Source organism: Lissotriton helveticus, chromosome 6, assembly GCF_964261635.1.
Source record: "Lissotriton helveticus chromosome 6, aLisHel1.1, whole genome shotgun sequence".
NCBI classification, from domain to species: domain Eukaryota; kingdom Metazoa; phylum Chordata; class Amphibia; order Caudata; family Salamandridae; genus Lissotriton; species Lissotriton helveticus.
Window position 1 is genome coordinate 89986565 of NC_136067.1, and position 72089 is coordinate 90058653.

Consider the following 72089-nt stretch of genomic DNA (forward strand, 5'->3'; position numbering starts at 1 on the left):
TGCCAGCAGGGTTGGTGTACGTCGTATTTCCAACGGGAGGGAGTTCCAGGGCGTAGCCGCGGTGTAGGAGAAGGCCCTGCCTCCGGATCTGCTACGGCGGATGCGGGGGACTTCTGCCAGGGCAAGGTCGGCCGAGCGGAGGTTACTCACTGGTGAGTGGAAACTCAGTCTGTCGTTGAGGTACTTGGGCCCGATGTTGTAGAGTGATTTGTGGGCGTGTGTGAGTATTTTGTAAGTGACTCTCTTCTCGAAGGGGAGCCAGTGGAGTCTGCGCAGGTGCGGGGGTCATGTGCTCGTGGCGTGGTGTTCCTAAGATGAGCCTTGCGTCAGCGTTATGGATGGTTTGGAGTCTGCATAGCAGGGATTTGTTGATTCCTGCGTAGAGGGCGTTTCGGTAGTCGAGCCTGCTAGCGATGAGGGCGTGGGTGACCGTCTTTCTGCAGTTGGGGGGGGATCCATTTGAAAGTCTTACGCAGGATCCGGAGGCAATTGAAACTGACGGAGGAGACGGCGTTGATCTGGCGATTCATGGAGAGGGAGGAGTCCAGGATTAGGCCACTGTTTCTTGCGTGGTCCGTAGGGGTGCGGGACGGACCGAGGGCTGATGGCCACCATGCGTTGCTCCAGACGGAGGGGCGGGTGCCAAAGACGAGGACTTCGGTTTTGTCCGAGTTCTACAGTTGTCAATCCAATCCAATCCACCAGTGACAGTGTATTGTCTTGGTTCTACATATTCTTGGTTCTGCATCAAAATAAAGGAAATCACGTCTCATGGAAGGGCAAGGGTTGTAATGACTTGTTGACACTGGGACATATTGTCTGTGGTTGTCATTGTGGCACTGAATCTTTCATAACTCACTGTCTCCAGTCCAACTAATCTTTTCCCTACTTGCCAGAGGATTCTCCCCCTTCTCTACTAACTGTGAAGGTAACAGTAGCAATCTCATGTATAACTAGGGAAGCCACCCCACAATGCGTTCGTTCGTATCCTAGCATCAAACTTTAGATTTTGAAGCAATTCAAATGGCATAATTTAGTAGTAGGAGTGGATGCCCTGAAGAAATTTCATATGAAACACATTTCAGGAATGAAACATGGGTTGGTTGCACAGAGTATTTTAGAACTTTGTTACAATAGAATATTTAAACATATCCAACTTGGCGGATGGATGCTGTGATTTATTGTGACAAACTATGTAGAAGAAGTCTGCTACGTAGTAGATAAAATCTGCAGAAAATAATGGTGTATGATTAGACTTATTTATGTTTACTCTTTAAAGGTTAATTTAGTATTTGGACATTGAGCAGCCCTATAGCACTAGGTATTCTAGCACTCAAGGAGAAGAACCTTTTTTGGGAAATAGTATCCTTACTTTTTAACTTTATATCCTCAGATATGTGCAACTGGTAAAATCAGAAGTTGCTTTTATTGTGAAAACAGAATAGGACAAAGGAGGCAAGAACACACAAAAGCAGGGGCCAGGTCTTACAGGCCAAAGGGCATGCGGTTGGCTCTGGAAGAGGATGGGTCACTGATTTCCATGCCAAAAGTGGGAAATGTGCATCTACTCAGTTAGCAGCTAGAGGGTACTAAAATGAACATGACATTCAAGTGCAAAGGGCACAGCAATTAATGAGTATCCATGTATCTCCTAGAATCCTTTTGTTGTGAACACTGTGACAGTGCTAAGTCGGTTACTCAGGGTTCATTATGTGCTTGCTGTCAGCTTTTCTTTATCTTTAATAGAAAGTCTGAAGTGGTGCATCATAAGAACTTCATTAAAATGATAAACACTAGAATAGTCTTTGCGCCAGTTCACGGACCCCGAAATATCTTTTCATTTCATTTCAAATAACTTGTTTCGATTCAAGGAATCATCAAAGCATTTTTAAGAATATAAAAGGTTTTAAAAATACAGAAAAAATAGATTCCAATAATTAATACATTAAAAATCATCCTCTTCAGTATAAGTGCAGTATGAATCAGTGAGATAGCATTTCCGATTTCCCTTTCCCTCTAAGAAAGTTTATCCCTTTACATAAAAGTGTAAGTGCATACTAGATTGACACTTCCCAGAAGTACAATGGGTAGGTAAATACATAAAAGTGCAAGTGCATACTAGATTGACCCTTTACAGGAATAGACAATTATCAATCATTGAACTATAATAATTCATGGGCATCAGTGTATTACCTTCTTGGTGTAAACTGCTCGACTTGGTTTAGTTTGAGCCGAGCCACTTAATATATTCTACAAACACCATAATAACTAAGTACGAGTATCATGCCTGGGTCGTATTGTTTACAATTTTAATCCTCTCTTTTTCCTTATAAAACCAATAGCCCGAAAAGAATTTGCTGAGACCCAATACAATGGGGTCGATTCCGATTCGGGAAAAAAAACGTCCATACAATTTGTATCCGGAGCCCTATCTGTACGAATCGTACCCGTCCGTCCGAGTCGCGTAGTACGGTCTGTATTCCGTGAATCCGTCCGAATCGTCGCAATCCGTACGTATTGCAAGGCTGAAACCGTGAACCGTACGACTCGTACACATGCCGTAGGACTTGTACACATGCTGTACGACCCGACGAGTACGATCCGGACTGGGGTATGAGGACGCGATTCGTACGGTCAACGTCAGGTAAGGGCGAGTCGTACAGAAAAGCACACAAACACATACACACCGTACGGTCCGTACACCCCATGATAGCTTCTTTATCATTAAATTAATTGAACGTACAGCGTTTGATGAGTGTGTTGAGTCTCTCCAGAAATTCATCGATGGTTTCACCAACTTTCAGTCGTTCTTGACTGAGAATGCATTTTTCATAATCTAAATTGGCAATGGGTTGAACTGGCACTTCAAAGTTTCTTTAATATGATGGTATGGGAGTTTTTTCGTCAGTTTGTGGCTATTGCTTTATGACTTCTTTTTCACCATCATGAGCAAGGGTTTTGGTGTATTTGATAATAATTTTATCAGTCTCTTAAATTACATCAATTAAATCTTCATATGTTTCTATCCAAAGATCCATCTCTCGCCATTATTTTGCTTTTTGGCAGTATAAAACAGCGGTGGTGGTTTCAGGAACGCAGCAGCGTTGTAGATCAGTGTGGAACATAATGACACTGCTGGTAGATCGATGTGACTTGGTCTAAGCAACTCATCTGCAAGGCCTAGCGATGTGCTGGCCTCAAGATCATCTTTAATGATAGCTGGAAACTTTACTTTCTTTACTGTCATCTGAAAAGTTTCACTATTACGAAAGTTGCTCTTGTCTCTTTATTCTTTGAAGACCTGTGAAGTTATTCTGAACCCCACTCAGCAGCTTTGGTGGCTGTCACTTTGGGGTTGGACAGCTCGTGCACCAGTACGATGACTCTCTGTAGTGGATTTGGTAAGTCTATTATTTCCACTTTTCTATATGTCAAATTACACTTTCTGGCTCCTAGTTGATCTACGGCCTTGTAGCGCTTCTGTTTCGCATCATTATTTTGCAATTTCTGACTATCAATGGCTGCTCTTTGAAAACCTTTTTGTATCCGCCTTCAGCACAGACACTCCGAATAACTTTATCTTGCGTGGCAGCACAGTACCTTTATAGATGGCCTGGCTAGAAGATTCTCTACCACCAATGTGCAGATTCTCTGCAATGGTTTTGTTATAATCAACTGCTTCACAGTGGCTGGAGCTGTGCTTTGACTACATGTGTATTAAGCCTTGATTTCGCACTTAAACAACAGCACACGTGGCACGCATGAACAATTTGCTTGGACCACGGGCAACTCTTTGGGACAGCACTGCCGATTTTCAGCTTACTTATCCCCCAAACTTGTCGCCATTTGTAGTGTCTTCCCCAGCATGGGTACACACAAATGACTACGTCATACACGGAGCTTAGTGCTACACATCTTTATTTTTCTGAGTGTATCTGTGAACTCAATGTTCTAAATCAGCCTTCATTGCATTTTACTCTTACACCTACGTCATAGCTCTACAGAGTCCATCGTGAGCCAAAAGGGTTCTGTCATTGTTAACCCGCAAGACACTAGAAATATTCATAAATATATTGCAAAGATTTCATATACATATTTGAAAATAACAAAGAAAGAGATATAAAAAAACGATGGCTTGAACATGATATTAATAATACATATATATGAGAACACTAGTGTGATCATTTACTGCTGAGCATGCAAAGTATTCCCAGTTTGCTACATTTCAATCCCAGATCACAAAACAAACAACTACTCCCATGGTCTTATTATCTCAATTTTCCTAATCCATTCTAAGAAAGAAGGAATTAGTCCAGTCCTCCACTTTTGTAATAGCAGTTATCCTGCTACTAACATAGAGCTGTAAAACAATTTTTGACGCCTCAACATTTTTTCTTGCAAATGATATTAGCCCAACAGTGCAAGTACAGGCTTACAAGGGTTTTGGAACTTTATGTGATTTTCTAGATAATGGAAAATTGTAACCCCAAAATTCTCTAATTTGGGACATTGCCATATGATGTGGGACCAGTTTTCAACCTTACTAGTATCACACCTAGAACAATAATAGGAGCACTCTGAATCTTTACTATTTAAAAATGGAGGTTTCCAATAGATTAACCATTTGGAACAACACTGCTTTCTGCAAAAACCAGAAAAGTTCAATTCAATCATTTGAATCCATATTTCTTGAGTTAAACAAAATAATTCCACTCCCCTAACTTTTTTAGTACTGGATTTTCAATTCAGTTTGTAACCAGTTCCTTTTTTCTGTGGAAAGTATCTGGGGCTATTATCTTTAATATCCCACAGATAGCACTGCAAGACCACTGTAGCCAATTGTATCTTTAGGGGTTCAAATTTTAATTTCAGCCACGATTTTCCATCTATCACTGGATAAATAGTCTGGCAATTGTCAGAAACCGTTTACCCGCCATTTACATACAATTTTCTGATCCATCACATTCACGTTTCCAGTTTCTATGTTATCCAAACAGGTTGCAGAGTTAACATACGGAATAGAGTAGCTTTTATTAAACTGGGCTTTCCTTTTTGAAAGTCCTTGCACTGTTTTACATTGCACAGATTTTATCAATCTTAAAATATCTTTTATATTGCTATCTCTTAATATCATGATCATCAAATCATTGTCAGTGTGAATATACAATATATGCACTCTCCTAAATCTAAATGTATATTGTGCAAAATGTGCATAATAATATGTTTTCAAATTTGGAAGTGCTAATCCACCTTCTGCAGTCGACCTATATAAAGGGCTTAAAGGTAATTTCAGGTTAGAATCTAACCACAGGTCAGAGATATAACTTTTTCAAAAAAAGGTTGAGAATAATACACAAGGTGCAGCTGAAAAGAAAAAAATAAACAAAAGAAATAAACAAAAGAAGAATTGGCATTTTAATTAGAGCTACCCAGCCTAAAATATAAAGGGGTAAATGCTTCAATTTTGCTAAAAGCATTTTTACTTTAGCTATGAGAGGTTTATAATTCATATCATAAAAGATCTCTATATTCTCTGAAAACCTAACCCCCAAATAGCATTTCGGCAGATTGTGTACAGATTGTGTACACAGCTTTATAGCTCAGGTAATCAACTATCTTTCTGGCAGTTACAAAGGATAATTTCAATCTGTGCTCTATTAAATTTATAACCCCCTAAAGTCTGAAATAAAAAATGTGTTATATCTATTTTTGGGGGGCTCATAATCAGCATTATATCATCTGTGTACAGCTCAATCCTAGCCATATGTGTAAATGGTGCTTTATTTGTCTGATCGTTGCAAACAGCGGATCTATATAGAACATAAATACAACCGGAGAAAGGGGACACCCTTGCCTCATTCCCTGTTATACTTTAAATTGCCCTACATCTGACACATTTTTTAAAAACTTGCTTTTATACATATTCTGTATGAACCCCGTCATCTGGGAGGGGAATCTAAATTTCTCTAAAATACAAAAGATAGTTGCTCGGTCCTAGAGGTCAAAGGCCTTTACAGCATCAAGTAAAACAAGCATTTGCATAGCCAATAGGTCTCCCCTTTGGGACCTTATAAGTGTTTAGCCAGAGCTGTTGGCTTTCCCAGTGTCTTTAAACTATGCTGTAGAGCATTGTGGCTGCTGTGAAGCATGTCGAAAAGTTATAATAAAAATGACGCTAGTTTTTTTGTCCTTGCAATGCAGGCAACGTCTTCCTGCCTGTTCTAATGCTTGTTTGCTATAGCTTTTTTTGTTATGGGGCGAGGGCATAAACAGCAGGAAGGTGGAAGTTGGAAAATAGTACCTGAATTACAACACGGGCAGCGGAGGGACACTACGGGAGAATCACCAGATGCCAGATTGCGAGGGCAGAGTGTGGTAGTGCTTAGTGATGTTAAGTAGGTAGTGTGCTGGTGCGGAGGTGATGCTCAGGTGATGCTGAATGATACTCAGATGGTGCTGAGTGATGTTGAGGTGGTGGTAATGCTGACTGATACTCAGGTGGTGATGGTGTACTGGTGCTGGGGTGATGCTGAGTGATACTGAGGTGGTGTCTAGTGATGCTGTGGTGCTGAATGATGCTGAGTTGGTGCTGTGCTGAGGTGATGCTGTGCTGATGCTGAGGTGGTGCTGTGTGATGAAGTGTGGCTGCGCTGGTGCTGAGAAGATGCTCCGCTGGTGCGGAGGTGGGGCTGCGCTGTTGGGGCCGTACTGATGTTGAGAAGGTGCTGTGCTGATGTTGAGTTGGTGCTGCACTTGTGCTGAGTTGCTACTGCACATGCTGAATTGGGACTGCATTGGCGGTGGAGCACTGGTGAGGAGAGAATAGGCCGCGTTACAATGCATATGTTTACAATGCATGCCATTACAACATGGTGATTACAACAACAGTGTTGTTACATCGCATACCATTACAATGCAAGTCATTACAACAACTTGCAGTAGGGAGGGCAATGGATTTTGGAATAGTATCATTTACTATTCCAACTCCAGTCTGTGCAACAATGGGGAAGGTGTTGTATTTAAATCCACCACCTTCTACCCCTACAGCAAGTTGCTGTAATGACTTGAGTTGTAATGGTATGAGATGTAACAACGCAGGTATTGTAATGACCACGTTATAATGGCATGCGTTGTATCGCATGCGTGGTAAACAATGTTTACCATGAGGAGGTGGTGTTTTACTGATGTTAAGATGGTGCTGTGCTACTGCTGAGTGATACTGAGGTGGTGCTGAGTCATGCTGAAGTGGTGCCGCTGCGCTGGTGCTCAGGTGGTGCAGGGTGATGCTGTGCTGATGCTGCACCAATGCAGAAGTGGTGCTGCATTGGTACTGAGTGCTACACTGGTGCTGAGAAGCAGGATTATGCCTTTAGGACAACTATACTCTTTTTCCCACAACAAGACACATTTGAGTAACTTCATTCAACAGAGAGGTATATGTCAGAAATGTTGCTGTATTTGCTCTATATGAATGGAATTTAGAGCAAAACAGAATCAAAATGCAGAATTATTGTTTACATACTACTGACAGAAGTAAGTGTCTGTACTCTTCCAATAAAAATACTTGAACCTCTGCTGAGAAGTGCAGGTACTCGTACTCTGCCTTTCAAAGCAAAGAAGTAAAAGTACTCAGTGCATGCTAACTATGAAACATGTACCAGTGTTGAAGACTGATCGCCCGATCTTGTGATACTAGGCTAAAAGAGTCACCAGATTCTGATTACTCATGGCTCTTGTTGACTCCATATGTCTGATATTTAGAATCTCACACAATTACTTTTTACTGGGTCCCTTCAAAGTACGGTGAGAGATAGCAGCAGAGTGGATTGAGCGATAACAGCGGTGGGCAAGTATTGCGGCACAGAACAGTCAACTAAACTGTGGTGTGAATTGTGTGTCACTAGCAATCACAATAAAATAGTAATAAAGAGCCATGGGCACAGAATGTACTCCTGCGGACACATGCCTGAGGCACAAACAGCATCTTTGCTGTGCCGTGACAGGCTTTTAAGAGTGTGTGTGGTAACAAACACTGCTAGTAAATCATGCCATGTATAGACACGAATTAAACTCACATTCCTGCAAAAGGGGGAAGGGGAGCAAGCTGCCTGATGAACTCACGTAGGGACTTAGCAGAAAGGATGGTGCAGCTCCACGTATAACCAGCTGAAGTTTTGGGTGACTGTTTTTACGGGCTGATCGGAAAGTAACTACTCTGTATTTACAAATCATATTCATGTGGGAGGAAAAAGGGACAAGCCAGATGAACAAGCAAACCTTTTATCAAGTCTGCTCACAGCTGGAGAGAACCCCGCCTGGGCGGGGAGAAAGAGGCTCTCAGGGAGGCAGAAGGGAGAGCTGCTAAAGACAGGAGAAGACTATCAGGGCTGGGGAGAAGCCGCCACCAAACTTGAGTAGGAGGAGAGAGTCAGTGGTGAGGAGAGGCCAGACTCAATGGTTTATGAGGCCGCCGGGCTGCCTGGGAGGGGGCCATGAGAAGGCAGACCGTGGTGATGAGAATGAGAAAGGAGTGAGCCGGTAGTTGTCCCTGAGGCAGGTGCTGTGTTTCTACACAGCCGAAGAAAACAAGAAAAGAGTGCATAAAGGACCATAGTAAAAAAAAACACAGTAACAGGGGCAGTCGCCTGGGAGGGTCGGATACACCAAAAGGTGGGACTCACTAAATATATCCACCAAACAAAAGCAGCCATTTACAAAGGGCACTAACAGGAGCAAATATAAAACATGGGCGGTCCTTCAAGCCCTATTCCGGATAATACATGCTTCTCAGAGCAGCACATACTCACTGCTAGGCTCGACCTAAAAATCATAGAAAGAATTTGGTAAAACATCAAAGGTCTCCAATAAATAACTAGTATTTGTTAATAGTTACCAAACACAAGGAGATGATGGGCGGAGCGCTGAAACTTTCCAGACACTCGCCCCCAGTCACAGATCTGGGTTAAAGTCGTCATCATTCTTTAGCTCCCTTTGCCACCTCAGTTCAGACCCAGCTATATGCAAATCGGTCTTGACCCTGTGCCTCCTTGTGTTTGCTTTGTTTGCCCTAAGTTGGCAGGGTACGCCTGGACGTGGGTCCCTTGCTCACTTTGCCACTGGATTCAAGCTAGCCTGGCTGATGAGGGCTGTTAGGCTGAAACCGGTCCCAGGATGCTTGTTTCCGGTCCAGAGAGACATGGCTTAGCAGTTCAGGCAGGACTATTTCCATGAGGCACCGGGTCAAGACTGATTTGCATATAGCTGTGTCTGAACTGGGCTCGGCGAAGTGAGCTGAAGAACAATGATAGATTCAACCCAGATCTGTGACTGGGGGTGAGTGTCTGAAAAGTTTCAGCGCTCCGTCCATCATCTCCTTGCGTTTGATTTGTAAATAGTTGACAGCCGGTGATAAAACCATTATGATTAGTGTGAATTAATTTGGATGCTACTTTATTAAACCTATTTGCTAAAAATGTCATAATAATTTTATAATCAGAATTTAAAAGCATAATTGATCAATACGAATTCCAGGGCTCTGGACCTTTACTCTTTTAAAAAAACCTACTACGTTACTTGTAACTAAGTGAAGGAGGTGTAACCCCTCCCGCGATTATGTAATTTGCAACAGATAGATATTTAAAACATCTGAAAATGTCTTAGAGAATTCCAAGACAAAGCCATCAGGGCCTCATACCTTACATGTAGGTAAGGTATCAATAAGGTGATCTAGCTCCTGTATTGTGAAGGGTTTTAATACCAGTAAGACAGCTTTCTCTTAAAGCGGCTGGGGCAGGACTTTGTGTTAAAAAAATATATTACATTAGCTTTTATCTACATGTTAGGCATGATAAGACATTTTTCTATAATGCTCTAATAAAATTGAGTTAACTTACCCTGCTGTAGTGCTACAAGTCCATGTCTTTGGACATTTGAAGTGCTAATTTTATTTTGGGATATTTTTTTCACGAGTCGCCAAACCATAAATCTTCCTGCGTTATCACTGTCTTCATAAATCTTTTGTAAATCAGTAGTTATTTAAATAGCTCTTCACACAATAGTACTTGCACAAAGCAGATTTCACACCTTGTAGAACCTTTTTAGTTACCTCTGTATAGTGTGACAAAAGTCTTTTATGAGCGCTTCTAATCTATTCTTCCAGCTCTAGCTTCTCAGAGTTATTTGCTGCTGCATCTTTAGACATTATTTATGATTGCAATGATGCCAATAAGGCATCTCAAAATATGTTAATTGTGGCAGTATCCTGATTCCTTATAATAAAATCTCGTATTTCAATCATCAACCCTTACACCCACTCTTAATTCTCTAAATATATTTTATTAAAGACCCATCACATTGGGTAAAATATTAGTTTGCCTCTAGATATATAAAGCTTGAGTGCAGAATGATCCGAAAAGCCATTAGGCAACATTGTCAAACCCTCAAACTTAGTTACTGATTAAATCAAAATTAAGTCGATGTAGATAGCAGTTTTCAATCTAGCAGAGGTGCAGGTATTTTCTGTCTTATATGGAAAAGGAGTTCTCCATGGATCTAGTAGCATCAGGTCTTTCTGATAATTAAATATGATTTTAGCATCCTTGGACTTATGGTGCCTCCTATTTAATGTTATAGTATCAATATATGGTTTCTGTAAAACAAAATTGAAAATCTTCCCTTGTCACAAGTCTCCCTAGAACCTTCAATAATGATTGGAATAGGGCAATAAAGAGCCTTGCGTTGTCTTCAATGGGAGTATAGAAAGTAACAAATGTTTTGCTCATAGAAGCTATAGTTCAATTCACCCAGCAGCAATGTCCTTCACTAGCACTCTGCCAAACATGTATTTCTGCTTGAGATATTTAGCAATACAAATTGCATCACCTCTGTTGGGTGCACTTACTGGGGAAAAACATTTGAAAACTGCCTATGATTTTAACACTTTAAATTTAGATATATCTGCAGGAGATATAAGAGGGTTTTTTTTGCACGAAAATAACTGACGGGTTGTGATTAATCACCAAGGATTCAATCAATCAATCAATCAAGACATTTGTAGAGCGCACTACTTACCCGGAGGGTCTCAAGGCGCTTGGGGGGGGGGGGGGTGCTGCTACTGCTCGAACAGCCAGGTCTTGAGCTTCTTCCTGAAGGAGAGGTGGTCTTGGGTCAGTCGCAGGTCGGTCGGGAGGGAGTTCCAGGTCTTGGCGGCCAGGTAGGAGAAGGACCTTCCTCCTGTTGTCGTTCTTCGGATGCGAGGGCGTGACTGGCTAATCGGAGATGGCGTTTGGGAGCGTAGAAGTTGATGCGGTTGTTGAGGTAGCTCGGGCCTTGATCGTGTAGGGCTTTGTGTGCGTGGGTGAGGAGACGGAAGGTGATTCTTTTGTTGACGGGGAGCCAATGCAGGTTTCTCAGATGTCCGGAGATGTGGCTGTGTCGTGGGATGTCGAGGATGAGTGTGGCTGAGGTGTTCTGGATCCGCTGGAGTCTTTTCTGTAGCTTGGCGGTGGTTCCGGCGTAGAGGGCGTTGCCGTAGTCCAGTCGGCTGGTGACGAGGGCCTGGGTGACCGTCTTCCGGGTCTCGGTGGGGATCCACCGGAAGATCTTCCGTAGCATGCGCAGGATGTTGAAGCACGACGAGGAGACGGCGTTGACTTGTCTGGTCATGGAGAGGGAGGAGTCCAGGATGAAGCCCAGGTTGCGTGCGTGGTCTGTCGGTTTGGGTGCGGTGCCCAGGGCGGGGGGCCACCAGGAGTCGTCCCAGGCGGAGGGCCAGGAGCCCAGGATGAGGACTTCCGTCTTGTCTGAGTTCAGTTTCAGGCGGCTGGTCGTCATCCACTCGGCTACGTTTTTCATCCCTTCGTGAAGGTTGGCTCTGGCGGCGGCGGGGTCGTTGGTCAGGGAGAGGATCAGCTGGGTGTCTTCAGCGTAGGAGATGATGTAAAGGTTGTGTTGGCGTGCGATGGCCGCGAGGGGGCTCATGTAGACGTTGAAGAGGGTGGGGCTCAGCGAGGATCCTTGAGGGACGCCGCAGATGACTTCGGTGGCCTCTGACTTGTACGGTGGTAGACGGACTCTCTGTGTTCTTCCGTCGAGGAAGGAGACGATCCATCCCAGTGCCTTCTCCTGGATTCCGACGTTGCTGAGGCGCTGCACTAGGGTGCGGTGGCAGACAGTGTCGAATGCCGCGGAGAGGTCTAGGAGGATGAGGGCCGCTGTTTCTCCGTTGTCCATCAGGGCTCGGATGTCATCGGTGGCAGCGATGAGGGCGGTCTCGGTGCTGTGGTTGGCTCGGAAGCCAGACTGTGAGCGGTCGAGGGATCCATTCGTCTCGAGGAAGGCGGCCAGCTGTTTGTTGACGGTCTTCTCGATGACTTTGGCTGGAAACGGGAGGAGCGAGATGGGGCGGTAATTCTTGAGTTCGGTGGGGTCCGCTGTAGGTTTCTTGAGTAGGGCGCTGAGTTCGGCGTGCTTCCAGCTCTCCGGGAAGGTGGCGGTGTCGAAGGAGGTGTTGATGATGTCCCGCAGGTGGGGTGCGATGACAGCGTCGGCCTTGTTGAAGACGTGGTGAGGGCAGGGGTCGGTTGGGGATCCGGAGTGGATGGAGTTCATCATGCGGACGGTGTCTTCGGTGCTGATCGGGGTCCAGGCGCGGAGGGTGGTGGTGGGGGGCGGTGGTTCGGTCGTGGCGTGCGTCGGTTGAGTGCTGAAGCTGTTGTGTATGTCCGCGATCTTGTTGTGGAAGTAGGAGGCGAGGGAGTTGCAGAGGTCTTGCGATGGGGTGATGTCGTTGTTTCCGGCCTTGGGGTTGGAGAGCTCTTTCACGATGTTGAAGAGTTCCTTGCAGTTGTGTGCGTTGTTGTCCAGCCGGTCCTTGAATGCAGTTTTCTTGGTGGCGCGGATCAGTTGGTGGTGCTTCCGGGTGGCAAGCTTGAGGGTGGTCATGTTGTCCGGTGTTGGTTCCCTTCTCCAGGCTTTCTCGAGGGCTCGGCAGTTCTTCTTGGAGCTCTTGAGTTCGTCGGGTCGAGCCTTCTTGCTGCCGGGTCTGCTGGGCCGGGTCCTCAGTGGGGCGAGTTCGTCTGCGCAGTTGCTGATCCATTTCGTGAGGTTGTCGGCGGCCTGGCAGGGGTTCGCTGAGCTGGCGGGAGGGTGCTGGCTCAGGGAAGTGGCGAGCTGGTCGGCTGTGATCTTGTTCCAGCTTCTTCGAGCAACCTGTTGCTGGTGGTGGTGGATCATCGTTCTTTTGAAGGTGAAGTGGACGCAGCTGTGGTCCGTCCAGTGGAGTCCGGTGGCGTGGCTGAAGGCGATGTCTTTGCTGGATGAGAAGACGGCGTCGAGTGTGTGTCCGGCGAGGTGGGTGGGGGTGGACACCAGCTGCTTGAGACCGAGGTTGGCGAGGTTGTCGAGCAGGGTGGTGGTGTTGCGGTCGTTGTTGTTCTCCAGGTGGAAGTTGATGTCAACATATATATGGCCCCTCTAGCGGAGGTAGCGGGGGTGTTTGGGGCCCGGGTCATCTCATACGCTGATGACACCCAGCTTTTGTTCACCTGCAGGAAGGGAGAGGTCTTCAACGGCGGCAGAATCAAGGACTGTCTGAGCGCAGTCTTTGCGTGGTTTCAGCGGCACAGCCTGAAATGCAACTCAGACAAGTCTGAGCTGCTCTTTTTCGGCTGTGCCCCCGACCCGGGCTGGAAGACATGGTGGCCCCAGGACATGTTCCCCCCAGAGAAACCATCTTCTCAGGTAAAAAATCTTGGAGTGGTGTTTGACGAGGATCTCTCTTTCCGTCCACACATTCTGGGATTAACAGGGAAATGTTTCAGCATCCTCAAGATGCCTAGGAAATTCCTTCCTCTGCTTTCACTGCAGTATCGTAGGAATGTAGTCCAGGCGCTTGTGGGATCCCGCCTGGACTATGCAAATGCACTTTTTGCAGGCCTACCTAAGTATCTGCTATCTAGACTGCAGATTGTCCAGAATTCGGCGGCCAGAGCTATCTATGGCCTGCCCAGGAGAGCCAGTGCTTCTGCGCTCCTGGCTAGGCTGCACTGGCTGCCAATTTCTGGGAGAATCAGATTTAAACTCCTCACTTTGGCGTTTAAAGCCCTTCATGCGATGGGACCTAACTATTTGAGGAAGCGAATTGCTTTCTATGTGCCACGGAGGTCGCTGCGGTCGGCGGACCTGGCCAAAATGGAGGTGCCTGTGGTCAAACGTGTCCGGATGGGAGGTCGTTCCTTTCAACACGTGACAGCATGCTTGTGGAACGAGCTCCCACTCTCTCTCCGGAAAGCGAACAACCTCCTGGCTTTCAGGAAGGAGCTGAAGACTCTGCTCTTCACCAAATAATCCGCTGTGACTGTAGTGTGTATGCCTGTGGTTTCCTGTTTCTCTGGGCCTCTTTGCTAAAGCGCCGGGACACCCTTTTGGGGTAGCCGTGCGCTCAAAAAGTGCGGCTTAACATTAACATTAACATGTCCCCCAGGAGGATGTAGTCAGCGGAGGGGAGGGCGTGCGGGCTGATGAAGTCGGCGATGTCCTCGCTGAATTGTGTGCGTGTTCCCGGGGGTCGGTAGATCAGGGTGCCTCTGAGGGTGGTTTTGGGGTCAGTGTGGATCTGGAAGTGCAGGTGTTCGGCGGTTGTCAGGGTGTCGTCGGTGTTGGTCTTGATGCGGATGGTGTCCCTGTAGATGATGGCGATGCCTCCTCCAGTCTGGTTGTCGTGGTCTCTTCGGGTGATCTTGTAGCCCTCTGGGATGGCGATGTCGGGCGCTGAGGAGTCATTCATCCAGGTTTCCGTGAGGAAGGCGACGTCAGGAGCTGTGGTGTTGAGTAGGTTCCAGAGTTCGATGGCGTGTCTGTGGACGGAGCGGGTGTTGAGGAGGATGCACTTCAGGTGGTTGCTGCTGGTGTTCGGCTTGGCGGGTGCAGGTGAGGGGCAGGTCCGGATGCAGGTGAACTTGCAGGCGTGGCAGCTGAAGGGTCCGTGGGTTCGTCTCGGGGTGGCTCGGTAGCATCCCGGGAATCGGCCGTTGTTGAGTGCGTTGAGAGTGGCGGCGTTGTACGTCCGGCGGGTGGGCTGGTGTCTGCGGGGCCCAGGGGTCTTGGCACTGGGCGCGGTCCAGGCGTGGACGGGCGCAGACGGGCTTACCTTTGGCGCGCCTTTGGCGCGCAATCGGCGCGCCCGCTGCGCGTGGCCGCTGCGCGTTCGCACGGTCGCCATATATGGCCAAGTGCGAGGGAGGGCGGAGCAGCTGGGAGCGGGGAGGGCACAGAAAAGAAAAGGGGGCGTGGTTAGCGGTGGAGGCGGGAAGCGGGGAGCGAGAACAGGGGGACAGGCGCTAGAAAAATACAACAAAGCAAAAGGCAATCTCACGAACAGTAAAGGGGCACACAGCAAGGAGAGACGGGGCACAGGATCCTAAAATCACAGATAACACAGCACACGACCGTAGGAGACCACGCCGCTCGGTGGCAGGGGGCGTGGTCAGCCGGCGGCGGCAGGGTCAGCGAGGCAGGCGGGTGGCGGGAGGCACACGCAGCAGCTGGTGGCCGTGCGGCGCGGGGGTGTCCCAAGCTGGGTCACACTCACCTGCGTCGCACGGTCGCCATATATGGCCAAGTGCGAGGGAGGGCGGAGCAGCTGGGAGCGGGGAGGGCACAGAAAAGAAAAGGGGGCGTGGTTAGCGGCGGAGGCGGGAAGCGGGGAGCGATAACAGGGGGACAGGCGCTAGAAAAATACAACAAAGCAAAAGGCAATCTCACTAACAGTAAAGGGGCACACAGCCAGGAGAGACGGGGCACAGGACCCTAAAATCACAGATAACACAGCACACGACCGTAGGAGACCACGCCGCTCGGTGGCAGGGGGCGTGGCCAGCCGGCGGCGGCAGGGTCAGCGAGGCAGGCGGGTGGCGGGAGGCACACGCAGCAGCTGGTGGCCGTGCGGCGCGGGGGTGTCCCAAGCTGGGCAAGGATTCAATAGTGTTTGTTTTCCTCTTGTTGTTTAAACCATTAACATTAAATGAAAAATAATCTTAAGTCTATTTGGGAATTGATATAGATACTTCTAGCTTAATCCTGCATTTTAATAAGACCTCTTTGACTTTTACCTTTATCATACTGAAAAAGAGGGGAGTGGGCTACAGGAAACGAAAATATATAACATTATATAACCTATTTCAAGAGATAAAGTGCATAGAATTATAAATTCAATATATAAATAATGTCCTATCCCCTTTCTCTATTAACCCTTTCTCCTTACACTCTGAACCTTTCCCACCAACCACTCAGCTCCTTAGATACCTCAGATTGTCTGAGCACCTCCACCTTAAATAATAAAGTGCAAATAGCATGCATCATATTCAAACAAGGCCAATAAACTTAAACTCTTTCCTTCTTGGATATTATAAATATAGGGCCTTCTCTCTTTGTTATCAATACTCTACTGGCATGTTTTATGTAGTATATGGAACCACAAGCTGTAATTTCCCCCCTTCTGTTTCCTTTTTAACACTGGGGCAGATTTACGAGTTCTGGCGCATCTCTGTAAATCAGCAGGGATGCGCCAGAAAAAATGTGACATGCAATACCCGCCCTGCGCCACCTCGAATGCATCGCATTTGCATTGTGGCGCACCATGGAGTAAGGATAGGGCGATGCGTATCGCATCCTGTGGCGTAAGGGCAGTGCATTGCTGGAGTCGTGTCGCAAGCGTGACATGGCTCCAGCAATGCTCAGGGGCGCACTATGACTAACATGCTGCGTCACTCCGTACGCCTGCTTCAAGCAGGCACAGGGTTTTGACGTAGCATGGACGTAAAAGTGACTCCGCGAAATCTTGTAGATTTCACTGCATCACTTTTACAAAGCGTCTCTGTGACGGAACGCCAACCCTGCACCGGAACGCCCAGATGTAACCTAACGCAGGTGTCATGTGGCACAGGGCTTTACAACGTGACGCATATCCCTAGATGCGTCACGTTGTAAATAAGGCGCAACGTGTTGCATGGTTTACGCCGCGTCTGCGTCACAGAAGTGACGCAACAGCAGCATAAATGTGGCGCATGAGGCTGGTAAATCTGCCCCTTTGTCTCTATCCTCTTAGTTCCTAGTACCTCTGCCCAGCCTAGCTACCCCTGGGAGGCCCACCTTACTTGTATTCTAATGCTCTATCTCATAAAGTGCACAAAATATAGATAATATCACATGTGCAAAATAGAAAACCTACAAAGTGCATATTATTGTAGGTCCTATTCATACGATGGATGTAATGTTGATTTATACATCCTGCTGAGAACTGCACGCTCAGATTCCCTGTTGCATTTATCTCTTGCGTCAACACTCAGTGACTCTGTAACGAACATCTGGAGAGACTACAAACTGTATATCTAGGCCAACTCTCCCCTCTTGAGGGTGCACGAGCTATGTTAGATATTATTTAAAGAAGAATGGAGGCAGCACCAAGCTCAAAGTAAATCAACAGGACCAAAGTTTTTGTCAAAAAATATATCTTTTCTTTTTATTTTCGTATTTTCAAAGTGCACAGGACAGCCTACGCGTTTCGCTCCCCAACCATGGGAGCTTCGTCAGGGCAATAATACTGGATGGTTTTTCTTGCAGAAGTGCAGTCAAGTTGAAAAAAGAGAAGAACTGGCCAATGTAATGGTACAGAAACTAGTGCTGGTATTCCAAGGTGGGAATAAAAGTATCAAAAAGCGTCAAGGACCGTCAGGTTAGTCACACAAATCGCATAATGGATTATCCCGTAAGGTAAATATTAATATCCTAGATATTCTGGACGTGAAGCGACGTATGTGCAGTCCTTGATAAGCTGCTGACACACATGCTTTAAGGATCTATCTCAGAATGACGGATGTTAGATATTATGTTGACTTTGATGATATTGATTGATGTGTTCCTCCTAACTTGCCAAATGGAACATGTACATCCTTTGCTATTGATTTTCCTAAAAATTTGTATAATCGAATGTATCATGATAATTTCTGTGAAATTACTAAATAAAGTGTTAAAAAAAATTATATATATATGAAGTACTGATTGAAATGATATGTACATGCCTAACGAAAAACTATTTTATCTTTGACAACCAAGTATATCGACAGATAATGGGCACGGCGATGGGCACCTGCTTCGCTCCCAGCTTTGCGTGTCTCTACCTTGGCTGGTGGGAGGAGCAGGTGGTCCGGACCCAAGACCTGTACAAAAAACATGTCAAAAGTTGGGCAAGGTTCATTGATGATATATTTTGTGTATGGGAGGGCACAAGAGAAGAGGCTGATACTTTTGTTGAAAACCTGAACAAGAATGATTTGAATTTAGGGTTCACACATCAAATGAACTCGGAAAAAATGGAATTCCTAGACGTAATGTTGGAAGTAAAAAATGGAAAAATTGAAACATCCTTACATCGGAAAAACACGGCAGGGAATAGCATGCTACATGCCCAAAGTTGTCACCCGAATAGTTTGATCCGCAGTATTCCATATGGAGAGCTATTACGGGCAAAGAGGAACTGCAGTACCAGGGAAGGATATGAAACAGAACGCAGTGTCATGCTCAAACGTTTCAAAGAAAGGGGCTATAGTGATCAATGTATAGCAACAGCAAGTAACAAAGTGGAGGCCAGATAAAGAGTAGACCTTTTGAAGGGGGAAAAAGAGGAAAAGACTACAGTAGAGAAATTAAGATTTGTGACCACCTACCGCAATAAAGCACATGAGGTGAGAAAGTGTTTGGAGAAACACTGGAATATATTGAGAACAGATCAGGATCTTGAGAAGGCAGTCAGCAACACACCACAGATTACGTTCAGGAAAGGACGATCATTTAAAGATATGGTCAGTCCAGCAATGCTGTTAAAACCGGTAAAGTCCACAACTAAACCGGTGCAAGGGTTCTATATTTGTGGTAAATGTAAGGCCTGCAAATTTAGTTCCAACTGCAAATCAGTGAAGCTATCTGCCAACTGTAGTCCATATGAAATTCGGAAGCATGTGACATGTGACACGGAATATGCAGTGTATGCCCTCAGGTGCCCCTGCAATCTTTATTATATTGGCAGTACGATCCATAAGGCCAAGAAGAGAGTATTGGAGCACCTGAGGGCAATTAACCATAATGACAAACAATACCCCATTGCGCGTCATTTCTTTAAAGAACACAAACAGAACACAAGCCTACTCTCATTTGTAGTATTAGACAACATACCCGGAAGGGATGGAGGGGGGGATCGTCTTAAAGAGTTAAGGAGACTGGAATCAAGGATGATAATTAAATTCCAGACACTGTACCCATCTGGACACAATGGAGATGAGGCTTTAGCAGTACATCTTGGTTAAAACTGGTGCTAGAATAATTGTGGTTTCAAACAGATGCTGTGTAAATGAATTTCGCTATAACTTTTACTGAAAGGAACATGATTAAAGTTTTAATGGGTTTACTCTCTTACTTTTAGATGGTGAATGGTCAAAGCATTTCAACAAACTGTTCAACAGAAATATACGACCTCTAAACTCGGATGGGTTTAGGGCGAAAAAGCTGGATATAATATACCAATGCCTTAAAATTGATTATTTTACTCGGTGAAATCTCCTATTTCAGTTTGCCCACTTGGCCTATATTATAAATTGGATGAAGTTTGTTGCATATGGTCTCCAAATATGCACTAAGAATTAAATTCCCGGTCCTCCAATAAAGTGAGACAAAGATCCCGTGTTTCAAAAACGTAACAGACATTGAATGATGGGACTGGTAGTACCTGACGGTATAACTGATGCGTGACGTTATGCAGCTCAAATAATGATCACAATGTTAAGGTTTAAGAATGCAGACCAGTAATAATTTAACAATTGAAAGGTACAGAAATTCTACATGTACCTAAATGTAAAATTGGAAAAACGTTAAAAGTCCATGAGAGTATGTTTTCACTGTTTACTAAGAAATCACATGACTTTTGTTTTCTTTTTGTATATAACTTTATTGTTTAAACATGAAATCACTCGTGAACAAGCGGCTGCGGCTGCGAAACGCGTTGGGTGTTATCACTGAATAAATATTCACCGTGAATGCAACTTTGGGCCTCAGCTTGTTGTCTCTGTGAATGAAATACTAGGACGACCGTGCTGTGGATTGAACGGGGTGAGACGAAGCCCTGCTGCGGCCCGCCATCAAAAGTGGCGCGGGCTGATTTTCGTCAAATTGTTTGGTTATATATATATATTTTTTTTTTTTAAAGCTCACTGGTCCGTCGGCTCTCCTTCACTCTCGGCCGGGTGCTTTTGACAGAGGGTGACGGCACCGCGCTTGTCACAGCTAGACAAAAGCTCTGTTGCAAAAAAGCACGCAGCACTCTCAGGGACAATTCCAATATATATTTATTGGACAAACACTCTCACAAGACGCGTTTCGGCCTTTCTCAATTAGAGGCAGGAGCCACCTTCAGGCAGAGTATATGTACAGCCAATCAGCAAAATAAAGAAAGGACATATACTTTGTGCACTGGCCACCACCATTTGTAAGTGGTGTTAAATTCAGTTTCAATCACTGTCATAATTGTGCCCTGGATGGGCAAACAAATAGTATAACGCACACATTGTGTAACGATTATTCAAATTCAGCCCTGAATGGGCATATCCACAGAAATATATAAGCACATTATTATGAACATCTTACAGTTTTTAGAAAAAATCTTATAGTTTCAAGAAAAACTCATAGAGTTTTAAGAAAACATCATCAATGCAGAAGAAAATCAATGCAGAAAAGAATCATAAATGGACTGCTAGCTCCTCCCCAGCATTCAGGCCACCTGGTTTCTTAGTTTGGTTCTCAATAATGTAACGAGACTCTAGCCTGCGTAGCTGACTAACCTGTTCCCTCCCCTTATGTCTGCTGGCACCTGATCCATGCAGTAAAAGCTAAGGAGTTCTCGGTTGCTTTGGTGAGACACTTCAAAGTGTCTCGCCACTGGGTACGTGGGATCCTTATATTGTATAGCCCTCAATAGTGTTCTAAGATCCTGTTCATAGTTGGGAGGGTAGTACTCCCAATGTAACGCAGGTCACACGGACATACAAGACAGTACACCATGTGGCTTGTGTTGAAATTCATTAAACTAGTGATCTTTTTGGGCTCCTTCATCCCCGGTACTCGGTAACTAGTCACCTTTTTACTGTTCTTACACGCCTTACATTTAAGGCAAGGATAAAATCCTGTCAGTTTCCCAAATGGTGGAGGTTTCTCCTCTTTCCTACAGTGGCTTTGTACAACACTCGAGCCCAATGATCTTGCTCTCCTAAAAGTTATTAATGGAGACTTAGGTAAATCTTTACCAATGACCGGATCAGATTTGAGTATGTGCCAGTTCTTCACGCACTTTTTTCTAATGTCCTGGGCATCACTGGAATAATTCATAATCATTCTCATACTGTTCTGATTAGTCTCCTGTCTCTTGGGTGCCATTGTACTATACTTTGAGATTAGATCAGATCTCAATTTCTTGTCTACTTTCAATTTTGCCTCCTGTAATACCTCCTTACTGTATCCTCTCACTCTGAACCTCAACATACTGTCACTGGCCGCCTTCTCGTAATCACTTTGTCGTGTACAGTTTCTTTTAATTCTCAGAAGTTCGCCATAGGGTATACTGGATATGGTTTTCCCCGGATGGCAACTATTAGCATGGAGCACAGAGTTCCCAGCTGTCGGTTTCCTGTGCAATGCAGTACAGATTTTCCCTTCAGCTATGAACACTTTAAGGTCCAAAAAAATAATGGTTTCTGTGCTGATTTCTCCAGTGAATCTGAGATTTAGATTGTTCCTATTTAGTACCTCGACATACTCCCTAGCACATTCTATCGTACCTCTGAAGACGATGAACAGATCATCTATGTATCTGTTCCAAGCTACCACTCTCCCTGTCCATGCGGCATTTTCAACCGCCCAGGCCACCTGCTCCTCCCACCAGCCAACGAAAAGGTTTGCATAGCTGAGGGCGAAGCAGGTGCCCATCGCGGTGCCACAGATCCGTTTATAAAATTGATCCTGGAACAGAAAAATATTGTTACTCAAGCAAAATGATATAAACTCCAGTAACATTTCATTGTGTGCCGTCAAAGTTATGGGCCGTGTCTCCAAGTACCATTTTACAGCTTCTGCCCCTTGGAGATGATCTATACTGGTGTAGAGGCTCGAGATATCAAGTGTCATCATTACCATATCATTAGTCCAGTTCAAATAGTCAATTTTGAGGAGAAAGTCAGTTGTGTCCTTCAAATATGATCTTAACATTGCCACAAAATCATTAAGAAAATAGTATACGAACCTCGACAAATGCTCCGTCAGGCTCCCCACAGACGAAACAATCGGACGTCCTGGTGGACATGTTGCATGTTTATGCAGCTTAGGCAGATGATAGGGACACAATGGACCTATTGGACAAACTGTCGGTGGTAAAGTGGGAAGAGAGCTATTGCATGCTGGTTTTAGATATAACTAGCTTGTATACATCTATAGCACATAAGGATGGTCTGAGGTCTACTAAATACTTTCTAGAGAAAAGGCCACTGAAGTATTTTCAACACAGTACTATGCTACTGGAATTCGTGGATTTTTGTTTGTCAAACAATATTTTCATTTTTGAAAAACAACTGTACAAACAGCTGGCTGGCACAGCCATGGGTACCTGCTTCGCCCCCAGCTACGCGAATCTATTCGTTGGCTGGTGGGAGGAGCAGGTAGCCTGGGGTACACCGAATGAGGAATGGACAGGGCACATTGTGGGGTGGTACCGTTTCATAGATGATCTTTTGATCATATGGGATGGGACTCTTGAGAAGGCCGAAGAATACATAAAGATTCTAAACAATAATGAGATCAATCTGGAATTCTCAGGTGTGGTAAGCAAAACATCTGTGAATTACCTCGATATAAACATCTACATAGAAAAAGGAGTGATGAATACCCGACTGTATCGAAAACCGACAGCGGGTAACTCCCTGCTGGAAGCCAGTAGCTGCCACCCACCTAACCTGATCAGCAGTATCCCCTTTGGGCAACTGCTGAGAATCAAACGTAACTGTACCGAAGAGTTAGAATACCAAGAGGCTGCCAGGAAGAGTATACAACGCTTCAGAAATCGGGGCTATAGTGAAAGTGTACTTGACAGCGCGTACCAAAGAGCAAACAAATTGAAAAGGCAAGATCTTTTAAAGACCAAACAGAATAAAGAACAGGACACTAAATTAGGAGGCAAATTTCGCCTCATTACTACATACTCCAAGAGTGCCAAGCAATTTAAGAAAATTCTGCAAAGAAGCTGGCACATATTGCAGACGGACGAGATCCTCAAAAATGATTTACCCACTAATCCCCTAATAACATTTAGGAAGGCCAGATCCCTCAAAAATGACCTAGTACAGAGTCACTTTGTGAAGAAACCAGAGTCAGCCTTTGGCTCCATGCAAGGTTTTTTCCCATGCGGGAAATGTAAAGCCTGCAAGGCAAGCAAGAGAGTATTGAGCTACACCATTCCTCACGTAGGAGCACGCAGAAAAATCAGGAGCTTCCTTACATGCACTACCCCCTACTGTGTCTATTGTTTAACCTGCCCCTGTGGGCTAAGATACGTGGGGAGCACCATAAATCCCATGAAAATGAGAATACTTGAACACATGAGGGCCATCGCGAAGGGCGATGAAACTTACCCTGTTGCGCGTCATTTTGACAAAGTTCATCAACGCAACAGGGATCTGTTGAGTTATTTCGGCCTGGACCATGTTCCAAGTAATCCCAGAGGAGGCGATAGACTGCTTAGACTCCGGAGGTTAGAGTCACGGTACATCGTTGACATGCAGACAAAGCAGCCTTTAGGTCTAAATATCAGTGAGGAATTAGCTGTACATTTGGGGGATTAACCTGTAAAAATGTAAATATGTTAATTATGATGGATTGATTGTCTGACCTGTACTGCAATATCCAGCGACAAGTATGATCCCTTTTCCAGGATTTCAGAGTTTCATGTAATTGCCACGTATAGTATGATTATGTATTATGATGTATATATTCCTCTCTAACCTCTTTATCCTTTGACCCTTGCTTTCCTCCCTTCCATTTACTCTCCTCCCTCGTGTGATTTTCTTTCTTTGGTTCAGTATCTCACGTTATATAGCAGGAGGCTTGTGCCCATCCAGGGCTTTATTGTGTAAATCGTGTATATATTTGTATATTTCTATGTATACACTTCTAACGATTGTATATAGGGATGCCCATTCAGGGGCATTGTGGCGAGTGATGAAAAGTATTTGTTATTTACAAATGGCGCTCGTTTTTGGGACTTGTTTTGCATTGACCTACGTTGTCCCTTTTTGCTTTCTGTAAATCACGTGCGTTTAAAACTGTACCAAGATGGCGCTTCGGTAAACAAAGATTAAGGTCTAGTACCGAAACGCGTCTGTTCGTCTTGCAGCATTTGGGAGTTTGAATAAATTCCTAAAACTACCCCCCGAGAGTGCTTTTTTGTCCGCGGGGCCAGGAGGGTTGTCCCGACGCGGAAAACGGAGCAGTAATTTATCGTGTGGGTGCACCCCCACAACGAGGAGCACCCGCCTGGGAGTGCGAGCCAGTGGTGTGTTACAGGAGCTTTAATATATATATATATATACATTACTTTACTACTGTAGAAGAAAAAAAAATGTTGACTGTCTCCGATTGCACTACCCTATGTCTCACGCTATACCTCTCTCAATATATCCTCTACCTACGCTCTCTGACTCATCTGAAACCTCATTATACTACTAGGATTTCCAAAATAACCCTTTCTAGACTTTTCCCTCCTCTATCCCTCCTTGGATCACCCCAAACGTCATTTAGAACTATGATCTCCCAAACAACCCTTTCTAAATACTTACCTCATGTATCCCTCCTTTGACTCATCCCAAAACTCATCTTATTACTATGATCCCCAAAAACACATTCTACACTCTTCCCTCTTCTATCCCTAATTTTCTTATTCAGTCCCGCTGACATATTCAATCCAACTGACAGACTCACAAGTCCACAATCCAGTTTAACACATATTTCCCTATAATAGTACACCACTAATCCAAATTGCATGCTACTCGCCGAAATGCGCTTCAAGGCCGCATCAGGGGTAGTAAGCACTATATAAATACAATTCTAAACTTCAGTCAGAGCCCCAGCCTGGGGAGAAGGAGGGGGCATAGTCTAAAGAACTCTGTAGAGTCGCCGCTCTAGTTGTTCACGCTACGTCACCACGTAGCGTGAACGGCGGCCATCTTGGGATCGCGCGCCCTGAGCGCGATCAGTCGGGTGCCGGAGCAGTGTAGAGGCAGCACGCTCGCCGCTCTTGTGCAACTGTGATTTATCGTAATAAACCCCTTAAATATACAACGAGGGTACTGTCTTCATTGCAGCAGCACCATCTTTACAGTGGCGACGAGGTGGCACACGGGAAACAAAAATAGAGAAATAGAGAAATAAAACGGACCCTGGGAGACTATACCCACAGCACAGGAAAAAGGCAGAGAGGCCTGCACCACAAGCTGTGCCACAGGAAAGGGTTAGAAAGCACAGAGAGCATGGCAGAAGCAGCTGTACTCCGTACCAACAAGAATAGCTCGAGGAGCCCAGGTACGAGGGGCACCACCCACCACCCAGGGCTGCAGGGAGGAAGGAGCGCCCCAGGAAGGCGAAACAGAGGGGGACTGACACCCTAGGCCTACCACGTGCTGGAAGGGCCAAACAGGGGTCACAATCCGTGGGAGGACCCCGACTGGGCAGAAGCACTGGCGGAATCAGGGGGCAGAGATAGTGGAGACGAAGGAGATCCCCAGCCCCAGCCAGGAAAAGTAGAGGAGAGCAGTGCACCAGGCAGCCCCAAGAGCCAGAGTGTAACGCCAGGGAAGCGCGAAACCATGTGCGCTCAGTCATCCTCGGTGACGCCACCAGTTCCATTCCAACCAAAACCGGGAGAGCCCCTAATGAAGTGGGAGGACCGGAGAGAGTACATCTCAAATTACATTGAGGTCCTGGAGGATGAGAACGAGTGTAAGAAAAAGAAGGATTTTACTACATAATCTAGGCCCGGAGGGGGTCAGAGTATTCAAGAACCTAGTACCCAAACAGAGGCAAGTGGGAGACGACGATGTGTATGCCCATGCAATAGAAGAGCTCAATGAACATTACCGACCGGCAGTATGTGTGTCGATAGACCGCTACAACTTTCAACAGCGGAAGCAAGAAAATGGCGAATCTATCGATGAGTATGTGGCGGTGTTAAAAAAAGTTAGCGTCCACGTGTCAATATGGCGCCCTCCATGATGATTTCATCAAGGACCAAATAGTGATGAACATGACTATGAAATCAGTACAGGACAAACTATGGGCATGCAGTGATACCACGTTGAAAGAGGTGATTGCGATAGTGAAGAAGGCGGAATTAGCGCGGAGATGTGCGGGCGCGGCGAAAAGAGAAATAGCGGCGAAGTCCATGGTTAACAGAATAGAAGAGGAAGAGCCCAAAGGAGGGAACAAGAACACGGGTGCGACCTACAAAGGACCTAACAAGATGAAAGGATGTAAGAATTCATGTTACCATTACGGCAGTTGGGCCCATGAAGCACATGACAAAAGATGCCCGGCCTTCCGGGTTAAGTGCATGTTCTGTGGAGTGATGGGACATTACGAAAAGGTATGCCGGAGAAAAGCGGGCCGCAACACAGTGAAATATGTTGACATAGACCAAGAAGACGGGGAAGGAAGATGCCAAGAGGAAGAGGATGAAGTGCTATGCATAGAGGAGCAAGTTCTAACTGTGGGCACCAGGAGATCGAACAAACCGGTGCTGGACATGCTTATAGGCGGCGTGATGATAAGCATCGTGGCGGACTCAGGCTTGCCATACACGTTAGTACAGAGAGCAGTGTGGACTGAGAAATTCATGCCCAAATTGGGTCCGCAGTTAGAACCGCTAGACATCAGACCAGTTACCTACCTGGGGGGCCGCATCCACCACATGAGGCAGCTGACGAGAGAGAAAACGGCATTTGCATGGACGGAAGAGACTCAGAAGGAGTTTGAAGGTGTCAAGAAGGATGTCGTCCAAGCCATACCCCTCCAAGGGTACGATCCACAGGTCCGAACGGTGGTAACAACGGATGCCAGTGACAAAGGACTTGGAGCAGTCCTAATGCAAGACAGGGGAGGCGGAACGATGGAAACTTTAAGTTTTGCATCCAGGGCCCTGACAGACACTGAGAAGAAGTTCAGTGTCATCGAAAAAGAGATGCTGGCAGTTGTATGGGCCATGGGGAGATTTCGTCAGTTCCTGTGGGGCACGAGGTTCCAGCTCAGAACGGACCACATACCACTGGTGAGAGTTCTCACGTCCAGTGGGCATGCGAGTGCCTCTCCTAGAATAGCAAAAATGACCCTAAAACTGTTGGAGTATCAATCCGATGTGGAATACATCCCAGGCAGCAGGAACAAGGTAGCTGATTACTTGAGCAGGGCGGCAGCTACGGAAATCGCGGAGGAAGAGAAAGAAGAGGGGGACGAAATGGTGGCATTGATGGAAGACCCGGAGAAGGTGATAAGCAACCAAGAATGGAAAGACGCGTACCAAGCTGACAGGAACATCCAAGAGGTGAAAAGACACATCATTGGAGGGTGGCCTGAAAAAAGGCATTTGAGTGGAGACATGAGGAAGTATTTTGAAGTAAGAGAGGAACTATTGCTGGGCGACAAAGGAGTGTTCGTGTACAGAGGGGACAAGGTGGTACCCCCAGAAGGGCTAATCCTGAGGCTACTAGCAATATTGCACGAGGGCCATCTTGGCATTGGAAAGACCAAACTGAGGGCCAAACAGGGATACTGGTGGCCAGGCATGGACATACAAATGGAACAACATGTAAGGCAGTGTAACCAATGTAAACGAGCCGACAAGACGATGACACCCTTGAGGCCGTCCTTAGGAAAATTCGACACCCCGAGGAATCCTTGGGAAGAACTCTCCATTGATATATTGGGACCAATTCTGAATGATCAAGGGACTCAGAAATATCTGTGTGTCCTGGTAGACAGATACTCAAAATGGCCACATCAAAGAGTAGATGGATACGGAAACTACACTAAAGTTCCTTATGGCTACCTTTCTCAGAGAAGGCATCCCCAAATCCATATTGAGCGACAATGGCCCCCAATTTACTTCAGACAAATGGCTCAAATACATGGAAAGGAACGGAGTCATCTCCAAACAAACGTCCATATATCACCCCGCGGGGAATGGACAAGTAGAACGATTCAACAGAGTCCTAATGGGATCCATTCAGGCAGCCGTCATGATGGGGAAGAACTGGGAAAAGGAAATCTTACACATGATTTGGGCGTATCGCATCACCCCCACCGGTACAGGGTACAGTCTTTTCCAGATTCTTAGAGGTAGAGACCCGTTCACCAAAGACAACTTGGCATGGAAAGGAAGACGGTAACCAGCAAGTGGTCTCCTGCGATAGTACGAGCAAATTTGGAAAAAGCTAAAAAGGATATACTCTGAACACTACAACAAGAGAAGGAATGTAAGGGACACGTCATTGGAAGAAGGAGAATGGGTGAGAGTCAAGTTGGCGGACCTACAGCGGAAGGGGGACAGTAAATACAGTCGACCGCTCCAAGTCAAAGAGGTTTTTGGCCGAGCAGCAAGATTGAGTGATGGGAATGTGTGGTCCGAGGATCGCATGGCTCCATGCAATAAGATAGTACAATGGGCTCTGGAAGATCGAGAACCAGAAGTGACGGATCAGAGCACATCAGAGAATGAGATAGGCACCCAGGAAGGGGGCATGGAAGGTGTGGAACCGGGGTCGGAGCAAGAAGGCAGAGAAACTCCCCGGGCAGGGACAATAAGGCGAGAAGGGAGAGAGTCAGCGGACAGTGAGAGATCGTATGTCCAAGAAGGTAAAGTGGGGGAGTCCTTGACACCAGGAGGAAAAGAGGCGACGTCCACCCCGGTAAGATGCACGAGAGGTGGGCGATTGGTGGTGAGACCCTCCAGGTTTTGGGACTATGATATGGGGGATGGACATTGACACCCCTAAGACTGTGTTACTCTGTTTGGACAAAAAGGGGAAGATATGTAGGGTCGCCGCTCTAGTTGTTCATGCTACGTCATCACGTAGCGTGAACGGCGGCCATCTTGGGATCGCGCGCCCTGAGCGCGATCAGTCGGGTGCTGGAGCAGTGTAGAGGCAGCACGCTCGGCGCTCTTGTGCGACTGTGATTTATCGTAATAAACCCCTTAAATATACAACGAGGGTACTGTCTTCATTGCAGCAGCCCCATCTTTACAAACCACTAACCCTGCCAAGACCCCTAGCGAAAGTTGGCGGAGACGGGTTAGTACATTTCCCACTCAGGGCACACTCATGCCAGGTAGTGACGGCGGTCATAAACTATATGATTTGATACCAAGTTGTGCAGCCTGTGTCACAGCCTCGGCTCATGGGCATTCAGACGGAGGCTGCGATGTAATGTACATTAGGTGCAGTCAGCTGAAGATTGTATAACAAATTCTACATCACTCGAGACAAAAAGAAACACAGCGCCCATGTGACATATTCTTTTGTAAATATGCACGCTGAAGCGGGCGTGATCTGAAAGCAAAACAGCCTTTTAAAAGCGGATGTGTGCCAGGAACCTAAACCGGAATCTAAACATGTGACCTTCAGGTTCTCTTCTGAACCTGCCCATCCAGGATGTCATGTCCTTTTGGTGGTACTAAGTCAAACTCGGTATGATTACAAGAAACATGTTTTAGTGGATTTGACAATGTTTAAATGTATAGTGTCCTGCTGAACTGATCATGCAGCAGCCCCCTCATAGGGGCAGTACTGACACCCACCCAACACCCATCCAACAAAGGCGCCACGAGTCAGGTGACCCTGTTAACAAGAATTGACAAAGCCAATAGGTCTTGGCAACCCGAGAGATATTGCAGTTGTCAATGTCAATGTCTTTAGGCCATGTATTATGGAGTGGAGTCGATATATGTGGTGTGGAGTGGAATTATGTGGTTGGAGTGGAATGGTTTATTGTGGAATTGTGTGGGGTGGAATTGTGTGGCATGGTATTGTGTGGTGTTGAGTGGACTTATGTGTAGTGGAATTATGTGGCATGGTGTGCAGTGGAGTTATGTGGATAGGCATGTGGTATTGAGTGTAGTGAAATTATGTAGAGTAGAATTGTGTGTCGTGGAGTGTAATTATGTGGAGTGGTATTGTGTGTTGTGGAGTACATGTAGTGGACTAGAATAATGTGGTGTGAATTTTGTGGCATGGTGTGGATTTCAAGGGTTTGGATTGGATGTATGTGATATTCAGTGGAAATTATATGTCGTGGAGCGGAATTTTGTGGCGTGGAGTTGAATTGTGTGACGTGGAACTGAGTGGCATTGAGTGAAATTATGTGGCATGGTGTGCAGTGTATTTATTTGGAGTGTTGCTATGTGGCATAGGGTGGATTTAAGTGGAGTGTATTTATGTAGTATGGAGTAGAATGTAATTATGTGGAGTTGAATTATGTAGTATTGCGTGTATTATGTGGAGTATAATTATGTTGCGTGGTGTGGATTTGTGTTGCATTGAATTGGGTGAAGTGGAATTGTGTGGCGTTGTGTGGAATTGTGTGGCATGGTGTGGCATATTGCGCATATTATCCTGGTGGACCACGGAATAAAAATTGATTCGGCCCCCTGGAGATGGTTTTATCTAACACTCCTTTTACACTCTGCCCCCTATGAACCCCACAATATTGCGCATCTTGGAAACACCTCAGCTCCTCCCCGCAAGGGAGTTGAAGCCCACACCGAGGACCTTGCAGTCCAGGTGTGAGGATGGTACCTAATGATGAAGCATGCCACCATAAGGTGAGTGACGGTTCTTATTCTGAAAGGAAGTTTCCCCTGACAGCTCTCTCTCATACACACATACAATTACATATAGGCCACTATACTACTATATAGATGTACTGTGGTTCCTTTGTGTTTTATTAATAGTTCATGACCAAACGTACCTATTGTGAGTTTCATGCAATATAGGGAGTAGTACGTCATTGGTTGGGCCCCTACCGCTAGATCATATGTGTGGACACAACAAGTGGAACTATGTAGGATAGAGCAGAGTGAAAATATGAGGAGACAAAACTTTTTGCATTGTAATTATGTGGCATGGAATAGAATGATGTAGAGTGTGATTGTGTTTAGTTGAGTTGTGTGTTGTGGAATTATGAGATGCTTAAATGTGTTGTGTGATGTAGAATTGTGCGGTGTGGAGTTGTGTGTTGTGGAATTATGTGCCACTTAATTGTGTGGTGTGTAGAATTATGTGGAGTTGAGTGGTTGTTGTCTTTACAGGCCAGCTTGTCCAGTGATCTTTGCAGGTCTTAGATTGCTGCAGGCAGCATATCTCCTGCAGTGCTGAGGGAGCAGCTTTCATAGGAGGTGAGACAATGTTCTTTCTCTTTTCTGCCCTCTCACCCCATGAAATTGTCTTAAACAGTGTGAATGGCACCCGCAGTTGTTTGTGCCTCCCCCTGCAAGTGCTTTTGAGTCTTGAGATGACAGGCAGTTAGATTTAACACAGCTTTGAAGTTTCAAGGGGGCTCTGCTGGGGGATCAAAGTTGGCTCGTTATAGCCTACGCACTGAAAGTATTTATTATTGGAAGACCATAAATGTCCAATATCCTGATGCTGTACACCTTGTAGGGATCCATATTGTGGAAGTTCGTTCCTAAATCACAGAATGATTCGAAATAAGATGGTCTCAGGCCGCTCTTTTGATTACAAATGCTCCACTCATTGAGCTTTTTTCAGAAACTGAGCAAAGGCTTTAAATAGTATAGAGTGACACATCAAGAAGCTAGGGAAAGGCAGAGCTGTCAAGTTTTCCAAGACCCCGTGTGTGAAGCTCGTCCAGTCAAGGTTTATTTTTTTGCATTTTGGGATTCGCAATTTTTCAACGATACAGACAGGACTACCAATTCCAGTATACAAGAAAAGCCCTGGACTTGATGATCTACTCACGCGTGGTCTGGTAAACTTCAGATCCCTGGAAACGTCAACCTTTACTGCAGGATAATTTTTCCTGTAAAAGAGACAGGTTTTTCCAGTTTGAGCCATACCTGCCTGCTTGTTTACACCTCTTTCTGGTAGGAATCCTGCTGCAAGGTATTGGCAGACAGAGTCAGGCTGCCACAAAAAAAGGAAACAAAGGTTCCAACGCACTTGGGGTTTGGCTCCAGGACTCAGCTCTCTCTTGGATCTTAGCTGGTAATGCCCCACTGCTCCCAAGCACCCTAGGACCATGTGTGAATAGTTTGTATAGTCCCTCTTCTTGTTATCATTTTAAGGTTGAGCCTCCGAGACCTATTTATTACACTTTATTGGCTTACATCCCACCCATTGCTTTTTATTTGTTACTTGGATTGTCCTTCCAAATGCTTGCTTGCTAGTAGTGAATCCTTCCTCTTTGTTCCTCCTTTTTGTCTTTTCTTTACTCTCGTGGAGCACTGCTCAAGTACTGTATCTTTACGCTTTGGTTCTTTATGTGTCCGTTTTGTGGGACTATATATGTATTTATTTACTGCTTGTTTTACTATTTGTCTGTCCGACTGCAGCATTTGTCCCTGCCACCCCTTCCCATCTTGCTGTATGCCCGTCCCACCTATCCCTGTGATAGAGCAAGGTTGCGCACGTAAAGCGACTTGCTTGTCTTCAGCCCTCTCGAAATAATTTGTAACATACTAATTAACATGTTTAGTTTACTAATAATTGCACCACACGACATTTCTAGTATCTAGGGGAAGCTCGCCTATGTGCTTTTACTAACCGTAACACAATTAACCTAAAATGGCCGCCGCAACCCGGGAATTTTTCTGCGCATGCATCTGTCACACTCACGTGACATGACGTATTCTCTCTGCTTGGCGGGAAATCTTTGCTTCTGCGCACTAGAACTAAGATTGCTACTCTGTGTGTTAACTTGATAACCGTTGCACTATTGCTTTTACTAAGTTGTTCATTTTGCCTAACTCCTAACGCTGCAGTTAAAATAAAGTAATGGAGAGAAAAGTGGTATACAGTGCATTCATTTATTTCTTGTTCTAAAACTGTTTCTCTTCTACTTTGCATGTATCGTATTTTGGGCCTGACATGTACTTCTGAACTCCATCTTTGGAGGAACTGCGACTGTGCAGAGAAGCTAAAATTCCTGAAGCACTGGCATTGAATTCATGCCAGCTACAGACTTGCTAGAAGACGTTCGTGAGAACTCGACCTCCTGAACCTCCAAGAGGATGTCAATTTATACATTGTATTTACTATTGAAACATTTATTGCCGGGTGGAATAAAAGTGCATGGAAAATATAATATTTGGTGGGAATATCGATCTGAATATTGAAGAGCATGATCTCATAACTGAAATGGTGTGATGACCTCTCCTCGTCTTTTGACCAATCAAATTGAGGGAATTCACACATTTGCAACATTGGGGGTGGTGCACTGCCCTGGAAAATGGTATAACTAAGGTAGGCTTAGCTTGTTAGATTGTCTGACTTGTCTGAATAGCTGACCTGTCACTGACCCAACGCACTCAATAGGCGATCGAGAGCAGAGGTGCTAACGGGGCACTCTGTCAGAAGATTTGGGAGCAGAGTTGCTGGCGGAGCACTCTGTCAGAAGATTCGATAACCCAATCGTGGTTCTGGGAAGGAGTTCGATAACCCAATCGGTGTTCCTGAGGGAGAAGATTCACTAACCCAATCGGGGTCCGACTGTTAGCTGCAGAGAGGGGTGTTACGCAGGCGTTGCACTTTAGGTGTTGGTGCCGGTCCTGACCTGCGGTGGTCCTGTCCTAATCCAATTTGGTCCGTACTTATCCTGATTCTGGTCTGCACCTGTTCTATCCTGTTGGCACCTGCATTGTCGGGGGTCCTTTCTTTTATCCCAGCCCGTGGCCAGGGTTGGTCTTCACACCATTCTAGGTAAATATAAAAGTTGAGTGGGTATGTTATTGTGCTATTTCCCTCTTCTTGCCCTTCCTTAATAACATTTCATGATACTTTCACATAATTTCTCGGTGATTTTATTCTTTCTAATCTGTGGAAAAGTAAATTTTGCCATGTTCTGTGTCCCTACGTGTTCCCCATCTTATGTTATGTGTGCATGATTAATATGCATATGTATTCCCCATGATCGATTAAAGACGCAATTACAGTTGTGTCCATCTCTAGTATGCCAGTTCCAGTTTTTGTGAAAGCTACGAGTATTAGGCCTATGTACAGTCACGTTGCCACGTTTCACAGTGTGCACGCTATTTCATTGTAAAGTCCCCGTTTCTAGGCCTCAAAAGGGCCCGGACTCAGATTCAGCTCCTGTCTCCTGAACCCTCGCTGAGGAGCGATACAGCCCCCACCTGTATCCCTGACCCTTCACTTACTTCCTGCCTCACAGTGCCCGGCTCGGCCTGGCTCTGCCTGCCAGTCTGCCAAGAGTATGTTATGATTCTAGTTATCAGTCCAGCCCTCCTTCTCTGCATTCCTAAGCTACTGAATCGCATCAATAGTTTCCGTCACAGTCTAGCCTTTACGTCTCCATGTAAGAGAAATACTGTATTAATGGTCATTTAATATTCCTCAACACGCACTACATGTCGAATAATGCATGCACCAGTCTTTGAGTCTGTTAGCCTTTACCCTGATAACTTTTGGATTCTATCAACATGTTCTCTAAACATCAGATACTAGATAGTGTTTAGGTACATGTTGCTCTGACTCTCCAGACTTCAGTCTCTGCTCCTAGCGCAGAAGTCATAGCCCCCAGCTTCTCCCTAGTCACACGTCATTGCCAGTTTGCGCGCACCACTAGGTTAGAGGTCCCGGCTCCTTAGGTAGCCCCCTCCATGTTTCCGCCCCATTTATGACATATTCTGTTACGTTTACATCACATGTCTATGTATACGCCCTGTTCACGCCTCCTGTTACACCTACTTTCACCCTTATCTTTCGCGACTGTTACAGGCCCCACCCACTGCTCCGCCTACTGTATGTACTGTAATGCCATTGTTTTAGTATATATACTTGTGCATTGTTATTAAAAGTTGTGCAGCGCTGCCATCCTTTTCCTGTGCAGGTTGTCCTGTTCCTGTCCTTTATGCTGTATTAAACCTGCAAACTCCTACTACCTCGAATCTTGACTCTTATTTATTGAGCTATCTGTTATTGTTATGTCCAGTCAAAAATAGAGGTATTATTTATTTATTTACCACATAATGGCGCCCGAATAGGGACTTGCCCTTTCCCCACGCGCCGGTGAAGCCACGCAAGCCCCCTGATCCTCTGCAGCCGTGACGGAACCATACCGTGCACGTGCAGATATTTCTGCTTCAAGTATCCCTCAGGCCCACGGAGGAGACGGAGGTTGCGGTCCAGCATCCAGACGAGGCGGTGGAGGGACGCGGCGAGTCCCGACCAGAGCCCAAGCCGAGAGTCCAAGGTCCGAGGTATCCGGAGGCCCACCCGTAACAGAAGTCTGAAGTTCGTCCGTCCGGCGTCGAAGCAGTCCAGTCCAGTCCGAGGCCTTCCGTTCTTGCTGCCCGGTGAGTACCGTTGCTGGGGTAGTATCTAGACAGGGTCAATCTAATTGTCTCTGGTCCGTGGGTTTGGGGTACACAGATCCAACACGAAGTGTCCACTTAGGTGGATGCGGGTCCTGACGTGTCTCTTTATGGGACCGGTAAGTTTCGTACTGTTTTAGCAGTGCATCTAGTTTCTGTTCTAGTCCGTTCTGTTCTCGAGAAATTCATGTATTCTGTTCTCAGTATTCCAGGTAGTATTTTGTCAGAACTGTTATTTTAAATGTCATTCATGTATTTTAATGTCGTGGTATGAAAGTGGAGTAATTATCGTGTTCATTGTGTATTGTATTGTGTCTAGACTCCAGTTCAGTCATGCCGTTGTTTTCAAAGTTACGTCAGTTAAGAACTAGAAAAGGTCTGTTAGAAGAAGCAGTTCCTGTCCCGCCTAGGGACAGTCCAGGTCATTTTATGTATCAAAAGCATGGCATAAGTGCCATATTATATCTAGACTTATGGGTGGAGTACACCAAACAGTTAGAAGAAAAGTACAGATGGCCCGTATCAGGTACGTGGGATGCCGAGTACATCATGCGAGTAGAAGAAGTATTATGGAAAAAGAAAGCCAGACAGTCACAGAAAGATGCCATCGAGTTATGGCGCAAAGAATCTCATAAAAGAACAGAAAAAGAAATCAGGAAGTCAGAATTAAGTAGGGAATCCGCAGAAAGAGCCCAGGAAAGGGAACTAATCGAAATAGGTGAACGAGTTAAAACCGAACAGTCAGACAGACAGAGGAATGCCCTTATTAAGGGTATGTATCCTCTTCTTGCCGAGGGTTTGCCAAAAGCAACCCCCGGAGGCATCCAGTAATTTTCCGCCACCCTTAGTTCCGACCAAGCTACGTCACAAACCGACCGCAGCTGATATTTTTATCTCGTCCTATTTGGACGCAATTACAGTTGTGTCCATCTCTAGTATGCCAGTTCCAGTTCTCGTGAAAGCTACGAGTATTAGGCCTATGTACAGTCACGTTGCCACGTTTCACAGTGTGCACGCTATTTCATTGTAAAGTCCCCGTTTCTAGGCCTCAAAAGGGCCCGGACTCAGATTCAGCTCCTGTCTCCTGAACCCACGCTGAGGAGCGATACAGCCCCCACCTGTATCCCTGACCCTTCACTTACTTCCTGCCTCACAGTGCCCGGCTCGGCCTGGCTCTGCCTGCCAGTCTGCCAAGAGTATGTTATGATTCTAGTTATCAGTCCAGCCCTCCTTCTCTGCATTCCTAAGCTACTGAATCGCATCAATAGTTTCCGTCACAGTCTAGCCTTTACGTCTCCATGTAAGAGAAATACTGTATTAATGGTCATTTAATATTCCTCAACACGCACTACATGTCGAATAATGCATGCACCAGTCTTAGAGTCTGTTAGCCTTTACCCTGATAACTTTTGGATTCTATCAACATGTTCTCTAAACATCAGATACTAGATAGTGTTTAGGTACATGTTGCTCTGACTCTCCAGACTTCAGTCTCTGCTCCTAGCGCAGAAGTCATAGCCCCCAGCTTCTCCCTAGTCACACGTCATTGCCAGTTTGCGCGCACCACTAGGTTAGAGGTCCCGGCTCCTTAGGTAGCCCCCTCCATGTTTCCGCCCCATTTATGACATATTCTGTTACGTTTACATCACATGTCTATGTATACGCCCTGTTCACGCCTCCTGTTACACCTACTTTCACCCTTATCTTTCGCGACTGTTACAGGCCCCACCCACTGCTCCGCCTACTGTATGTACTGTAATGCCATTGTTTTAGTATATATACTTGTGCATTGTTATTAAAAGTTGTGCAGCGCTGCCATCCTTTTCCTGTGCAGGTTGTCCTGTTCCTGTCCTTTATGCTGTATTAAACCTGCAAACTCCTACTACCTCGAATCTTGACTCTTATTTATTGAGCTATCTGTTATTGTTATGTCCAGTCAAAAATAGAGGTATTATTTATTTATTTACCACAAATCAATCAAGTTCTAATTAATGTAGTATGGACTATGACATTTAAAGAAACTATTTAGATAAAGAGTTTTAATCTTTCCAGAGTCTGTGGTTATTTTAATGATTGCAAATATTTATATTTCTGCCTATTATGTTAACACCCTTGATCCTTTAGGACTCTAGGTACTGGTGACTAGGATTGGTAAGTCAAATGGTATAGGTCCTGAATGGTTAAACAAATTGATTAAGCGTAGGTTTATCTGTTCAAAGTGTGTATGATGTTTTTATGGGCCAAGGTGAGTATGGTAAAACGAGCAGGTGAGCCCACGCTCTATCAGTTATTTTGGTAGCAGAGCTGTGGTTAGGGTTTAGTTAAGATATGTAGTTAGTTGTGTTTAGGATTATTGATTTATATTTTGAACTTGATTTATGTATTAACCAAAACTTGTTCGTACCTGTTATATGTTCGTTTTGGAATCTCCAGGCGCAGAATAGCGGGTGGTAAATGGAAGTCACACTGCAGTAAGGTCACTGGCCTGGGGACGTAAGTGCATGGTTAGGTAAAACCAGAAGCACTAATTAGAGACTTTCTGTATAAATGTGTGAATAATTGATAGCAAAGAGTTCACTAGTAAAACCTTGGTGTGATATCACCTAGAAAGGGTCACGCTGAAGGAGTAACAGGTTCTTCTAAGCTTGATTAACAGCAAAGGGGTTCGCTGGTGAAACTTTGGCCTTATATCACCTAGAAAGGGTAAGCCCGAGGGAGTAACAGGTTCTCCAATGCTTGCGTGAAAGGTAGATGGAAGGGATCTACTTGTAGTGTATTAAGAGTAAACAGAAGGGAGTTACTCGCAGTGAGTGCAAATCATCTTTCCTTTGAATTAGTCACGCAGGCACAGTGGCGAATGTTTTTACATCGTTCACTAATGAAATGTGCATGTAAAAGTGAATAAAAGTAAGCTATCGTATTACCTTGCAAAGAAGGGAGTCAGTTGCGGAGCTGCGCTGACGTCACTTAGAGCCGCGCTGGTATTGGTTGAGGCAGCGGGTGTGTAGCTGAGGTAATATTGTAAAGGAGCTGTGAGTGCAGGAGCGTGAGAACTCACTCGTCTCACAGGAAAAGCCGCGCAACTATTGGTTGGATTTATTTGAATTCTAATTGCCGATTGGTCATTGAAAAATAAGAAATGTGCTAGTATTGGAAGTCTTTTAGTAAATAATCGAGTGTCTTTGCAAACCAAAAGCGGCATAAAATTACATGTGGCATTTAGACCCAGCAATAATAGGAAATAGACCCGATAGGAGGTACTTAGGTTTTGTGCAAGAACAATACATAAGAAGAAGACCTCATATCATCTACGGAGACAAAAGAAAATGTTGTTCATTAAGAAAGTAAAAAAATTCTTTAAAAAAGATAAACCGATTAAAATCAGAGAAGGGATTATTATTCCACCACCAAATACGCCCGCATCATACATGATGGTTGAAAGGGGCTATCACACTTGTGTGTGGTTAGAAAACTGGATGGAGTACACAAAAGATGATGGTGTTTTAGCATTTCCAGAAAATGGTACCTTTAATGGTAGAGTTTTGATAATTTGAGGACCTGCATGAATGAATTAGATCCTAGACCTAGATTAACCCAGTATGAAGCATTAGAAGAATGGGAAACTGAAGCTTTTGAACAAGATAGACCCAGAAGCAACAGAAATTGGAGTAAATTCTATCCTAGAAATCCTAAAGAGACAAGAGATAAGCAAATGAAATGATGGAGACAATCAATGCTAGTGGAAGGATTATATCCTGTCCGAGCCTTAGAAGAACAAACGGGAGGTAAAAGTACTGAGAAAACTAAAAATCTAATAATTAGTGTTGACCCAGAAGACGATTACCTGGAGGATTTGTTAATGAAAAATCAGTCACCTTATAATGAGGAACCAAGTACAGTTAATCCTAGTGCTCCGTTTTTGAAACCACCTTTGGTTCCGCAAGTAATACATGAGACTTCATTAGAAAAAGTGTTACAGGAAAAAACGAGAAGCAATAAATAAACAGAGAAATGAATTAATTCAGAAAATTACACAGTTAAATACAAGCCCCGAAGCCTTAACAATTCCAGTGACCATAGGTCCTGTTGTTCTCTTATACAGAGATAAACAGGCTAGTTGTTGTATATTACTTGTATCCCTATTTCTATGTTTTATCTCTATGTCATACATTCCAGAAAGTAGATGGCTCTGACTCATCCTAGATTCTTAGGAGAGGCAGTCTGTGCTTGGCCAGCTAGCGTTGGGATCTCTGCTGTTGTGCTCTACGAATAAACTTACATTTCAGCATCTTGAGGATTGTATTTACTTACTACAATTTTGGCGACGGGGATGGGATTGGAGAACTTAAAGGATATTCTCATCTCATCAAACTTAAGAAGAATAGCTTACAAGTACAACATAGATTAAGGAGAGTTCCTCTTTCCATTCGAGATGATGTTAAGTCTTTAATCAATGAGATGCTTCAGAGTGGGGTGATTGAACCGGTGGAGGCCTCTGCATGGGTTTCTCCGGTAGTGATTTCGAAGAAATATGATGGCAAATTGAGGTTTTGTGTGGACCTCAGAGCATTGAATAAATGTGTGGTTGCTGACACATTTCCTCTGCCCAATATTAGTGAAATGGTGACAACTCTTCAGGGAGCTAAGTTTTTTTCGAAACTTGACCTGAAGAGTACTTATCATCAGGTTAAGCTTCATGAAACTTCTAAACACCTCACCGCTTTTATTACCTCGGAGGGATTATTTCAGTTCACTCCCCTTCCGTTTGGATTGATATCAGCAGCCAGCGTGTTTCAAAGCATGGTTACTGAGATATTCAAAGGGTTAAGGAAAGTAGTGTTCTTTCAAGATGACATCTTGATATTCGGTGACTCTGTAGCTGACCATAATCATGTTCTCAGAGATGTTTTGCATAGGATTTGGGATACTGGCCTTACTTTACGTAGGGAGAAGTGCTCTTTTCTAGTGCAGAATATCGAATACCTAGGTCATGAAATATCAGCTAGTGGAGTTAAACCGAAGAAAGATCTTCTTGAAGCAATACGATCCGCTCCATATCCGAGTGATAAAGACCAATTGCGCTCATTCATGGGTCTGATTGAGTACTACTCAAAATTTGTGGAAAAGTTTTTGGAGAAAACTTTACACCTTCGAGCTTTATTTAAGAAAGGTTGTAAATTTGTTTGGGGGCCTGAACATGAGTCAAGTTTCAACAATATCAAGGATGATATCTGTAAAGTTAAGGTTCTTGCACCCTTTGACACTAATAACATTTCGACATTGATGGTTGACGCAAGTGCAACTGGTCTTGGAGCTGTGCTCCTACAAAGATATAAGGAGGGGGAGCGGCGTATTGCCTTTGCTTTGCGGACGCTTTCTTCATCTGAACAGAATTATTCTGTTATTGGGAAGGAAGCGTTGGCGGCAGCTTGGGGGGGCGCACCATTTTCGCACTTATCTTTGGGGAACCATGTTTAATCTGAAAACAGATCACAAACCACTATTAAGAATTCTTTCACCAGGTGGTGCGATATGTAGTTCACCGAGGTAAGCAAGATTGGCCTCTAAGCTTCAAGAATATCATTTCGAGATTTCTCACATACAAGGCTGGAGAAATTTTCAGGTGGATTGTAAATGTAAATGTAAATGTAGTAAATGTAGTATACTTGTAAAGCGCACAGCTGCCCCAGCAACGGGGCGTCCCGGCGCTGTATAACTCTGGGGAACCCGTCCTGGCTTTCCCTGTGGGATGGTCCCTTGCTGGGAGTCCCCAAGGTGGAGCCAGGCATCCCCGGAATTGGTGGGGCCGTTGTGGAGATTAGGCAAGCTAATGCCCAGAGTTGCCGAGTGGAACCCCTGATTAGAGTAAGCACCGAAGCGAGAATTATCGAGTCCGCTGACCAAGGTCCACGACCCTGCCGCGTCGGGAATTGAACCCTGGTCCCAGGCTGACTTCTGCTCTCAGGCCTGCCGCCTCTAACCAGTGAGCCACACTACTCTGTCTGTCTAGACATTCTATACATGGAAATGTTGAAAGTGGGGTTGATTTTAGTTTAGAGAGTAAAGATGAGAATATTGCCTGGATTGATGACATTCTCTATAATAGCGAGAGTTCATTTTCACATGGAGATTGGGTGAATGCCATGGCCAATGACAATGTAATACAAGAAGTTATCCAATTGATAAAACTAGGCGCAAGACGTGCAAGCTGTGTGCATGTTACTGTTCAACCATTTCTAAAAGTTATTGATGATCTTTCCATTTGTGATGACAATGTGGTGATGCGAGGTGAAAAGTTCATTCCTCCCACTGAACTAAGATCTAAACTCATAGCCATTACCCATGAGGGTCATCTTGGCCAAACCTTAACACAACAAAGACTTAGGGCTAATTTTTGGTGGCCTGGTATTGATTCACAGGTGTCTTCATGGGTTGAGGTATGTCCAACTTGCAAAGAAGGAGAGAAAAGATTAAAAGTTGCGGTGGGTTCAACTCTGGGTAAGTTAGATTCTCCTGATATTCCTTGGCACACTATCTGTTTAGATTGTATTGGGCCAATGGAGGAGTTACCTGCTTCTCAACTGTTTGTAGTGGTCTCTATTGATTGCTTTAGCAAATGGTTATCTGTTGAGTTTTTGAAGGACATTACTACGGAGACTACTATAAAGCATTTAAAATTCTTATTTCAATTGGAAGGTTTTCCAAGTGTTATTATTACTGACAACGGAACGCAATTAGTTTCTCAGAATATGCGTTCTTTCTTGACCAATTGTGGTATATCTCATTACAGAACTTCTCTTTATAATCCACAGGGAAACGGTTTATGTGAGTGCATCAACAGACTAGTGAAAGGGACGGTCCAAATGGCTCTTTCTAAAGGCTGTTTGGTCAATGATTTTGTACAAGATATGGTTAATGCTTACCGTACTACTACGCATGGTGTCCAGAACAGGTCTTCATTTGAAATTATGAGAGGAAGAGTTCCTAGTACTAAATTAACTCCATCTTGGATTAAAAATTTGTTGTCCAGCAGTGATCAAATGAAAGTTGTTGAGGGAGTGAAAGCTGGTTCTTCTAATATTTCTAAAGGTGACTACATTAAGGTGAAATCTGGGAGAGTTTTTGGTGGTTTATCCAAATTTAGAGGTCCATATATTGTAAGGGAGGTGTTTCCTCACTATGTTGTGCTTACAAATGGTGAGAAGTGGAACATGAGAAGAGTGGCCTTATATCAGAAGGGAAAAGGAAGCTTATCTAGTCATTCAATTTCTGGGGAGAATCAGTTTGATTATAAGAATAGCAATAGTGGTTACATGTTTATTTCTTCAGATATTTCTACTACTCCTTATTCTTTTCCAGTTCACAGGAGAAGTGATGGCGGAGGTGATGCTGCTGATTCTCAATCTTGCAGTAGTATGACTAATGTCACTTCTGATTCTTCTTATACTGTACCTTCCCAGGTTAATTCCAGGTCTCCAAGGTATCATAGACCACCTTTGTACTTGAATGATTATTGTTGTGATTAGTTTGACATGTTCTTATGTTTTATTGTAGCTTTTGTTTTCTTTTCTTTTCAATGAGAGAAGATGTGTTGTATATTACTTGTATCCCTATTTCTATGTTTTATCTCTATGTCATACTTTCCAGAATGTAGATGGCTCTGACTCATCCTAGATTCTTTGGATAGGCAGTTTGTGCATGGCCAGCTAGCGTTGGGATCTCTGCTGTTGTGCTCTACGAATAAACTTAAATCTCAATATCTTGAGGATTGTATTTACTTACTACACTAGTCCTAGACCTCCTGTTCTGACTACACCTGTAGTGCAGCCAAGAAAAGAGACATTAATAGTGGATGATCAAGCAAGTAAATGTGAGTCAGAAATTTCTCTGATGGATTTACCTATAAGAGAACCTGTAAGTAGCTCAGTCAGGAAAACTACCTCTACAAGTTCTAGAGAGGTGCGAATGGAAACATCCTCAGGTACAAGAAGTACTACTGTAGTTACCCCAGAAGAAATTGAAAAATGGTCCCGAGAGGTAGAAAAGCCAAAATCACAGTCAAAATCATTGGATATTTTTAAATTAAGAGTTGAATTGGAAGAATTGCTTGCAGGAAATGTGGGATTGGGCAGATTAAATACATTGAATGAAGATGAATTATTGTTTATATGTCCAAGTATCACCCGAAATAAAAAAAACATTTCATGAAAAGTTAACAAGTTTGGCCTCTGAAATGGGAAATGATATTGGTAAATCTAAAGTGTTACAGAAACCTTATCAGCCTGAATTTTCTGACAAAGATTTTGAAAACATGAATGTGTCAGGACGTAAATTGCAAATGAAGGGACTATTATCACTATTGCAAAAATGGGGTGATTTAGACAGGTGGAAAGCTAGATGAATAAAGAAAAAGGAAGAAGCCCAAGCAAAAACCACTGTATCAGAATATGTATTAAAAGAACCAGAAAAGGTAGAAAAATTGTGTCCATTGAGAGAAGTGCCAGGAGGAGGTTATGTGCATGTTAATGGAAACAGGGTGGTTAATGGGGTCTCAGGGAATTTATTTAACGACCGCTCACCACTATGCTCCCCGGGGGTAACCAAGCTAAATACAAAATAATAGTGGTGGGTCAAGAAGGATTTTCTATGTACTCAACTATGTGTAAAGAAGAATATTCAGTGGCAATAGTCCACTAGCCAGGATACATCATTCATGCTTAATGAAAAATACCCATCAGTAGCTATTCCTGGGCGCCCTTTTCATCATGTGGGTTCCTTCAAACCATGAAGGATGTTTGTTCTGTTCCAGTGTGATTTGTACTGGACAAGGCCCAATGATAGTCTGACTACGTCTCAGGGAGCTACCGTAAAGCAGTGCGTGGGGGTGTGGTTAAGTGCTAATAGTGCAGGATAGTGATTAGCGTGAGTATAAAATTAGATAAGCATGAGGAAAAATTATTTATTACAGACCTCAATGTTTCTAAGGATTAAAAAAGTATTGCGAAAATGGTAGTTTCAACTAATAGCTACCAACAGGTTGTGGTCGACATGTTTCAGCAGATTTTGGGGATCCCTAGGGTATCCACTGCATTCCTCAGGACCTGTGTCGCTACTGCTAGTGATACGTGAAAAATAAAAAGGAATTTTATCACCTGGGTTCTATTGAAGAATCATTCTCCTGGCTGGAAATTCAGATTCGGACAGACATACATAGTCGAAGACAAGGAAAAACATACAATTAGTATATATTTGATATCCAACAAGGCACATTGATTGGTATATCATATCTAAGTGGAGAATTTATCATTCAATTCTCTATGAGGTACTGTTATTACTAGTATTTACAGAAATATCTATTCATGATATTTAAACTCTCACTCACCATTTAATGCAGGAGAGTACCGCCTCACCTCACCTGGCACACAGCGCAGGTAAATGAAGCACCGCTCTAGAGTAAAAGGAAGACATACAAAGACATGTCAGCAAGCGCTGACTTCACACTTAATCACCACCTTCTCTGGTGTGTTCTCAAATTTTCGCGGACCATTACATATTTGACCATATCCCAAAGCAGAGCAACATTACTCAGCATTCAAAAAGAGGCATTTACGTTATGCCAGCATCAGTTTTCTCTCATTTAATTGTCATTCAGCATGTATTTGTCAGAGAGAAAGTTAGTTATTTCCAAACAAGCTGTCATCACAAGGTAGCTCCGTTTTACTGCTACATTGCATCCCCGCAACTCGGAGAAAGTTATTTATTATCTCAGCATGTGTTTGTCAGAAAGAGAATTCTTTGTAAACTGTAATCACAGGGTAATTGCGCGGAGAAAGCATTATGCTGCTATCTACCATCTCAGCAACTCGGATAGAGTTTTTCAGTTATCCCCTCTTTAGAAGTAGAAAGATAGATTACCACGTGTAGTTATGATGGCAGCGCGATCCACCCCACAGTCGCTCAAAGTTCAATCCTGTGTGCCTGGTCGTTCGCATACACATGATTGATTAATAAATCGCGTTCTGCATGTGGGCGCGCGTCCTAACAATGGTAAATGCATGTATTCTATTTTAGTGCTAGGCGCATAAGCAAACAGAGAGAGAGAGATATGAGATGTATTCTCTCTCCCGGATGAAGCGCTCAGGGTCATTCAGTCAATCCATTAGACTAAAGCTATTGTAAACACGCACACTCTCAGGCGCTCATACTGAGATCGTAACAGGCGGCGGTATGCGCGTCATGAATTTTACAGTATCATCTATTGCACCACTCATTGACAGACAGGCAGTGTATACTCCTACCTGTCCGTCGGTACTTCTAGCGTCCCTCTGGCCGTCTGGGGAGGTAGCGAGCGCGTCCAACAGAGCAGATTTTACTTCCTTGTTGGGGCGTGTCTAGCAAGATCACATGACTATAGGGATTATGGGACCTGTAGTCCGCGCTATAAGATCGACTGTGGCGATCACTTGATTACATACTTGTAATAATTGGTAGTAACTCGTACCTAGTTTGAAACGAGTAAACCCTGGCCAATAGCACACCGCTACTCTATAGATAAAGAAGTAACAACAAATTGTTTGTATGTTTAAATAATTGGTCACCTCAGTTATACAGTGTAACTAATGAGGTTATGATGGTGTGTTGTTATATTTTGACAGTATATATAATATAATATATGAAGGTCGATGGCAGATCCTATTCGTTAGGGACAGAGATGGAGGCTATTCATACAGAGTATGTCCATATATAAATATATATATATATATATACATCCTCTTGGAGAGGGAATATCATGTTTTTATATATATATGTATCTGTCTCTGGCCACAACTACTTTCAAGCCCAATGATAGGGTAATCTATCGTGTCACAAGGTGGTATTAGGGATTCGTATTCAGAGGGACATCCAAGGAATGTCATCATTCAGCCCGTCCTTATCAGAGTTAAAGGTGTACACCCATTTTTGCTCCTTTTTAAACAAAAACTTGGTTATATCTGTGACATGGCTAGGTATCAGGGGTTGTTCGATGACCGTCCAGCGGAAATCATTTGGGCCATGTCCCACCTCTAGGAAATGACTGGTCATTTTGGTAGATTGTTTTCGGCATCTGATAGTGCTTTTGTGCTCAGAAATGCGTGTCTTCACCTTTCTTGTAGTCATGCCCACATATTTGGAGTCACAGGGGCAGACTATCAGATATATGACATTGTGACTATTGCAATTGGTGAAGCGCCTTTGCTCCCACGGACGCCTGCTCCCAATGTCAATCGTTGTTGATTTCGCAGTCTGAGGGCACGCAGCGCAATTACCACAGGGATGGTGACCTGTCACCGCTGGCATGTCCCAGAGAGTACCCACTGCTCTCGGAATTGCTGATCTTGGTCTGGTGTGGACCAGTTGATCTTTCAAGTTCTTTCCTCTTTTGAAAGCGAACAGTGGTAAGGGCAAATTATCATTTCCAGTGTTGAGAATACCCCAATGTTTCTTAATGATCTTCTGAATTTTGTTCGATCTAGTTCCAAACGTATTCACACAGGTAATGCGAGTATCCTTAGTTTTTGGTATCGATGGTTCCAAAAGACTCTCACGATTATTGTTGAAGGCCCGCTTCTTAGACCTGCGTATCAAATTCTTAGGGTAATTTTTTTCTAGCAAATTGCTCTCCAATTTCTTAGCATGATCAAAGAAGCTTTTCTTCGTTGAGCAATTCCTCTGAATTCTAAGGAATTGCCCGTAAGGCAGGTTATCTCTCAGAGCTTTAGGATGGCAACTCTCGTAGCTCAACAGAGAGTTCCTTGCCATCGGTTTCCGGTAGAGTTCGGATTGAAGACCAGTCGGAGTGACATTAATCTTGAGGTCCAGAAAAGCAAGGTGGGTTTTGCTTTGTTCAACAGTGAACCGTAGAAAGTCATTTCTGCTGTTGAGCCAGATGTGGAAGGTTTTTAGCTCATCCTCTGTCCCTCGCCAGATGACGAGCACGTCATCAATGTAACGTTTCCATAGGCGTAGGGAGGTGAAGAAGGGGTTCGTCTCAGTAAGGATGACTTCTGCTTCAAACATATGGACGTAAAGGTTAGCCAGACTAGGGGCAAAAACGCTGCCCATGTTGGTCCCAGAGACCTGTAGAAAGATGGAGTCTTCAAATTGGAAATAGTTCTCAGTCATTGCTAAGTTAGCCAGGGTCATGATAAAAGAGACCGGCGTGATGGAGTCCAGATCACGTGCACGTAGTAGAGTCTCAATCACATCAAGAGTCTCACGTTGAGGAATAGATGTATAAAGAGATTCTACATCGAACGATACTAAGAGGTCGTGGTTGACATCAAACTCAATGTCGGGTAGGATCTTCAGAACATCCTTCGTATCTTGTAGATACGTTGGCATATCGTGGACCATAGGTCTGAGGAAATGATCCACGAAAGTGGAGAGGGGTTCCAGCAGTGACCCAATGCCCGATATTATGGGGCGACCCGGCGGTGGCCTTTGGGTCTTGTGCACTTTGGGTAGTACATAGAAGTACGGAATAACAGGGTGTGCCGTTTGTAGGTATGATGCCTCTTTTGATGTTATCCACCCCTCTGAGAGTGCTTCTTCTACGTATTGTTTGATGACTAAGGACAATCTTTCGGTGGGATCCTCATCCAGTTTCCGATATGACTTGACATCGTTAAGTTGTCGAATGCATTCTTCTCGGTATGTAGTGGTGTCAAGGACAACTATAGCTCCGCCCTTATCGGCAGGTTTGATCACTACCGATGTGTCTTGGGTTAGAGTTTTCAGCGCCTCTTGTTCTTTCTTGGGAAAATTTACAAAAGGCTTGTTGTTCTGTTGGAGCAGATTCCTGATGTCAGTGTCAACTGCTTCCTCAAAGGCCACCACCTTGGCGGGAATGTGCATGTCCCATGCTCCCGACAGGATATATTATAATTTCTAATGATTATCCAAAACTTAGAGAGAAACCTGTAGAATGGTACCGACAGGTCGAATGATTTGTAAAGGACTCAAAAGTGTTGCTAAAAGATTTGGATGGGTTGTTTGACATTATTGTTCCTGAAGATTTATGGACAGAATGTAAAATTGCAGTTGATTGGCCTAATGATGAGTACCCGAAGACAGGAACCCCATCAGATGAGGTTATGAAGAAATATAACCAAGTAATACTGTACATAAAAGGAAAGGTACCCCCAAAAGAAACAGACTGGACAATAATAGACAGAACTACCCAGAATAAGGATGAATCAGTACATGCATACTATGAGCGCCTTTTACAGGTATTCAAGCAGTACAGTGGCTTGGAAAGTATTGATACAAAAGACATGACACGTTTTATTTACAGATTTATGTCTGAATTAAAACCAGAAATTTCGCAAATGACTAAAGATCAGAAAATCTGTTGGCAGGCCAAACCGATAGATGAAATGTTAAAATATGCAAAATACTGTGGAGATGAGTTAGACAATAAACGAAAGAATTTGGAAGAAAAGGTAATGTGGGCACAAGTAAAACTAGCAGAGCAACAAGAACTCCAATTAAGTCAAATGAAAAATAATCAGACCCAAGGAGATGGAAGTGGGGTTAGGGCCAAGGGGAAAGTTCAATAGAGATGAGGCCAAGAAAAAGTTCCCGTGTCACGGGTGCGGAAAATTGGGGCATTGGAAAAACGAGTGTAAGGCTGTACTGAATAATAATATGCAAACTAACAATTCGAATTCACAGACGCAGAATGAGGTGTCCAGAAAACAGCAGCAACAGGTAATACAGAACCAGTAACCACTAGCGCCTATGCCAAATTCTGGGAGTCAAGCCACATATAGGGGCCTATTAGGATTTCGGTGAATCCGCATCCTCCGGGCCGGCGGAAGCCACCGCCGGGCCAGAGGATGCGAATTCAGCGCTGCGAACCTCCAAAACACCACCAGCCACATTAGGAAGGCGGTGTTATTAGCGGCGAACGGCAAGTCCGTCTGCCGCTGATCCGCGGGATGTTGTCTGCAATTTGGTGGCGGTGTCTGCAAGACACCGCCAGCCAAATTACGATGGGTGAGGAAACATGCTTTCCGCGGCTGATTCTCCGCCGTGGAAAAGCATGTGTAGCTTTGCTTCTGGGGGCCCGTTGCGGGCCCCCAAGGTGTTGGGGGTGGGGGGTGCACATGGGGGGTACCTATGGTACCCCCATGCATATGCATGCACAAAGCGGCAGGCACCGCGCGCTGCCTGCCGCTTTGTGCATGCAAATGCACTGCATGCAGTTTTAACAATGCGGTCGGTGCTGGTCCCTCTATCCTAATCGGCCCCTAAGTGTGGATAATACAAATTGGGAAGGAAGTGGTAAAAGGGACGCAGTGACACCGCAATTTCTTTTGAGTGACTCATATTTTGATGAGGACAGTTTCTGACGGTGCCTGAGAGGGGAGGATGAGGAGTGCGTACTTGGCGCATCCTTGCCGGTAGATCAGTCAGGTCCATACATTGAAGGGAAAGTTGAAGGAAATGATGTTACATTTTTATTGGACACTGGCGCTACCCGTTCTACTGTGAGAACAGCAGACGTACAGAGGGAGAGAAAAGAAAATAGCAAATCTCTCTATTGGGACCTAATAGTGTCCTCTTTACATGCCCAGAATACACAGTTAATCTGGAAACAACCAAGAAAACAAAAACAAGAGAAGATGCACAAGGAGAGGAAAAAGATACCCATCAGCCCACTCATAAGTGGAATCTCGTCATCTGGGTATATGTTGGTAAATGGTGTCCTCTAGGGTCTGCCTTGGAAACAATCCATAGGACTGCCTAGTGATGGACCCAGAACATTTCACCAACAGATGACAGTATATGAGCGGGAGGGGTTGAGGTTGCAGTGCTCAAAGAAAAAGAAGAAGAAAAAGGAAAATAATCCAAGTGATTCTAAAAATACCTACGATGATGTCATGAAATACTTTATTAGGGCTGACCATCAAAGTGGTATGGTTAAAAACAGTATGCTGATAGCATGTAAGGAATTGCTACCCACCAATGTTGTTATTCGGTCAACATGTTTCAGCCTCAAGGGCTTTCGTCAGGACCTATGGTGCTACTGCAACACTTACTTAAGTGATGTGAAAGTGGGATCTACATCTGCTTTCCAAACTGAAAAGAGTGTATCTTCTCCCTTATTGTGGGGAGAGAAAACCTCACCTCACCTGGCCACTGCTCAGGAAGAAAGGGAGGCCACGCACTCTCCGTCGTTGCCTCGGAGTGAAAACTCCCCCTCGGCTCAGTTTTCACTCCGAGGCAACGACGAGAAAGCAGATGTAGATCCCACTTTCACATCACTTAAGTAAGTGTTGCAGTAGCACCATAGGTCCTGACGAAAGCCCTTGAGGCTGAAACATGTTGACCGAATAACAACATTGGTGGGTAGCAATTCCTTACATGCTATCAGCATACTGTTTTTAACCATACCACTTTGATGGTCAGCCCTAATAAAGTATTTCATGACATCATCGTAGGTATTTTTAGAATCACTTGGATTATTTTCCTTTTTCTTCTTCTTTTTCTTTGAGCACTGCAACCTCAACCCCTCCCGCTCATATACTGTCATCTGTTGGTGAAATGTTCTGGGTCCATCACTAGGCAGTCCTATGGATTGTTTCCAAGGCAGACCCTAGAGGACACCATTTACCAACATATACCCAGATGACGAGATTCCACTTATGAGTGGGCTGATGGGTATCTTTTTCCTCTCCTTGTGCATCTTCTCTTGTTTTTGTTTTCTTGGTTGTTTCCAGATTAACTGTGTATTCTGGGCATGTAAAGAGGACACTATTAGGTCCCAATAGAGAGATTTGCTATTTTCTTTTCTCTCCCTCTGTATTTCTGAGACCTTCTGTACCTTCCGTGTGTTTTAGTGTCTAGTTGGGGGACTAGGTACCAGTAGGTCTATAATAATTTTTTCCCCTCGGACCCCCCCTCAACCGTTTATCTCTCAGAACAGCAGACGTTCCAAATCTACCCCTTTCGGGAGAAGCGATCCAAGTAGTGGGCGTTTCTAATAAACAAATTAGTACCCCTGTTACAGAACCAATGGAAGTCAGAATAGGTAATTTCAAAGAAATGCACAAATTTGTTGTGTGCGATTCCAGTCCAGTAAAACTGTTAGGTAGAGACTTACTGTGTAAAATGAATTGCACTATCATTTGCACACCAAGTGGTGTTGAAATTCAAACTCCAGATGAAGATGGAATTTATACATCAATGTTAGCAAAACAGGAAACTGAAAATAAAAAGTTGACTCTAGAAGACTTGCCAAGAGAATTACAGCATACGGTAAATCCTAATGTGTGGGATTTCACAGGAAAGTATGTAGGATTAATGGCAAAAGTCGATCCAATAAAAGTGACAGTAAAAGAAAGTGCAGTTTACCCTAATATTCGACAGTATAAAATGAGCCCAGAAATAAAAGCAGGTGTTGCAATAGACATAAAGCGTCTAGTTAAAGCAGGCATTTTGCAAGAAATAATGAGCAGTCCATGTAATTCACCCATAATTGGTATAAAGAAACCGAGCGGAAAGTACAGGGTTGTACAAGACCTCCGCAAAATTAATAAAATTGTTGTTCCATGTTGGCCAGTTGTGCCAAATCCTGCTGTGATTCTGTATCAAATACCGTGGGCAGCAGGTTGGTTCACTGTAATTGATTTGTGTCACTAATTTTTCTCCATTCCATTACATCCAGATAGCAAATATCTTTTCTCATTCAAATTTGACGACCATGTGTACGTTTGTAACCGTGTCCCTCGGGGGTACACAGAAAGCCCATCGATCTTTAATCAGATCTTGAAAAACTGCTTGAATCTTTGATGTTGCCCGGACACTCAGTCGAGGTACAGTATATTGACGACCTACTGGTGGCGTCTAAAACTCGAAATGACTGTGTTGTTGATACCATTGCTTTACTGAATCATTTAAGTGAAGGAGGACACAAAGTATCACCTGAAAAACTGCAATTTTGTACCACATCAGTGAAATATCTGGGGCACCAGATAGAGAGAGGTGTCAGAAAGGTTACCTCAGAAGGAATCAGAATAATTCGAAACATGAATCTACCTCAAACACAGAAAGAAATCAGAATGTTTCTTGGAGTTGTAGGTTACTGCAGGCAATGGATTGTGGGATTTGCAGTCTTAGCAAAAACATTGATACAAATGACAAAGAAAAGAGTAAAGGACCCAGTAGAGTGAGATGACGAAAGCATGTCATCTTTCTTGAAATTACGAGATTGTCTGTGTTCAGCTCCAGCATTAGGAATGCCTGGCTACTCAAAAGGTTTTGCATTGTTTTGTGATACACAAGACAATTGCCTCACTTTCAGTTCTGACCCAGACCCATGGTCTGATGAGACGTCCTGTGGCATCTTTTTCTTCCACACTGGATCCAGTGGCATCTGCATTGCCAGGATGTCTGAAAGCAGTAGCTGCAAATTGCATGAGTCTTGAGCAAAGTGAGTCCATTATTATGGGACATCCAGTGACTGTGTATGTTGTGTGTACCTTATGGGGTCCAGTCGAAGCATCCTATTTACCTGGAGTCAAGTCTGCACAAGTAGCCAAATTAATTGCATTGGCAAGGGCTTGCAAAATTGGGAAAAATGTGAAAGTAAACATTTATAGTGATAGCCAGTACGGCTATGGGGTTGTGCATGACTTTGGCTGCAAAGAGAGTTTCTGACTTCATCAGGTACTCCTATTAAAAATGGAAATTATGTAAAAGACTTGCTAAAAGCAATCCAATTACCAGAAACAGTAGCAGTGGTCAAGTGTGCTGCTCACCAATCTGGCAACGACAAAGTGACAGCAGGTAACCGATATGCTGACCAACTAGCCCAACACTGTGCCAAACATGAAATGGCAATAAACAAAAAAATGGATGCATGTGGAAACAGCTGCCAACTTATGTTGCTTGAAAGAGTGAAAACGTGGGAGGAAGTGAGAGATTTGCAAAATGATACAGAACGAAAGGAAAAGGAAGAGTGGGAAAAGATAGGTTGTCAGAGAAGGGCTGAAGATGGTGTCATTGTCTACCTTGATGGTAGGCCTTTGTTACCAGACTGTATGTTTGCTCCTATGGCTAGGATGTACCATGGAGATTCCCACCTAGGGTGGGATGTCATGATTAGGTTGTTCAGGCAAACTTGGTTCAATGCAAGGTTCAGGAACGTAGGAGAGAGTCTTTGCCATAGGTGCTTAATTTGCCAGCAAATGAATCCCGGAAAGAAAACTGTAGTGTTACCAGGGAAAAGTGGAAAGGCAGAAGGACCCTTCATTCGATTACAGATTGATTTTATTCAGTTACCCCCTTGCCGAGCCCTGAAGTACGTCCTTGTCATTGTCTGCCTGTTTTCAAAGTGGGTGGAAGCTTACCCTACTAGCAGAAACGATAGCATTACTGTAGCAAAACTCCTACTCAGAGAGCTCATTCCACGTTTGGGTTTTCCAGTAACAATTGATTTAGACCGAGGAAGACACTTTAATAATGAAATAATTGGCCTAATCTGTGAAGCATTTAAAATTAAACAAAGGCTGCACTGTGCATATCGCCCAGAGGCTTCTGGAGTGGTAGAACAACTGAATGGCACAATCAAGTCAAGATTGGGAAAGATATATGAATCTACTCAATTAGAATGGCGTGATGCTTTACCTCTTGTTCTGATGGGACTCAGAAGCATCCTAGACAGAAACACCACTTGAGTCCCCATGAGATACTCCAGGCATGGGTGCCAGGACACAAGCTGATAAATATATCTGATGACTTAGTACTAGAGTACTGCAAAAAACTGGCTGACCAAGTGCGTTCTATCTTTCACCAGGTTGGAGAAGACGCTGTCGCCAGACAATCAACTCCAGCACATGATCTGATTCCAGGTGACTGGGTTGTAATAAAGGAACATACTCGAGAATCTTGCCTAGCTACGAGATGGGAAAAGCCACATCAAGTGATATTGGTTACCACCACAGCTGTGAAGTGCAAGGGAATTCCGAATTGGATCCATGCGAGTCACACCAAAAGAGTGATTGAACCTGTTGAAACAGAAGCTGAAGGTTGTGCAGCTGAGGGGTCTCAGGAAGTTGATCCCGAAGTAGTTGGTGATGAACAACCGAGCAACAGTCAGGATGAATGGATTCCAGGAATTGACATTTCTGCAGATTTTGTGAAAACAAGAAGTCAAACCTATTTATATAGACAGAGTGATAGTGAGGATGAGTCAGGAATAGATGAATGTACTCAGATTACAGAAATCAAAGCCAATAGTAATTCTGAGGAGGAGCAGAATACTCAGACATTCAAGATACCTGTCACAGCTCCAGAGTCTGAGGAGGGATAGATAGGTACTAGGGCGAAAATTCATGAAGAAGAAAAACAAGAGATCGAGATATCTGAGCAGGACCAGATAGGTATAGAAAAACGAGTTCAGGAAGAAGAAGGTGAACCAAATCAAAGTCAAAGTCAAAGTCACACTCTTCAACAAGGCCAGATTAGTATCCAGGCAGAGAAACAGAAACAAGACCTGGACAAAGTCAGATAGAGAGGAATACAGAAGAAGAAAATATACAAATTGTGCCACAACTAAAATAAAATAAAAGAGCATTTGAAGAAAATCAAAGCACAGTGCCAGCTAAAAGACTCAGAAAAGGAGATAAGTGGCCTGATTTTGTCGAAAGACTGAAATTTCACCTTAAATCAATAGATGAAGAACCAGATCAAGTAAATGAAATATCAAGTCAAGCTGGGCCTTCCACAGAGCAACCAAGAAAGTGGAGTCCACGATTGAAAAGATTGAATAACAAGTTCAAATGTCATCCTTGAAGATTTTGAAAATTTAGAACTAAGTGATGAAAGTGATGACGAATTGATTGATGACTCAAGTGATGAAGAAGTGAGACCAACTTGAGAAAAAGATTCGCAGGTTGAAATTCTGTGAAAAAGTCACAAAGAGGGGCTAAGTCTCCTTAGTCAGAAATGGCTGATTATATCGTTAATGGAAGACCAAAAAGAAATTGCTTAAAAACATGCTGTAGAATATGAACATGTAGTATAGTGATAGTACTCATAGTATGGCTAGGACTGACAGTAGCTATTACTTATTTAATGAGTAAAAACATGAGAAATGACACTAACATTCATGAGAAAGTAGATGCACCTGAAAAGTTAAATACACACGAAAGAATAGATAGTCTCAGAGAGCAAAAAGTAAATTTAGAAGCATCAGATGAGAAAGGATTACACTATAGTAGAGTTAGAAATAGAACACACTTGAACGTATTTGCTAACCTGTTAGTACATTATGTAGAAGCAATGGAAATAAGTGATTGCTATGTTTGTATGAAATTTCCCACATATGTAGCCGAAAGTGTTACGTACTACCATTTACCCCTGACATATGATACTTCACGTACTATTTTAGCTAGTTTATTTTATAAGAAAGGACCTTTAGACTATTATTATTCTAATTCAGATGTGATATTTTCTGAACTTCCTAAACGTAGTAACTTGAATCCTGTACATACTAAAAGTGACGTAACTCGTTATATGGGTGAATATTTCCTAACAATAGGTACAATAGATATAACAGAAGCACACAAGAACAATTTAACATGCATCTTACATGAAAAAGAAAAGATATTTTTAAACTTAGTTGAGAAAAGGAGAGAGGATTTCCAGAGAAAAGCTGCAGAACAGAAACGAAAGATTCCTAAATGGGCAGAAAGTAAAGAGTACGCCTTAAATGGCAAGACTTGCGCTGCTATGTTGCTGGATTTCGAAAAGAAAGGAAACTCTGTCTCCATAGGGAGAGAACGAGTTATTATAACAATATATTCATTAGTTCCAGTGAATGTGAACACAATTATAAGGATAATTGGGGGTAGGGGTTTCAAAGATGGAACTGAACCAGTATTCCCTGAATTTTATTACATATGTGGGAAGAAAGCATATTATAAACTGCCTGATCATTGGTATGGGAGTTGCTATTTTGGAATAGTATTCCCAAAAGTGCTAGTGCTAGTGCTAGTGCGCCTGTTTTCTGCTCTACGTCTCTCTACAGATCTGCACAGCGCCGGGACACTCTGCCTGAGTAGCCGCGCGCTATATAAACCACATATTAACATAACATAACATAACATTATGTAAATAAAATCACTGGAAGCAATGAAGAAACTAATGGACTAATACGTAGTAAAAGAGCTAGTTTTTCTGAAATTGTAGGTGATATATTTAGTGGATTAATACCTTCAGTGGGAGTGGTTCTGAATGCACAAAGAATCTGCAAATTGTCAACAGTGGTGGATCGTTTATCAACTGACACTGCTGGAGGAGTTCTAATGATCAATACTGAATTAGTTGCGATAAGATTAATGGTTTTACAAAATCGACTTGCTCTTGATACATTGTTGGCAAAAGAGGGTGGAGTCTGTAGAATGTTGAAAGCACAACATTGTTGCACTTACATACCTGACAAAAGTGTTGAAATTAAGGGGTATGTAACGAATATTACACATTTGGAAAAATAACTCAAACCACTGGATGTTTATAGTGCATGGAAGAGACTTACAGATGATCTCTCCTCTATAGGTAGTTGGTTTTCCAACGTAGGATAAAGTTTTGTAGGTAAAATACTGATGCCAATGGTGGGAGTGGCCTTACTGATTTTAGGTATCATAATTTCTTGCAAATGTAGTAAGCGTAAAAAGACATATACAGTAAATAAGAAGCAAAAGAAGAGAAATATTGATGAAATTGAATTAGAAGAGTTGAATGGAAAATTATACAAGAAAGTGAAAAACTTTCACATGAATAATGAAAAGAAACAAAACAGAACGTTTGAAGAAATTGAGTTGGGAGAAGTGTGAAAGTTGGCATTTGTTTAATTAATTTGTGATGATATAAAATATCATCAAAGAGGGGATTGATGGAGCAAGGTTGCGCACGTAAAGCGACTTGCTTGTATTCAGCCCTCTCGAAATAATTTGTAACGTACTAATTAACATGTTTCGTTTACTAATAATTGCACCACACGACATTTTTAGTATCTAGGGGAAGCTCGCTTATGTGCTTTTACTAACCGTAACTCGATTTACCTAAAATGGCCGCCGCAACGCGGGAATTTTTCTGCGCATGCGTCTGTCACACTCACGTGACATGACGTATTCTATCTGCTTGGTGGGAAATCTTTGCTTCTGGGCACTAGAACTAAGATGGCTACTCTGTGTGTTAACGTTCTAACGCTTGCACTGTTGCTTTTACTAAGTTGTTCGTTTTGCCTAACTCCTAACGCTGTAGTTAAAATAAAGTAATGGGGATAGAGTAGAGATAAGTGGTATACAGTGCATTCATTTATTTCTTGTTCTAAAACTGTTTCTCTTCTACTTTCCCAGCCAACCTCGGACTCAAGCAACTGGTGAACACCCCCACCCACTATGCCGGCCACACGCTTGACCCAGTCTTCTCCTCCAGCAACCACGTCTCCTTCAGCTACTCCACCGGACTTCACTGGACCGATCACAGCTGCGTCCACTTCAACTTCAGGAAAACCACGACTCACCACCACCCGCAACAGGTTCCCCGAAGACGCTGGAGCAAGATCACCACCGACCAGCTCACCACGCCCCTGAGCCAAAACCCACCTACCAACACAACGGACACCAACCACGCTGCCCGCAACCTCACACAGTGGATCACCAACTGCGCCAATACTCTTGCTCCACTGAAGACCCCGCCAAGCAATCCCGGCAGCAAGAAAGCCTCATGGTTCACCGACGACCTCAAACACTCTAAGAAAGCCTGCCGTACCCTCGAGAAAGCCTGGCGCCACGAACAGTAGAAAGAAAACATGGCAGCCCTCAAGAACGCCACCCGCAAACACCACCAGCTGATCCGCACCACCAAAAGAACATCCTTCAGAGAACGACTGGACAACCACACCCACAACAGCAAGGAACTCTTCAGCATCGTCAAAGAGCTCTCCAACCCCAGCGCCAACAACAACGACATCACGCCTTCGCAAGACCTCTGCGACTCACTCGCCACGTACTTCCACCGCAAGATCGCCGACATACATGACAGCTTCGGCGCCCAGACCACGCACCCAAACATCGAACCAACGCCCCCCACCACCATCCTCCGCACCTGGACCCCCGTCAGTATCGAAGACACCACCCACGTGATGAAGACCATCCACTCCGGCTCCCCAGCCGACCCCTGCCCACACCACATCTTCAACAAGGCCAACTCCATCATCGCACCCCACCTTCCGGAACATCATTAACAACTCCCTCGCATCCGCCACCTTTCGGGAGAGCTGGAAGCACGCAGAGATCAGCGCCCTCCTGAAGAAACTCACCGCCGACCCCACGGACCTCAAGAACTTCCGCCCCATCTCGCTCCTCCCCTTCCCCGCAAAAGTCATCGAGAAGACCGTCAACATACAGCTGACCACTTTCCTCGAAACGAACGGCTCCCTCGACTCATCGCAGTCCGGCTTCCGAGCGAACCACAGCACCGAAACCGCCCTCATCGCAGCAACCGATGACATCAGGACCATGCTTGACAACTGGGAAACTGCCACCCTCATCCTCCTCGACCTATCGGCCGCATTCGATACAGTCTGCCACCGCACCCTAACGATCCGCCTCCACCACGCCGGGATCCAAGAAAAGGCCCTGGACTGGATCACCTCCTTCCTCTCTGACAGAACTCAGAGAGTCCGCCTCCCGCCCTTCTGCGCCGCGGCCACCAAGATCATCTGCGGCATACCCCAAGGCTCCTCGCTCAGCCCTACCCTCTTCAATCTCTACATGAGTCCCCTCGCGGCCATCGCACGCAAACACGGCCTCAACATCATCTCCTACGCAGACAACACCCAGCTTATCCTCTCCCTCACCAACGACCCCGCTACCGCCAAAGCCAGCCTCCAGGAAGGAATGAAGGATGTCGCGGAATGGATGAAGCTCAGCCGTCTGAAACTGAACTCAGACAAGATGGAGGTCCTCATCCTCGGACCATCCCCCTCCACCTGGGACGAGTCCTGGTGGCCCCCCGCCCTGGGCACCGCCCCCAAGCCCACAGACCACGCACGCAACCTGGGATTCATCCTTGACTCCTCCCTCACGATGACCAAGCAAGTCAACGCCGTTACTTCTTCCTGCTTCAACACCCTCCGCATGCTCCGCAAGATCTTCCGCTGGATCCCCACCAGAACCAGGAAGGCGGTCACCCAGGCCCTCGTCACCAGCCGTCTGGACTACAGGAACGCCCTCTACTCTGGTACCACAGCCAAACTACAGAGAAGACTTCAGCGCATACAGAACGCATTGGCACGACTCATCCTGGACATCCCCCGTCATAGCCACATCTCCACCCACCTGACAGACCTACACTGGCTCCCCGTCAACAAGAGGATCAAGTTCAGGCTCCTGACCCACGCACACAAAGCTCTCCACGACATGGGCCCCGAATACCTCAACAACCGCCTCAAGTTCTACACACCCACCCGCCAGCTCCGCTCCGCCAGCCTCGCCCTCGCCACCGTCCCGCGGATCCGCAGAACCACCACCGGAGGAAGATCCTTCTCCTCCCTGGCTGCCAAGACGTGGAACTCCCTCCCCACCCACCTACGTCTGACCCAGGACCATCTCTCCTTCAGGAAACAACTCAAGACCTGGCTATTCGAGCAGTAGCAGCACCCCCCCCCCCCAGCGCCTTGAGACCCTCACGGGTGAGTAGCGCGCTCTATAAATGTTCGTGATTGATTGATTGATGTATCGTATTTTGGTCCTGACATGTTCTTCGGAACTCCATCTTTGGAGGAACTGCGCCTGTGCAGAGAAGCTCAAATTCCTGAAGCACTGGCATTGAATTCATGCCAGCTACAGACTTGCTAGAAGATGTTTGTGAGAACTCGACCTCCTGAACCTCCAAGAAGATGTCAATTCATACATTGTATTTACTATTGAAACATTCATTGCCGGGTGGAATAAAAGTGCATGGGAAATAAAATATTGGGCGGGAACATCGATCTGAATATTGAAGAGCATGATCTCATAACTTGTATGGTGTGATGACCTCTCCTCGTCTTTTGACCAATCAAATTGAGGGAATTCACACATTTGCAACATTGGGGGGTGGTACACTGCCCTGGAAAATGGTATAACTAAGGTAGGCTTAGCTAGTTAGATTGTCCGACTTGTCCGAATAGCTGACCTGTCACTGACACAACACACTCAATAGGCGATCGAGAGCAGAGGTGCTGGCGGAGCACTCTGTCAGAAGATTCGATAACCCAATCGGGGTTCTGGGAAGGAGTTCGATAACCCAATCGAGGTTCCTGAGGGAGAAGATTCGCGAACCCAATCGGGGTCCGACTGTTAGGTGCAGAGAGGGTGTGACGCAGGCGTTAAACTTTAGCTGTTGGTGCCGGTCCTGACCTGCGGGGGTCCTGTCCTGATCCAATTTGGTCCGTACTTATCCTGAATCGGGTCTGCACCTGTTCTATCCTGTTGGCACCTGCATTATCGGGGTTCCTGTCCTTTATCCCAGCCCATGGCCAGGGTTGATCTTCACACCTTTCTAGGTAAATATAAAAGTTGAGTGGGTATGTTATTGTGCTATTTCCCTCTTCTTACCCTTCCTGTTGTCATGTATTCCTATCGGTTCTGAATCGATCCCCCTATTCCTGACCCTATTCTAGTTAAACAAACCAACAAGTTAACTAGCAGTCAGCCCATGAGGCAGAAAACCCCCATGATGCAGATACCGTTTTCTGACGCAGTCACACTACGGCACAGGAACGTGTTATCTGATTAGGTCATAACGCTTGCGATCTAATTAGACAAGCGATATTCCTCCAGCCCCATATAAGGCATACGGAGTTCTCATAACAAATCAAACCTATGACAACCTGGGCAAAACCCTGCGGCCATTGTTTTGATTTCACCGAGAACTTTAGTAAAGAATGTGCTAACGAGCAAATCGTATGACATCTTTATTGACGTATCTATGTCCATCCTTACGTCAATCTCGGCACCTTAAAGGTATAAATATTACCGATCTTGCCATATGCAAACGCACGCGTGGTGACGAGACGGAGCAGCCATACTTGCCGAAGCCGAGAGCAGAGCAGACCCCGCTGGCAGCAGCCCCGCCTTCCTGACGCGCTGAGAGACGCGCTGCTTTCTCCTGCCGAGAATCCAGCCCCGGCGTTTCTGGGCAGCCCTCGCAGGCCGCCTGGAATATCGAGACCAGAGAGAGAGATACCATTCCTCATTCATCCTAAACTTCCAGGTACAGAACTGAATAACCCCTCACAGAGAATTCTTTAGTTATTCACTTGGCAAAAACAAACTTAACTTAAACTGTAACTCTCTATTCCCGCCCACGCATTAGACTTAGGTCAGGTACACGGGGTAGGCGTATTTAGAAACACCAGTTGAGTACGTTTAGTCAAATGTATATGTGTATGTAAATATATTTTAATCATTTTAAACATCATATGGCTTAGAAACCATATCAATGTTTTTACAGTATTACTTTATACTATTGCTTTTAATGTATGCACTTTACTTAACTATAAGTATTGCAATAATATCGATCCATTTCTCTTGTACGGAAAAGAGACTGATCAATAAATAACACCTTTTTATTGAACACGCCCGTCTCTTCCTTTTCTCTACATTCTGATGAGACTAAGAATGCACGTACTGACTGAGTAAAATAATTTGCCTTTTGTTCACACGACTCTCGAGATTGACTCTTGATTAGGGGAGAGCAAAGTTGTCATGTTCTATGGTTGTAAGAAACTAAATCCCTTCTTGTCTAATCAGGGAAGTTAATTCCTCCTTGAACATTCGAGAAAGTTTCTAGCGAGCTCTGAGCTACGCTGGCAAACCCAAAACTTAAGTCTAGTATCGACAGTAGTAGACCTAGTTAACGTCTGGTCTAGGCCTTTACTGCTGTAGGTATTATTCCAATGCACAGAGCCTATTGGGAAGATAGGAACTACACTACATGGCGCCCAACACGTTTGGAAAGGGCGATAAAACTAACGTAAGACATTTAGAGTAACTCAGTCGTGCTTTCTCACTCAGACCCCTTTTCCCACATACTCCAAAGACGTCTGGAGTGGGTGAAAGGTTATATCCGCCAGACCTCGCAGGAGGGAACTCCTATGTATGGTTCTTGGTATAGTCAACGTTGAAGGATAAACAGTTCCAAAATATTGTGCATCTAATCTCTGTTTCCATAAGAAACCTGATCTGCAAACAAACAAAATAACCTTTTGGACAGTAAAATGTCAATCATTGAGGATGAAAGAGAGGCAGTTAGATTAGCAACTGAACTCGCAGCAGCTGATGCTACTATGCAAGCAGCAGACGCGGATATAATACTCATTCCGGTCATCAAAAGGAGATCTATAACTCTAAAACTTATAAAAAATGGACTGACACCTAGAGGTGGCACAGTCATATTCGTAATTGAGGCACACGAATGTCGGCAGACAGAGGTATACTATTCATGGATACATTTTCCAGCAGCAAATGCTGTAACAAAGTACTTCCACTATTACAAAATAGAGGAACCTCCTAATGAGTACACTCCTTTCGAGGAGGTGGAAGTACCACTCAAATTCCAAGAGCATTTGCTCTTATTTGATGGCGCCCTAAAACATAATAATCACATCACCAGGCTCGGTCCTTTAGGTAGACCAGGAGCAACGTGGCCGGTCTTAGCCGGATACACACCACACCCAGACATCGAAGGGATGTCTACAGGAGAGCTGTTAATACAGCTAAAACAATTACTAAAAATTCATAGACAATTAGTCCAGTATGTAATGCGGACTTCAACAATTCAGCCAGCGATTAAACTTCCACAGCTGACCCCTCACCAGGGGAACACAAATAAAATTACACCACAGAACATCCAGTCTTGCCTAGGTAAAGTTCCGGCTAAACGGGAACAAATACCATTCTGGTTGGCACAGAAAATTACCCAAATAGAGGCGGTGTTTCCTGACACCACCCCGCTGGAAAAACACAGGATTCTGACTATCTGCCTTCCAATGGGAATCGCACCACACATTGAGGACTGTGACACTTGGGGTACAGTCTTTGCTTCCATCTACACAAAAACGCACGGTATTCCATCCATTTCGGTAATACCAGATGTGCTAAAACAAATTCAAGATGAATACGGTCCAGAACCTGCTTTAACTCTTGGTATGAAATTACTAAAAGACTTCAAGCAGGTCTCGGCTATATTATTAGCCAACATAAAAGGTGAAGCAGCAAACGTGGCGATCCGCCAGAGGTTAAAAGAGACAGATATAGCAGACCAACCAGCTGAAATTGCCAGAATCATAGAAAAATCCTATGAGGAACTAGGTAGAGATAGTTTAGGTGGAATACCAGTAAAACCGCAACTGACTGAAAGTCCAGAAAAAATATTTTTTAATAATTCACCAAAAAAGAACTGGGATGGAAACAAACAATCCAATCCTAAAGAAAAGAAATTCCAGTCCAGAGGAAGGTCTCCTAGGCGAAGAGAAAAATCTCCAAACCAAAGACAGAGGTCACCGCAGAGTGACCCCTCTGGGAATAGATATAACCTTAGAAATAGGGATAATATTAAAAAACCTGATAGATATCAAGACATTGATACACGTCCCTCTCAATCTTTTCAGAATTCCTCGCAGAAATCGGAAAGAAGAGGACGATCAGAATAAAGAGAAGAGCACGCCAAGTCCAAAGACAAGGAACCTGCTCAACTAAAAAAGAAATTACAATTTCCAAAAAAGAAGGTAGCCAGTATCAAGGTAGTTAACAATGCCGAGAATACTGAGGACACAACTGAAAAACGGAGAGTGGGCTCAGACAATGCTAGACAGTGCAGCAGAAGTGAGCATAGCTCGCAAAGTCCTTATGAATCATCTGGAGACAGTGGACACGAATGAATATCTTCAAGTGGAAACTGCAGATACCAGAGTTAGCAAACCTCACAAAATATATGAAATAACATTACGTATAGAGGGAGATAAGACTAGGAAAATAAGGGGACTATTTTGGGATAATCTCTCCAAGGGCTATGATATCCTTCTAGCTGAAAAAGACTGGCCACCAGAGTTTGTCAGGGAGTGCCCTCATGGCGAAGAAGTAATTATGCCTGCCTTCTCAAATCAAATTCCAATTCATAAAAAATACACACTTGCTAGAAAGTGGGCAGTGGCTCTAGCACCTGCTTTATATAAAAATCATGTAGGATGGGATGAGGATTCTCCTCCTCACAAAATCCAGTTAAAATCACAACCAACTGCACAAAGGCAGTACCCAATTAAGCAAGAAGCTAAAAAACAGGTAAATGAAATACTAGATCAGCTAGAATACCAGGGGGTGATTGAAACTTGCACCTCACAAATGAACAATCCTTTGTTTCCGGTCTCCAAACCAGACAATTCATATCGTCTAGTTTTGGATTACCGACACCTTAACACATGTTGCAAAACTTTTGCAGTGCAAAACTCACACAGTGCTGCACTAATGAATAACATAGTGCGCAAAAAATACAAAACAACCTTGGACATTTCCAATGGATTCTTTTGTCAAAACATAGCACCAGAGAGCAGATATTTAACTGCATTCTCAGTAAATGGCACTCAAAAGCAATTCTGTCGGTTAGCCCAGGGGTACAAGAACAGCCCGGGGGTATTCTCAGCGAGAGTAACAGAATTACTACAACTATATGATGATGAAGCATTATCTTATGTCGATGACATTTACTTAACAGATGATGACTTGGAGACTCACTTGAAAAGAGTGAACACCATAATACTTGGGTTCGCAGCAGAGGGTTACAAATTCAACTTTAAAAAATCCAGAATTGCCCATCTGACGGTCCTATTCTTAGGATATGAGTTATCAGGTGAAGGCAAAAGCCTGGCCGACAATTTCCTAGAGAAATGTGCCGTGCTCCAAGCACCTAGAACACTGAAAAACTTACAGTCGATTCTAGGCTTCCTAAATTTCGGAAGAACATACATTGCAAATTACGCAGAAAGGGTAAAACCCCTTTATGATCTAATTAAACCAGATTTTAAAAGATCCAGTTGGACTCAAATACACACAGAAATTTTGAGATCCTTACAAACAGACATGCTAATTAAAACAAAATTAGAAACACGTGATAACACACGCAATCTTGTGATTCGAGTCATCCCAGGGAGATGCGGATTCACATACCTAACCTCTAATGAGGGAGATAAGGTACCAATTGCATTCAAATCACACTTGTACACAGAAGCTGAACAGAAATTCAGCAACAAAGAAAAAATTGTTCATGCAGTTCAAACCGCAATAGCAAGAGAAAAAGACATAGCTGACGGTAGACATATCACAGTCAGAACAGCTGAATCAGCCTTTGAGGCATTAACAACACCGTGTAATTTACCAACAACAACATTGGATCCAGAATGGTTACAATGGGTAAATTCAATCACAACGGACAAAGTATACTACTTCTTTGATCCAGAACTAGAAGAATTGAAAAATCTAGCATATGAAGAAACATACCCTCTGCCAATCGACATTCTGCCTCTACGACATTACGCCTGTGTAATCTATACAGACGGACATGCTCAACCCTCCGTTTGGGGAGAACAAGCATACAACCCCACATGTGAGATTACAAAAGAAGTGTGGCGCGGAGGTAAACTAAGACCTCTATTAACAAAATCACACTTAGTAGAAACTAATTCAGAACAACAGACTGAAATAATAGCATTGAAAATGGCGCTAGATAATGCGGATCGCGAATTCCCGACACTTATAGTGTCAGATTCATATTACTGCGTCAAATCATATAACAGCGATTTGCAGACATGGATTCAAAACGGTTACAAAGATGACACAGATGCACCAATAAAGCAGAAACTGCTCTGGGACCAAATAGCTCTTTTACAAAAAGAACTACCAAAGACTCACGTGACTCACTCACTGAGTCATCAGCGTGATGGCGTTCACGTTGTAGGGAATTCATTGGCTGAAACAGCCACAGCGGCAGCCACTAAATCGGCTCCCGTAGTTCGAAAAAAGCGTACATTAAAATACATTGACGGTGAAACAGTGCTGGCGGTGAAAACGTCATCAAAAGGCGACTGCTCAGCGTTACCGATCAACTATCCACTCAATTATACATACATAATCGATGCAAACTCCGTCCCTTTTGCTCGAATCCCTGGAGTGGGGGATAGAGTGATTCCAAACATGGACAGGAGAAACTTGTTAATCGCAGACGCACATATGGGCGAGGGTCTCAGACACCTCAAACTAAAAGATTCTCTGGAAGAATTACAATCACGGTACTGGTGGCCAGGCATGAGCCTACATCATACCATGTTTGTAAAAAACTGCCCAAACTGCAACAGAAATCGCAGTGGGGAGAGAAAAAATATAATACGGTGGAATCTGACTGCAGATAATATCACCAGTAAAAAGCAGGGCTTGCGATTAACATATACAGGCTAGTTTCCACTTATAATGTAGATCACCAGCACTCGGCTGACGTCCGGACTGTTATACAAAGATTTGCGAGTCTAAATGGCATATACGCTAAGAGCATGCTACGTTCGACCATTGTTTTCACTCAAGCCCACCAGCCTGGGGGGAAACATGGCCAAATGAGCACAGCCCAGCGGGAATCTTCTCACTTCCTTCCTGAGGGTACGGGATGGTGTAAAGAAAAAACCAAGGCATAAAGCAATCTATAGCGGAAAGGATATTAGGTTCGGGAGCTGGGTGGGTCAAACATCTAATAAGTGTCCAACGTAGTCTCAATAACTTGCCAAGAAATTCTTTGAAGGGATTCAGTGCGTACGAATTATTATTTGGAACTAGGATGATTATCTCTGACATTGATAGTCAGACTTCAGTGGTGAAAGAAAAAAGCTTTGATATCAAAGACCGTTTGGCTATTTTGCAGGACTTAAACAAAACAAAAAAAGACCTGAGCAACATAAAGTTGAAACAACAGCCAACAACCACTGAAGAACCACCACCTGTCCCAGCAAGACCTGTCTGGATTCCAAAAGTCGGGGATCTAGTCAGGGAAAAGATCGCGGTAAAGAAGGAATTTGGGCCTTCTTACAGAAAAGCAGTTCCTGTCTTGTCTGTCAACGGGACAAGATCAGTTGTACTACCGCCACTTGCTGGTAAAAAGGAGAACCGAGTTGTATCTATCGACCTGGTAAAACCACAACATGTGGCCGATAACAAACAGTAGGCCAAGTGGACTCCCAATAAGTAGCAGAACACCAAGGTTTGCTACGAGTACAGAGGTCCTAACGAAGAGGCTCATCACATTTGAAACGCCTACAGAAGAACAACAAGCCCTATGCAACAATGCAATAGAACTCAGACCTCTAAAAACATTTAGCAGAGACACACCAATCTATAATGAAGTACCAAGTGAAAATGCAAGAAACAAAAATCCTGAACCAATTGGAACGATTGACAGAACTGCATCCGGCTACTTCATCAACTTCGATGATTCCTCTGAAGGCTTCAGTGAATCAAAGACACAGCCATCATCAAAAACCTTTAAAGACAAAGCGAAGGAACTTTTGAAACAACTGAAAGAAACATATCTGATTTCTCCATGGATTGAATTTTGGGTGGGTTTTGGTGCATTTATCCTCATACTTTGGCTCATCATGGTACTTACTTTGGGACGCTTCATTGAGGGAAAATATGCTAAAATGGACACAGCAAGTCAGAACATCAACTTGATCCTCAAACCACACACCTCTTCACACGTCGAGAAAAGAGAACTTTCTTCAGCCAACTTCACAGCCAATCCGATACCTGGTGGGGTAGCCTGGGACAACACTGACTATGAAATTTATGGTCCGGTCGAGATCCTGAAATATCCACACCAAATTAAGATCTCCTTGAGTGACTTTGCAAAACCAAACTCATTTGCTGATGATTGGGACTTCGAAAGCATTAATAATATGATGTCTGACTTAGTAATGTCTGCTAAATTTACCAAACATGATTATTTGCAGGGTTCTACAAATTATGATAGTATGTATTGCTATAACCACTATGGTAACCACTTTTTACATAGATCTGCACAACCTAGAAATGTTTTAAATTATAATCAATGGGAACATTGTGCAACACCTCCAAAAGGGAGCTCAAGAACCGTTTACGACAAATATTCATATTTTTCAGGTTTTAACACAAGTAATGCTGAAACATTTTATTTTAAATTGTCAAACAAGACAGGAACCAAAACCATGATAACCAATACAAAATTGTTATATTCAGACTCACTTTTTGAACAAATGAATACTTTTGGATTTGATTATTGGGACAAAAATGTTGAATTGAAAAGTGTTTGGGGTACAAAAGAATGGCAAGTACAGGGTATAGAAGCTTTGTTTAGAGCCTGCATGATCCCAGAACAAATGATATTTTAAATGACACTGTTCAACAAACCACCTGTCTTGGCCTAGCCAAAATCAAAGATTTAAATAACCCGTCGTTTCCAAAGCCAACAAGGTTTAGCAACACTTCTACAGATGAAGAGATAGACGTAAACCATATATTAAACCAAAACAGAACACATCCAAATTGGAAACAGTGGTTGATCTGGCCCACAGATACTAATAACTGTCAAGACAGATTCCTGAACAAAACACAGGGTTTCAAAATGAACAGGCCAGACCCTAGATATCCTCAAAGACATCACCCAGGGATAATAACCACCTACAGTGTGGGCAAATTATGCCTTCAATGGCTACAAACTTCCACACTGGCAGAAATTAAGCAACACCTAACTTTACTTACTGATGGTGCTGACTTGCGTGATTTCACTTTGGGACCACGCAAACAGCGTCAAAAGCGTTTCATAGCAGCCTCTGTATATGCAGCATACAATGAGGCCTGGAAGGTTAATCAAATTGAAACAGCAGAAAGAATACGGGAAATTGACCGTATTAATTTGGAAAAATCACTTTCTGTAGTGGACAATGGGTTAATGACTCTGTCCTCCAGAATTTTTTTCATTGGACAGCCTTGTGTCGTCAGCAATCGATATATTATCGCAAGACTTACTGTTATTACAACATGGTCAGTCACAATTGCGTTCTATTGTACAGCTTGGCTGGACGTTACAAAATCTGCGTTCAGGCTATGTGCCTTGGCGTTTAATCAACACAACGTCACTATTCCAAATCTTTAACCTTACTGATAGACAAATCGGTATGGCGCAAAAGGGTGCTGATTATACAATCTTGAGCATTGAAAAACTAGAAAGATTACCTATGACAATGTCAGAACGACCTGTCAGTGAATGGATAATACACGGAATCATAAATATTCCAATCTCAACCTTCAGGTTTCAATACTGCCAAAAATATATACAGGCTGGCATGTACGAGAAATTGGGAAAGGGGAACCTTAAAACAACTTGGAACCTGCCCTATTCACATGCATGTGTCAGTAATAAAGGACAGAAAGTGTTTCTTAGTGGCAACAATTGTGCGATGTCACTAAGCGGCACGCTTCTGTGTAACGGAATTAGTTTGCATGGAGCCTGTGAAGGGAATTCATACAACCTTTCATGTCACCAGCAAGGCGCACCTGCAACTGAAATAGAACCATTCTTTCAAAGACTCTATAATGGGAGTTACATTCTTATTGTAGACCGCAGATGTTGTAGTCTTATGCCCGGGACTCCTTATCTAGTTACTACGACTGCGAAGGTCAAGTGCTGTGGACGCTCATTGTTCCCCAGCTCCTTCCCAGACAGGGAGGCAAGGGCATGGCCCGATTTGAAAATTACTTCTATTCGAATAGATACTTTAAGCAGAATGAAAACAGTCCTTCTTCAGACGCCTACCAGGCTCTCGTCATCTAAAGAAACGTATGATCTACAAGTCGCAAGGACGACTGCAGAGATACATACATTATTATCAACTAATTCCCCCGTACATTTCGCGGAAATCCTAAGTGAAATCTTAAATATTTCTGATACCAATGGGGTCTCAAAGGTATTTAAGACAGTATTTTCGATGGCATTAACACCATTCAAAGCCATACTGGGTATTTTTCTTTCGTCCATTCGATTTTTGGCGGACTTCCCCTGATCCTGGGACTAATTGCAGGAATCCTATTCTTAGTCCTTATTTTTCGTTATGGCAACCCATGTCACAGACAAAACTCTTGCGACAAGGGAAGAAACAATCCTAGCCATTGGATACCGGGACCGGATATCAAAAATCCTGGGACTCTCCCGGCTTAGAGACCTGAACATGACTTGGTTTCTATCATTTCGACCAATATGCCAAAGATGTGTTTTACCTGTATTGAGGTGTCTGCTATGCGGAGAAGAATGCGTGTTAGACACCTGTCTGACGCTACAATCGGATGCGCCGATGGATGCAGAAACATTGTTGAGCCCGATCAAGGTTCATGCTTTGTGCTGCCCTCAAAGGCTACCAATCCTGATGACGGCATTCGTGGAAGCTTCACCACTACGATTGATGGGTAGTGAAGTTCAAGATGAAAGCAGCATCGAACAGGTACGACCTTCTGTCAGTAATGCAAATCAGAATGTCAATGGAGACAATCATGCGCATGAATGCATGATTACACCTATTTCCGAGTTAGTGGAACTTTCCCAGGAAGCTGTTGACAGTTTTTTCGAAAATCCTAAATGATATGATGTTCTCACCCGAACAGAAATAGAGACTTTTGAGCAAGCTCGCACACGGCGTTCCCTGAATTCGGCCTTCAACTTTAAAAATAAAGTCACATGAACATTTTCGCTCCAGTTCACGGACAGCAGTTTTTTCAGCAGCCCCAAATATTTTTGCATATTTTTCGGGACACTATCTTCTGCTTAAAGTAAGAACTATTCTTAGAGAACTAAGGTTTCTAAATTTTAGATAGCTTATAGACATTAGCTGCCCGCTGGCATGTTCATAAAGATATTTTATTCTGTGATGGAATGGTCTCGAAACTTTTTTCTGTCAGAAACCATTTCATGTGTAATTCTCATATACCAAATAAGCAATGATGTGTACGAATGCAATTACTTTGGCATTTTTCTACAGCTTGAGTGCATACAATATATATGTCTGCAATTTTTCCGTATATTTGAAAATTTCAAAATGCATTTATGTATTTTGGGGTGGTAAGGTATACACACTACTCTATAGTATGTTGTACTATGTTATACTATGCCTAGATTAGTAAATATGTCCATAGTTAGCGTGGAGTGGGTGTCATGTATTCCTATCGGTTCTGAATCGATCCCCCTATTCCTGACCCTATTCTAGTTAAACAAACCAACAAGTTAACTA